This window comes from Anabrus simplex, chromosome 3, assembly GCF_040414725.1.
Source record: "Anabrus simplex isolate iqAnaSimp1 chromosome 3, ASM4041472v1, whole genome shotgun sequence".
In the NCBI taxonomy this organism is placed as follows: Eukaryota; Metazoa; Arthropoda; class Insecta; order Orthoptera; family Tettigoniidae; genus Anabrus; species Anabrus simplex.
The window spans coordinates 54,797,575-54,869,663 of NC_090267.1; positions in this window are offsets into that span (position 1 = coordinate 54,797,575).

Below are 72,089 nucleotides of genomic sequence, written 5' to 3' on the forward strand. Positions count from 1 at the left end.
GCTGCTCTCCACCATCACGGGCGCTTTCCTGGTTTGCGCCCGGGTAACAGGCCCTTCCTGGTGGGCCTGCATCTGCGTCCACTTCATCCTGGCAGGTGGACGACGATCCTGGTTGGCGGCCTTGTTGGTCTGCGTGTACTTCGTAAAGTACAGCTTTCCAACTGGGGTCGCGCCGTCGCGGCGCTCGGGAGTGTCGCCGTCGTCCTCGGTCTCCGGCTCCGTCTGCGTGGCTGCCTCCTGGTAACCTGAGACGTCCAGTTTCTCCCTGAGTCCTGGTAGCCGAGCAACCTGGAACTGCTGGGACGCGCTCTCCTCGTAAACCTTGAAGCTAGCTACGTCCTTAGGTCGAATGATGATCGCCCACTCAGGGACAATATGGCCAATGATCGGCAGGAGTGGCTCCCCGATGGACTCCGCGGTCGCATTGAGGTGGTCGTATACTCGGAGCGTCCCCTGGTGGTTGTCCTCCCCCCCCCCCCCGGTTGAACACCACCAGCCCCGGGCGTTCATAGCGGGGGGCATCCATCGTATAGAGCGCGTCTTGTAGCTTCTCGAAGGCTCCCTCGTAGTCGTGGTCGACCAGTCTCATTGGTAGTGTCGGCTTCTCCATCCTGGTCCTCCTGAAAAATAAACTCCTGAAAGAGAAAAGCGAAAAGCGAGCACTTAGAAGTGCTCAGCTCAGACAGAAGCTCTTTCGAAGTCGTACTAATAAGTACAGCAGCCTGGTTAGCACTTAAGAAGTACTGAGCGCCTGGCAAGGAGAGAGAAAGCAGAGCGAGAGCCACGTACGTCCTTCCGCTACGACAGTCAGCTCGTCCTTGGTACCGAACCCGCGGCCGGACTGCATTAGTAGTCATTACCCGGCCAGGACCCGTTTCCAGCGCGGTCCGCACATTTTGACGGCGGTCCAGAACATCATCATCATTATTATTATTATTATTAGTAGTAGTAGTAGTAGTATTATTATTATTATTAGTATTATGGACCCCACAGCAAGATGCAAGACCGCTACTTGGCGGTAAATTACATCTGCTGCCATTGTCATTGCTGATATGTGACCAACACCATTGTCGCGCGTAGGCAAGTGCGCGGGATTTCTGGCGATACGACCTTATTGACCTTATTATAGAGGTGAACAATTGCACGGTCAATATCATTCCTATCGTTTATTTCAAATATGTTTAAATTTTTATTCATATGCTAGGAGAATCTACTGTAATCTAACTTTAAGTTCTCCAAAGAAAAAGATGATTCTTGAAAACGAACCCAGGAAAGATTAAAAATGACCGGTTTGTGATCAGAATAAGAACATAACGATCAGTAAAATCAATTGGTCTCAACTACTTTTTCACCCCACCGCCGTTAAAGTGATTTACACCCCCCCGCAAGAATAAAGAAGGCGTGTATTTTTATGTTTAAAGGAGATTCCAAATTCCAATGATCACGCCTGTTACCTTCAGTTTAGAGATATGAGTATCCCAATAAAAATAATTCACCTTTTTTAACTTCCTTTCACACTCTCCTCTTCCTAAGTGAATTTTCCGGCAAAAAATACTTGTTTCTTTAATAGTAAAGGTTCTTCTAAATACCAATTATCACGAATCTAACATCTTCAGTTTTTGAGATATGTGTCCTCATAAGAGGAATTCAACTCCTTTTCACCCCCGTCCCCCAAGATGACTCCCCCCCCCCAACGACGCTTTTTCTTTGTTTATAAATGAGATCCCAAATACCAATTCTTAGGTGTGTAATGTCTTCAGTTTCTGAGGTCTAAGTATCCTCATTAAAGGCATTCAACCCCTTTTTCACCCTTTTCGCCCCTCCTATTGGGATTTCCCGAAAACAAAAAAATACGTGTTTCTTTATTTTTAAAAGAGATTCTAAACATCAATTTTACATCTGTAAACATTTAAAGTTTCTAGATATAGGCCTAGATACACTCATTTCAAAAATTAACCCCCCTTTTCACCCCCTTAGCGACGGACTATCTAAAAATCCTCCCTTAGCGGCAACCTACGTTGTAATATAAATGTATCCTCAAAATTTTACTTTTATATCCAGTAGTTTTGGCTCGGCGATGATGTCAGTCAGGCAGTCAGGACATGTTCTTTTATATATACGTAGGTGGATCAAAGGGTTAGTTGCACTAACGCGCCGCAGCAGCGCGCTGTGTGTCGCAAACGTGGGCACAGCGGAGAAAGGGACAGACACTGCCCACACGTCTTTTAGGCAGGTCGCTGTGGTGTCTCGTCTAGTATTGTGTGAATAGCGGCCAAATTCAATGGCACGTCAACTGGACGTTCACTCCAAATATGAGGTGCGTGCTACAGTCCGATTTCTATGGGTCAAAAGGAAGAATTGCACGGACATTCATCGTGAAATTAGTGCTGTGTATGGGGAGCGAGCCATTTCCCGGCAAGGTATCGTAAAGTGGTGTCAGCAGTTAGAAGCCGGACGCACGCATATCACGGACAACCATCGCGCAGGCAGGCCCGCAACGTCCAGGAACCGTGCAAAGGTGAACAGTGTGAATGCGATCATTAGACAAAACCGGCGCATTAAACTGAGAGAAATCGCGACGCAGCTGAACATGTCGTATGGCATTGTGTTCGCCATTGTTCACGAGGACCTTGGATAGCGTAAGCTGTGTCAAAGATGGGTCCCACGCCTTCTCACCGATAAGCACAAGGGACAACGTTTCCAATCCTCCCTGGCATTTTTGCAACGCTATGCTGCGGACGGCAACGGGTTTCTGCGGCGAATCGTCACAGGCGATGAAACGTGAGTCCACCACTTCACCCCCGAAACGAAGCGAACATCAAGGGAATGGGTGCACCTCTCATCACCACAACGAAAGAAGGCCACGGTTCAACCTTCAGCCGGTGAGGTTATGGCGACAGTGTTCTTTGACATGGAGGGTTTGCTGCACGTGGAATTCATGCCGAAAGGAACGACGATCAACGCGGTGTCGTATTGTCAAACGTTGCACCGGTTGCGTAAAGCGATTAAAGAGAAGCGCCGGGGGAAATTGAGCGTCGGTGTGATTTTGTTGCACGATAATGCAACACCTTACAAGGCCCGCCTAACGAGAGAACTGCTGCAGAGTTTCAAGTGGGAGGTCTGGCAACATCCACCCTACAGTCCCGACCTAGCGCCATGTGACTTTCATCTGTTCGGTAAGCTCAAAGCGGAGCTCGGTGGTCGACGTTTCCAGACCGATGAGGAGGTAAAGGCCGCTGTCTCCGAGTGGTTGCAGAACGCTGGAGAAAATTTCTATGGATCCGGCATCGACAAGTTGTTTGTGCGTTCGCAGAAATGTTTGGAGACTCTTGGAAACTGTGTGGAAAAGTGACGTTACAGTGTATGTCGTTATAGTCGTGTTGCTGTTGTATAGGTGGTGTAATAAATGGCCAAAACTGGGAAGTGCAACTTATTTATTGATCTGCCCTCGTACATATAGATAATAATCGTCTGGCCTCAGCTACCGTGTGCAGGCATTTCAAATTGACGACATCAAGGCTGCTGCTTCTTCAATGTCAACGTTCCGTTAAACTCTACGGGATGACAGAGTAGACGGACTGACGGACTCTCTACTGGGCGGTCTGTGATTGAATTTAAATGTTACCGAGCAAAATCCTACATGTGTCACCAGAGATATTTTAGTACATGCCGACATCGTACGACTAATGCTACTAGTTTTCTGTACTTCGTTTAACAATTCGAAAATTGTGTGGAATTGTTTCTCTGTCTGTTTAAACTTCATATTCACTGTCAAGTGCTTCGGTTTCCCAACAGACTTTTAACAGATGTACCTGTTTTTTGATCTTACGTTCTTACGTGGTCATCTGTTTCTCCAGCATCTTTCACCGTTGTGGTTACCGTCTTACTCACTGTATTTTTCTCGTCCTAAATTTCATGTACTGTACTTATATTAATAGGCCCGTGAATGTACCCAAGAATTGTATCCCTTTTATCCCCGCACCTCTCTCACAAGCCTGGAACACGAGGAACAGGGCCAATTATTGTCTGAGCTATCCTCGGAGCTGTTTTGCTCTCTTATTTTAGGTCACATCAACTCTACGATCGTGTTACTTAGTACACGGTGTGCTGCTACAGGAGTTACTTGAGAATTTAGAACAACAAAGGAAAGGAAACATTATATTGGATACTGCCCCAGAATAAAAGAAGCAACTCTGATGGGAGTCAATAACAGAGAAGCCGGAGTTAATCCTTCCATCTGGACGATGCGTTCGAAAAGAAAAACGAAGCCAACTTCAATTTGCCACAGAGGTTATGAAATAGAGAAAAGTTGGAAATGAAACACAAAGTTTTAGTTACTTTGTAAGTGTTCTCACACGAACGTTGTAAGAGAAACTTTTCTTCATGAAGAAACCAAATGAATCTCAGCTATCTTGTAAATTTCATTTGCAGTATGTAACCTTCCGTTTAAAAACCACCGTACATCCTCTGTAACTGTGCACTTAAGGTTCGAAAAGAAGAAAAGTGCATTAGGAAAAATCTCCTCGCTCTAATTTACTCTAAGTACCTGGGTTTACAAATGTGTTGTGTGTTCACAGTGCGGTGATATTTAATATCGAGTGCAACTCCCGGAATTCCCTTGTCGTGAGTTGATTGAGGCGTAGGCAAAGTGTGTACTGCCCAGACATGGAGGTAATGGGAGTTTTTTACTTCTGGAGAGAATCAGAGGATGGCATATTCACTATTGATAGACTTCATTATCAAATTCAAAGTGGTCTTTGTTTGTCTCTCTCTCTCTCTCTCTCTCTCTTATTCCACTCCGCGCTGAGGTATATTTACACGTTTCAGGGTGTTTGAAAACCAATGAGCGAAAAACATGTTATTGTTGTTGTTGTTGTTGTTGTTGTTGTTGCTATTGTTGTTGTCTCAGTTCCTGTTGGACGCTTATAACGAGAAAAGTAATGGAGATGTTTAAACTAAAATTCATTGTATTTAGAATGTACCAATTCAAGTTTCCTTTCTATATACAATTTTTATGTGTACCCCTTCGTCCCGTTTCCTAATACCGGGTCGGGGATGAGGTGAGATGGAATTATATGCCTTGTTTTTACGACCGGATGCCCTTCCTGGCGCCAGCCCTAGTTGAGGAACTAATGAAGATAGTAAATGAAATTGACCCCCTGTGAGTGGGGGACGCAGACGAAGAATTCACTCACGGTTACCCCTGCCTGTCTTAAGAGGCGACTAAGGGGGGCGACCAAGGGATGATCGAATTAGAACCATGAGACTACTTGTAATTAGAACTATCACGCAGGGAACACCATGGGTCGCTTTTACTAGCGCGTAGTACCACTATGTTAGGTATACAATAGGTTTGTGATTGGTAGCGACAGTGTGTGAATCAGGGTGGTTTTTACAGTACCTGTGATTATTACCACTATATGAGCGACACCGTGGGTGAGCGAGATCATGGTTCTGCCTTGCCAGTGATTAGTAACCACTACGTGAAGAACACCATGGGATAGTAAAATTCCCTGTGATTAGTATACCTATGTAAGGGACACCATAGATTTGCGTTGCCTCTAAATGGCACCGCAATGTGAGGAACACCATAGTTGTGTTACATGTGCACATTACATTACTTGTGAATAGTACCATAATGTATGGAATACCGCGAGTCTACGCTACTTTTGATTAGTACCCCCAACATGACAGATGCCATGGTTCTACTTTACTAGCGATAAGTACCATTATGAGGGGCCGATGACCTAGATGTTAGGCCCCTTTAAACAACAAGCATCATCATCACCATCATCATCAGTAAATGAAATTGTGCAAGGAAATGGAAGAAATCGGTTGTGGCCTATGAATATGAACTGTTCGTGCATTGCCTGGAAGTGAAAACAACCATTCTCAACCGACGGTGGGGTTTGAACCCATGCGTCTCCCGAATGCAGAGCTTGTCTCCATAGCCGCAATGCATTGATACGCGCTTCCAATCCGCTGCTCGGTCCATTTTAGATACATATTACAGCATTTCAAAATCCCTAAATATACTAGGGGTTTGCAGGAAACATGGAATAAAACATTGGTATCGGTTTTGCAAAGAAATGCTAAAAAATAAAGTAGTTTAAATAAAAGTCTAAGAATTCTTTTTTTCAGTGCTACGTGTCGGTTGGTTGAAGATTTTGGAAGTCTCGAATTAACCGGGAACGGCTAAAAGGTGTGTGCCAAGTATCGTAGTAACTTGGATTATGTCTACACATCATAAATGCCGAGAGCTAAAACAATCCGGCATTATGGCTGATTGTTAATAATTGATGCTTGGTTCTCATGGGAATTTCCCCTCGTTTTCCCCTTCATTCTACTTCGTAACATTAACCCCTCTCACCACTGCCCAGTCGGTCAGTTTTTGTCGGGTATTAGTTGCGAAGCCCTTCACAAATACCTAATTGATGCGATTACCACTGAACTGTCTCTTTGAGTCGCACGGATAAACACTGGACATTGCAGACATTAATCTCCGTAAAAGAAAATGGAGGTATATTAAGTGATTTGAATCTGCAGAGAGAGTGGGAGGGACGGAGGAGTGTGTGTGGGCGCATCCTCTGACGTCTAATCCGTATCTCCGCGGACTCCTGTTTTGTGAGACTTCTGAAGTTTGTGGTCCCCAACTGGGTCTATCATCTTCCAACCGTTGTCTTTTCCGTTCTATTTACGACTGCTGATCACCAACTTGGAAACCTTAAAACTTCCTAAGCCTCATAGATTAACTATTTGACTGGGTGTCGAACTCAGGACCCTGTAAACCACAGGCTACTCCTCTGGCCATTCAGGCAAGGGGACAGACTTAATGATACTACTACTACTACTACTACCACTACTACTACTACTACTACTACTACTACTTTCGACAACCGACAGGGTTAGGAACTTTGCCCATCACTAGTTCTTCAAAGTTCCGAGAGCCAACGTCAGTTGTCGCGTTCATACTCCTACTTACCTCAGCCTGATTGAACCCACTATCTTGGGTAAAATAGGGCAACGTCGGACCGACTGTACAACTGATCGGTAACATGATTAAAATTAATCTTTTACCCATCAGCCGTTTGCTGTATACTTACTATAACCACAAAAGCCGTACTGTATTATTAAACATTTCGTTGTAACTGGAAGAATTAGTGAGCGTCACGTTTTAATACACGAAGATGGAGATTTTTGAAACTGGCGCGTTAACGTGACAACCGCACTCAGTTGTGGGGAGTGCATAGACACGCTTCTCCTTCTGTAGTCGCTTCATTTTGATCAGAAGGTGCATATTAAATCTGCAAAAATCGTGAGCAGATTGCGTGCATGTTTCGATACTGATACGGTAGGCTACTCTTTCGAAGACTCAAAATACAAGGTAGCATAAGTTCTTTCGTGACGATCGGGTATTAACTTCTAACCTCACTCAGAACCAGCATTACGGCGGTGCACACGACACGAATTACTGCATCAAGCGATGTAAGTTATGAAAGTATTCCTGAAGACGCAAAATTTCCATCCTGTTTATTCGTGAAAACGCCAGGCCTCACGCTGCTTCTGTTACGAAAGTCAAAGTGGAAGATATAGACTGAAAGGCTCTGGATTACCCCCACCCCTCCCCCTCCCCCTTCCGCGCTTATAGACCAGATTTGTCACCCTGTGGTTGTCATTTGTTTCGACCCTTTAAAAAATGCCATTCAGGCAAGCGACTCAATGTTGAAGACATCCTAGGGACATGAGCTACGAATTTTAGGTAAATGCAATATTATAAAATATGAAAATATATTCTTTATTTATTCCTGACAGGGATCCTCCGTGGCTCAGGCGGTAGCGCGCCTGCCTCTCGCCGCTGGATACCGTGGTTCAAATCCCGGTCATTCCATGTGTGATTTGTGCTGGGCAAAGCGGAGGCGGTCAGGTTTTTCTCCGTGTACTGCGGTTTTCCCTGTCATATTTCATTCCAGCAACACTCTCCATTAACATTTCATCTCATGTGTCAGTCATTTATCATTGCCCCAGAGGAGTGCGACAGGCTTCGGCAGCCGGCACATTTCCTATCCTCGCCGCTAGATGGGAGCTTCAATTATTTCATTCCTGACCCGGTCGAATGACTGGAAAGAGGCTGTGGATTTTCATTTATTCCTAACAATTGCCATATTTAGATTAGCAGTTTGCCTTTTTCTATCACTACGAGCGCTGATGTTAGTCAGTGCATTGTTTCACTTAAGCCCTTATAACTACATTCGGTGTGGACTTTTTTCAAGAAAGGAAAACAAGCCTAAGGGCATTGAACCAAGGAACACATTTCGGAAAGAATGATGTAAATAAGTTAATGTGTCTAGGATTTGAATAAAAGAGAAAACGAGTAAAGAGACAAGTGATTTTAGACTGGTTTTACGGAACTGCATTTAGGCCGCATGTGATTATCGATTTTTTTTTTAAGTTTGGTAGGAATATCCAAGGCACACAATTTGAAACTTTTCCGGGCCATTTAGCCCTCCAACTTTCTTAACAGTTGAGGAAATTGCTTAATTTCACGTTTTTCGTAGTGTGGGGACCCCTACTTTGTCTGCTAAGGAATGTTTTCATCACTAAAAGATTAGATGGTAGGCAGAGGTAAAACGCCAAATGACCTAGTCCGTCATCCGACCCTCGTACGGTCGTCTTTGAGCGAGTTGGCTAGCAGCACGTAGTCTGAGATAAGGCGACTGGTGCGCTTATGGACTTATCAACGAAGTTACGACGAACAAACTTAAAAGGAGAGTGGGTGACTATAAAATATTGGAAGCCATGCAAAATTTTCATTGAAGTACAGTAATGTAATTATAAACTTTAAACACTGTGATATCAGCTTTTCACGTTAGTAGACACAGAACATTACAGTAACTGTCACAAACATTAACTGTTATTGTTTTATTTGTTTTAGTGCGGAAGAGCATCATTCACTCTAGCTGGGTTAAGCGAGCTCCTTTTGTCACTAATTTGGCTACCCGCTGAAATGAAATTTCTTTCACATGGCTCATTGTAGGCCGAAATCTTATAAATAAAATTCTAGGGTGTCCGTTGTCTGTAATGTCATTTATTTCGCCAAATGTAGATACATGTATCCGTTTCTGGTCAATTCAATATCGTGTCTGTTTGTTTGATTGCTTTTTTGTTCCACTATCACGGGTAAACGGCTGAATAACCGAAATTCATATTTAGAGTTTACTCGTCCAGGAGTAGGTTTAGATATGCGTATCATTTAAAAATCCCTGAATAGACTGGGGTTTCATACGAAGACCAGAAGAAATATTTTCAAATATCTCTTACACTATTGAATACATGTCGACCGAACTTCGTATTTAGAGTCTACTTATCCAGGAGCAGGTTTCGATATGCATGTTGGTGTTCAAGTCATCAGTCCATATACTGGTTTGATGCAGCTCTCCATGCCAACCTATCCTGTGCTAACCTTTTCATTTCTATGTAACTATTGCATCTTACATCTGCTCTCATCTACTTGTCATATTCATACCTTGGTATCATTTAAAAATCACTAAATAGACTGGGGATTTATAGGTCGACTAGAAGAGTTTTTTTTTTCAGGTTTCTCTTACACTATTGATTAATCTCGACCTAACTTCATATTATTAGAGTCTACTCATTCAGGAGCGAGTTTCAATATGAATATCATTTAAAAATCACTAAACAGATTAGGGGTTTAAAGGAAGATCTGAAGAGTTTTTTAAATTTTTTATTACACTATTAATTACGTGTAAAACATGTACATTATATGTGAAACGCCCCTTCATTTTCAATAATTTTTGTTGCGTACATAATTGCGCTTACTCTTCAAATGGCCGAGAAAATTACTATTTTCTACAGGCTTCATGCTCTGCAACCAGTGACGGACACCCTCGCAGATCTACAGTACAGTTATTTGAGAGATCCATAACAAGATTATTCTCAAATATTTTCGTTAATATTAGGTCTAACAAAAGACTGTATACAACAGATGTTTAAGAATATATTATTTCCTTTCCTTTATGCCATGTACGTTTTTATCGTACGACAGATAATAACGCAGATAATTACGAAAAATTGGATTGTTAGTCCAAGTCCGAGAGCCTCCGCGACTCAGGCGGTAGCGCGCCGGCCTCTCACCGCTGGGTTCCGTGGTTCAAATCCCAGTCACTCCATGTGAGATTTGTGCTGGACAAAGCGGAAACGGAACAGGTTTTCCTCCGGGTACTCCGGTTTTTCCCTGTCATCTTTAACTCCAGCAACACACTCCAATATCATTTCATTGCATCTGTCATTCATTAATCATTGTCCCAGAGGAGTGCGACAGGCTTCGGCAGCCGGCACAATTCGTATCCTCGCCGCTAGATGGGGGCTTCATTCATTCCATTCCTGCGCCGGTCGAATGACTGGAAACAGGCTGTGGATTTTCATTTCTTCAGTCCAAGTCCCGTAAGGCATGTGCATGTCACTTCAAGGTGGACAATGGGAAAAACTAAAGAGCCATTTTAATCTTTTCGATAGGACAGATATTACGGGAGGTATCATCAATCTCAGAGAGCCATGCCAGTGGTCAGACATACAATATGCAACCTGAGAACAAATTGAGGATTTCACACAACTTCGAACCGGGAACTGTACCGTACAGTAGATTAGGAAATCGTCATCATACTTCACGTTACTGCCACGCGCTTTCGTGAGAAAACATGTCGCATTAAACGTATGTGTACAGCCATGTTAGTTCGCATAAATTCCTGAATGTAACACGTGATTCACTGCAAATTCCCGTGCCAAGAACGGGTACAAATGCTAGTAGACAATATTATACCACCATGCAAGGGAATAGTCATGAAAAAAGTGTTCTTTTAATAAGTACATTGTTGTAGGAGAATCGGCAACGTTTATTCGTCCATAGTCTGCACCAACATTAACCTCTTTTGACATGGAACCCTATTCCCCAAACAACCGTAAAGGGACGCATATCTGTTGCACATATTTCGACGCCCTTCTGTGTAATGTTTTGTTTGATATCATGTGAATTTTTATTTGATGGTCGCATTGTAATAGGTTTCACTTTACACACGTATACTTTCATATGCTGTATGAGGTAGCAGATTCACACGTCAGTGGCAAATACAACGTTTACAAGGCACATATCCTACATGTTGACCATTCACGGTTGTCACTGGCATGAAGTATCCCCATACTTCGATCTACAGCCCTTTTTTTAACTTTGGTCATTCATATTCTTCCCCTCAAGTTTCGCTTTCACACTGTCTTTGGACTTCCGTTCCATGTCGTAGTGACTGTGAATATGAATCAGTCGGACCGAATATGGTGAGTTCGCTCAGAAGGTCTAGCGCCAATCGGTCAGACAGGTGATAAAAGATGGAATTCACCTTTCAACATTCCCTCGACACTCCTTATCCTACAGTCCGTCCGCAGAGGCTTTGCGCGAACTGAGTCCTACAAACTAGGTTTCTTTGCTCGTTCAGCGCGGCTTTGGAACGACCTCCCCGCCAACATTAAACGTAAAAATATAAATATAATTAAATGTTATGTTAGGAAGCACATGTGTTGAGAAGTATGTGAATATGTGGAAGAATGAACCAGGAAGTGAAAGATTGTAAAAATGAGAAATATGTATACATTATACTTTGTTACTTTACCTGAAAATAGTGTATATGACTGTTAGAATTTACGTAATTATTTCAAAAGGACAGGGGGCACTACGTGGACTTCCATAAATACTGTAAAGGTTCATGGTAAATTAATAAATAATGAATGAATGAATTAATAAAGGCCAGTGCGATGGCAAATACGTGTATACGTTAATGGAGGCTAATTTTGAGTCTCTTTTAATATATACATTAATATAATGAAGAGTTTAAAAATTTCTCATTCATATTTGATCGAACTTCGTAAAATTAGTACATTCAGATCACCGAAAATTAATGTGCATTATTCGGAGAGTGGCTTTGCTTTTGAGTGTGGGAGGGGAGAGGTCAGTACAGTAAGCAGATGGTTACATGGAAGGGTGACGATTACGCACTGGTGGACACAGTAAGCTCAATGGTACGGAAGGACCTTCCGATTAATACTGCATTCATGTGCAATAACTGAATATGCACATGACTGCAATCAAAATGCTTTGACAGTGGTTGGTTGTTTTGAGCTTGCCTCGCATTAAGGGACTGATCATGCACCGAACATAACCTTTGGTGGTACTATTTGAGTATACAACCAGCCTACGGGCTGATGACTTGACAAACGGGCAGCTGTATGTGTATAAATATATACAATCGATGTAAGTTTCTGTCCAAGTGGGTCTGTCCGAGAATATTTATCGACTTGTTGGCGATTTAGAAAGTTCGAACTCTGCGTACACATTCTCTCTATATTGCTGTTTTGCTCAAGAATCTTAAAACTTCCGAAAGTTTGAGAAAACTTCTTTCAATATTAAAAAATATCTGCGCATATCCCTGTTTCTTATTTTCTACTCCTCACATCTTCCATGACACTGGAGCTAATGCCAGCGCTCGTCCGTATCAGGTGGCCCTAGCTTAGCTGAAATGTACACTCTAGTGTCTAGTAATGTTCGTTCCCGTCGCCTTATTGACGTCGCTTGAGTTCATGGCTTTAATTCTTATTCCTTCAGTTCAGATTACGATCATACTAGAATTGAAGTTTGGCGCTTTGTGGTATTTATCCTCTAAGCTATATTCTCTTGAAGAAAATATCGCCACTTAAATTAGTTCTTAGATGTAATCCGTGCCTTTCAGTGTTCTGATATTTATGTTTGGTTACTGAATAATACTGATTTCTGAGAGTCAATATAGTGAGCTTTCTAAACCTCAAAATGTGCTGTTATGTCCATTTTTGCTTATTGAGATAGCTAGGCCTATATCGAGTGGTTCACAAATACTCGAGCAAACGGTGGAGACGAGTTCCTCACATCTAAACAAGGGGAAAATATGATGTAAAAATTCACTCTTAAATGCTTCGTTTTATAGATTATTATTGAATGAAAATCGGCAGCCTGTTTCCAGTCATCTGACCGGGTCAGAAATGGAATGAATCCCATCTAGCGACGAGGATAGGAAATGCTCCCGCTGCCGAAGCCTGTCGCACTCCTCTGGGGCAATGATAAATAACTGACAGATGAAATGAAATGTTAATGGAGAGTGTTGCTGGAATGAAAAATGACAGGGAAAACCGGAGTACCCGGAGAAAAACCTGTCCTGCCTCCGCTTTGTCCAGCACAAATCTCACATGGAGTGACGGGGATTTGAACCACGGTATCCAGTGTGAGAGGCCAGCGCGTCGCCGCCTGAGCCGCGGAGGCTTCAGATTATTATTATTATTATTATTATTATTATTATTATTATTATTATTATTATTATTATTATTATTATTATTATTATTATTATTATTTTTTGATTCGTAATGTCCAACTAAGAAGCTCGTTTGAACTTATTAGCACTTTTTTTATTTTCCTTCTTTTCTTCCCAGTATCTCTTCATCCTCTCGCTGTTTTCCTTTTTACGTTGTTCAGTCCATCCTATATTTAGTCGGATGGGCTTTACAGAAAATTGGTGGCTGTGAATTAAGATTCTGAATTTTATTCTATCTTCTATGGTTTCATTAATGCCAATTTCATTTAGGTCTTCACTGGTTTCTTTTAGCCAATTGTGATTTTTCATTGATAACGCTAAGTTTAAAATTTTCTTTGTGAGCCTGTTGTTATCCATTCTGTATACGTGACCATCAAATTGTAATCACCGTTTTCTGATTGTATCTGTGATTTGTTCTGTAACTTGGTAGATTTCAAAGAAATTCTTTTTCATCCAAATTCCATTTTCTCATTTTGGTTCTAATATTTTCCTGAGGATTTTTCTTTCTTGTTTTTCAATCATCTTTATTCGACATTTCGACATTTGCCACCGATGATAACAGTTTCAAATGTATGAAGTTCTTCTGTTTTATCTACTGTACTATAATGTCGTAATTTTGCCTTTCTTGATATAGTTCTTCATTTGTAACTGTTCCAAGTAATTTTGTATGCTCTTTGTGAGGTTTTGCAATTCTTCCTTTGTTGGCTTGCTGATTTAACCCTGCTGGCTCAATAATTTCGTCTAGATACTTAAATTTATCTACTTGAGCGATATTTCCATATTATTATTATTATTATTATTATTATTATTATTGAAATGGTATGCTGGAGGTACACTTAAGCAACTTAGGTGTGTTATAATAATTCATTTTGTTACTTTACCGAGTGATGTTAGTTATAGCCGACGCGTGGTTAGTGCGTTGGACCCATAACCGAAATATTGCGGGTTCGATCCCGGCCGAGGTCGGTGATGTTTGATGGTCAACACATAACGTGCCATATCATACAGTACATGGTAAAGGAGCAGTAGACCGTTTCCATGCTGCAAACTTCAATTCAGCTATGCACCAAACCCGCACTCCAGTTCCCGTCCTCAGATGTCGCCACTGTGGCTGTGCCCACATTAGGTGTCGGCTTGAAACACGTGCACGAGGCCGTGGGTTCGAATCCCACTGTCATCAGCACTGATGACGGTTTTCGGTGGTTTCAGTTTTCACCCGAGGCAAATGCTGGGACTGTGCCTTAATTAAGGCCACGGCCGCTCCCTTCCCACTCCTAGCACTTTCCTATCCCATCGATGCCATGACACCTATCTGTGTTGGTACGACGTGAAGCAGATTGAAAATAAAACCATTTTGAATATTTTCTCCATGATCTGCCGATATCAAGGAGGTAATGTGTCATTTTAAAATGTTCTTCCCATAATACCTCCCGAATGAAGAATTTCCAGGTGTATGTTTATATTGCATTTTCGCCTTATTTGTGTGCGAGGGACACGCCCTCACCGTTTTCCAAGTGTTTTTGATGCATCGTGTATGTTGCTCTAAATACTGAAAAGAGTGGATTTCTTATGTGACGATGATATTAACGATGAAATCTTAGCCATGCCTACAGATTTCAGACCGCAAAATATATTTTTCATGAATGTTCTTGAAATTGTACGCCGCTTAATTGACCCTCACATTAAAATTCTTAGCGGAAATTCAACTGTAGTAGGTCAGAATACGCACTGAGGATGTACATTCTCTGACGGTCTTGTCTTTCATGTTTATGACAGCGTAAATGTAATTCGCTAAAGCGTTAGTGCTGCTCCTATCCTCGTCATTTGGTTTCTTAATCATTACGTGAGGATGAAGATGAGGTATCAAGTCATTTACACTGAAAGAGTTCTCCCCTGTCGTAGACAGTCTTACACCTCGTTATATAACATTAATCATAAGTAAGTTCTAAATTTCTGGTTTATATCTGGTACATTATAATATATTCAATATATCATATTTGGCCTTAAACGGAAAACCGGCAACCCTGGCACCATCATGGATAAAGATAATATTTGATTTTGCCGAATCGTGTAAATATGACTAGCAGATACAATCTAGAGTACACAGATGGGATCTTCATTTCTAACTTTGTCGCTCATCCTACTCATAATCGTTAAGAATAACTGGAACGAAGGGATTGCAGAACTAGTGTTTATATTTTACATAAGTGCATCTTTCACAGTATTTCTTGTTGTGCAATTGTAAGGAACGGAATAGACACGAGTGCTTATTATTAATTTCTATATAACAGATGAGCATATTACTACGAAAGCGTTAAAAGATGCATTTTACACTGACGATTGGATCTTATTTTTACTGCTTGGTGGATGAACACGTGATAATTCCGATATCTTCCACTCGAAATAGTGGAGTTATATGAATTTTTTACAAGTGGGAAACTGATATAATCTTCTGCTTTTGATTAGCAAATGATAGTGATCACTGCCAAAATGAATGTTTCGCTCATATGAAGTTGTGTTAAAAGATGTAATTTTTAGACAAATTGCAGATATATGGCCGCACTCCAAGCTACATACACCCTCTTGTTCCATCATTTCTTTGACAACCCTTGGAGCATGTAAATTTCAGGGCGATGAAAAGCAGCTGGTATGGAGAAAACGTAATGGCACCCTCCAAAGGAATTTTTTCCATCAGTGAAACTGGAGGTGCGACCGTTATTGTTTGGGGTTACATGTCTGATGCTATAATAATGGGTTAATAATAATTTCCTATGAATGTTGCTGGCCTGATTCTGCCCTTGTGAAGTAGGAACAGGCTGGCGCGTATGGGAAACTGCGTATCATTGGGATGGAGGATAGTGTTGTGTTTGGTTTCTGAATTGTGAGACTGTTGGGGACAGCACAAATCTCAGTCCCGAAGCCAAGGGAATTGACAGTTTTAAGATTTACCTCGACCCGTACGAGAATCGAACTCGAGACCCTGACCACTCACCTATAGAACCGGGTAGTTCATTGAAAAGTTAATAAATAACAACAATAAATCAGTCTCTATCAATTTAATATCTCCCTGTCTTGGTAGCCATGAATATTAACGAGTTTCGCTCGAAAATATGTTGCGAAAGTCTAAAGGCTAATCTTCACGTTGAATGAAATGCATATTTACGATTGAAATTATCGTATTATGCAGATTTGTGCCGGCTGATGTGAAGAGATGATTATTTAATTTCGGGATGTGTCGTTTCAGTGGGCACTGGGATATGAGCTTGTCCCGTCATGATTAATGGACATGACGATGGAGTTGGCTCGCTGGTAATTACATTCGTTGGAGCTGTAGCATAACTCGATCGACGTTATCAACTTCTCGCTGCTATCAGGCGATTTTAAAGCATCAAAATTATTTTTAAACGTTCAGATTGTTAGTTCCAGTCCAGAGTTTGTTCCTCAAAGTTGTTAGGTGGACACTCGGATAACTTCGTGCTGGCTATTCTCTTGGGGCCCTTAGAATAAAGTTATAATGCGGTCACATTCTATACGGCGGAGCTCGTTACAAGTTTTCAGTCCGTCTGTTGTGTACAGAAGTTTGTAATGTGGCTCTCCTCGCTCGAGCTAGGTTCTGCAGCGATCACCAATTATTAACGAGTATTTCTATAACTTCGGAGGATGTTAAACGGACGGTTATAATTAGCATCAGAGTTCGAATCCTCTGCTTTCTTGGGTGACTGCGTTGGCAATAGAGGTAGAGCAAGATCGGGATGTCACCCGTTCATTGGTGTCACGGCGTTAGTGTCGAATCAATATTAGTGTTAATTGTGCCATAAACATCATGTAAGGAGTTTCGAACGTCCTAGTCAACAATTCCATATACGTATCATAGACTGGTTTGATGCAGCTCTTCATGCCACCCTATATTGTGCTAACTATTTAATTTCTGCGTAACTACTACGTCCTACATCTGCTCTAACATGTTTGTCATATTCACGCTTTGGTCTACCCTTCCCATTCTTACCGCCTACCATTCCCTCAAAAATCAACTGAACTAGTCCTGCGTGCCTTAAGATGTGTTCTCCTTTTTTTCTGGTCGAATTTCGCCAAATCCTTGTCCTGTCATCAATACGATTCATTCGCGAAACGATCTACCTATCGCCCTTTCAGCTTCTTTCTGTAACACCACATTTCAAAAGCTTCTATTCTCTTTCCTTCTGGACTAGATATTGCCCTTTTTTCACTTTCATACAGTGCCACGCTCCAGATGAAAGCCTTCAAAAACATTATTTTTTTTCTTTTTGCTAGTGGTTTTATGTCGCACCGACACAGACAGGTCTTATGGCGATGATGGGATAGGAAAGGCCTAGGGGTTGGAAGGAAGCTACAGTGGCCTTAATTAAGGTATAGCCCCAGCATTTACCTCGTGTGAAAATGGGAAACCACGGAAAACAATCTTTAGGTCTTCGAACCCACTATCTCCCGGATGCAAGCTCACAGCCGCGCGCCTCTACCCGCATGTCTAACTCGCCCGGTCAAAAACATTATTCTAATTACAATATCAATATTGGAAGTGATTAAATTTATTTTCATAAGAAAGACCGTTCTAGGATGTGTAGTCTGCATTGTATGCCCTCCTTACTTCGGCCATGGTTAGTTATTCTTCTACCCAAGTAACAGTATACAGTTATTTGCTTTAATACTTCACTTCCTAATCTAATATGTATTGCATCACCTGACTTCGACTGCACTCCATTTCTTTTGCTTTGGATTTATTTTCATCTTGTACTCCTCCACTAAGACTGTGTCCATACCATTCAGCAATTTTTTCGGATCTTCTGCAGATTCAGATAAAATAACAATATCATCGGGAAATCTCAGAATATGTATTTTCTCTCCTTGAGCTGTGATTCCCTTTCTAAATTCCTCCGCCTTCTCTATATAAACATTGAAAAGAAGAGAGGACGAACTCCAGCCTTGCCTCACTCCTTTCTGGATTGCTGTTTCTTTTTCTTATCCTTTGATTCCTATCACTGCAGTCTGATTTTTGTGCATATAGTACATAATCCATCTTTCTCGGTATTTTAATCCCGATTACCTTCAGATTCTCGTATACACTGCCAGAAAAAACAATTGAAACACCCAGAAGGAGAGGAGGAAACGAAATGAAACTTCACGTTTTGAGAGGGTACGTGATGTTATTTCAGTGATTACAAAATCGAGTCAAATTTACAAATAACTTGGCGGTACGAGTCCACTTATCAGTATGACGTCACACCCCCTCTTCGGTTGGGAAGGGTGTCATAAAGCCGTTGTATCCTCTCCTGAGTCAAGCTGATCCACAACTGTTGTAACTGGTACGTGATATCCTGGATACTGGCACAGGGACGGAGTTAAGGTCCGAGCTGGTCTCACACTTGTTCTATCCGGGACGGATCTGGGGTTCTTGCTAGTCACGGGAGTACCTCAACATCACGCAGACAGTTCATAGAGACTCGTGCCGTGTATGGACGAGCATTGCCCTGTTGAAAAATGGCACCACGATACTGTCGCGTGAAAGAAAACACATGAGAACGCAGGATGTCCGTGACGTACCGTTGTACCGGCATACTTCCCTCAGTCACTACCAGCCGTGACCTGACGTCATACTCCATGGCTCCCCACACCATGACGCCGGGAGTAACACAGCTGTGCCTCTGCAAAACATTGGAAGAATGGGACCTATCTCAAGGTCGCCGGCGTACTCGCAGGGGATGGTCATCCGGAGTAGTTCAGAACCGCGATTCATCGCTGAACACAATGCGTCCTTCCTGGTCGCGCGCCACTCCAAACGCAACCGTTTGTGTTGTGGTGTTAACGGCAGCCTATGCATGTGATGGCAATTCCCTAGTCCGGTCTTTGCTGGCCTCCGACCAATGGTGCAGGATGATACAGAATGTTGCATGGAGTCCATTACTTGTTCTCTGATGGCAGGCGCAAATGTGAAGGAGTTACGGTGTGTTTGGTGCACAATACGGTGATCCTCACGTTCCCATGCAGTCCAATATCGAGTCACTGTCATATCCTAATGCCTCACAAATCTGGATATTGAACTGTTCGACACTCGGTCAAACGGAGACCCACAATGAGGCTTCTTTCTAACTCTGCCAGGTGCTTATAACGCTGTCTCACACGAGTACACGGCATCTCTGTGTCCTTCACAGTAATCACTCAACATCTGACGCTGTTCACGCCCCTTATAAACCCTACCAGGCCTGGTAACAACACTAAACACGTAGAAGACTAATGCACTCTGGTGGCCTTTCTACTGTAACCATTTACAGCTTCTCGCATAAGTATTCGTCCATGTACGTCAAATGACGACAATAGCCAATAGCACCGATATCATAAAGAAGTTAATTATAAACAAGTAATAGTATGTTTTATTTGCCTTCTGAACATATGAGAACATAATGTATAGCGCTGTAAGCACTGGCATTTGGAAAAAATAAAAAAACAATCGCACTGCTTGCTTGCAGAAAAGTCACGTTGCAAAAGTATTTGTCCATAGTAAGAACTCGAGGAATGTTGAACCCTTGAACTTACCATTCCATCGTTGGTCGGCCACGGCTGCTACAGTAGAACAATATTGAACTCTTAAATCATGGGTCGTTGCGGGAATAAATTCGGTCACGATCTTAACCAAACGATGGGCTTCAGAAGAGAGCCTAACTACTTGAAATGAGGAGCAAATATGTGCTTACTAACTTTTATTAAAATCGAAATGACACGACAACATAATTATTTTAATATAAATCCTTGAGAGAAAAAAATTACAAATAATTTATTATTGAATGTTTCAAACGCAGTCACATTGCATAGCGTTGATTTATTTCTCACAATATAAGAGTTGCTTCGGAGAAATTATTACATTAGTGGACAGCGAAACTAAAAAACTGAAAAAGGAAAGACCTGAAAACCGGGCACCTGTTACTCCAAACGAGAACTGAGAATTAATCCACACGATCCGTGGAAAATCTGACTTTCAACAAGTAGAACGCCTGATTTCCTCTCAATTAAGGTTATCCACCAGTCGAATACCCTTTACGGATACGGAACACCCGCCGAATGGACCCTTAATCCAACCAAATTGACTATCAGTTGCTTTGGATAGGTTGCGAAATATTATGGGAAAGCATGGTGTTCACTACGAGTTAACAGCATCATTCACAATTGAAATAAAATTCCACCATGTATTTGTCATTCATGACACCCTTAAGTGATAAGGTAATCCCGATGCTAAATGTGCATCACCCAAACAGCTGTTCGGAAGGAACCAACAACAACATGATCCGCGAGGATCTTACGGTACGTCGTTCTAAAGGAACAAAACTGCGAAATCCTGAAACACTTATTCATCACGCATTTAGAAGAAATGTCAAACACTGAAGTTAATTAAAAAGTGGTAAATCACTTGAAAAGTATTATTATCAAACCGATTTTCAGGTTAGAAATGGTTATGTTACGCTTAATGAAATTACCAGTCCACATTGAAAAATATTACAACTTTAAGGAATTCTTTCCTTAAAAAAAAATGACTACCTTTACAGATTCATCTACTTATTGCCTGTCCCAACACACTACCTATAAATGATTACTTAATCGAATTCAACTACGAATAAAATGAAAGTACGACAAAGATTGAAAATAAAATAATATTACTGGCTGACGAATCGAAACCGCATTCGCAACTCAAGTCTCACGCTAATGCACTGAGTGTCAATATGCACACTATCAAAACGAAACGGACGTCAGAACGACAAAACAATTAAGTCCGTAAAATAAAATAACATATCGAAGTCATTAAAACTCAACACGCATGGAGAATTACAGTAAAAATATTTAATCTCCATCAGGTCGATATCCAATATTTGGGCAGCCCTCATTCACCGATAGCGGCCCCGTTATCTCAAGGAACACCCTTCAGCTGTTGGAGCTACGCACTAGTTGGCCTCATTATTGTCGATCTAACCCTCTTCATATTTCATATTTTACTGTAGAGGCTACCTTCGCCCAAGTCACTTCGCAAAACAAAAGAAACATCTAATCTGAGACTTGAGTATGTACAGCTAACATCCCAGACCTATCGTCGGGCTCACTTAAAATCTGTACATCCTAACACTAATCTCTATGTACACGATACCTTCCAAATTCTATCGTCGGGCGTGAACTAGGACATCTCATCATCAGTAACTCGAAGGATAACATGTGACGTCCTAAATCTATGGTCGAGCGTCAACATGGATCGTACTACGTATCCCCTAGCATATCATGCGAACTAACAATTTCAAACCAACTCTGACGTTTCAATACACATGGGACCACGTCTCTTACTATTAAACGAATGCAAGTCGAAAAATGCAGTAAGTCTCCATCTCGTTACAATACGTGAACTCGAAAATAAATATACGTGACGAACAATTCTCCAACTCAAACACAATCTCAGCCTGTAGACACACGTCTACCATTTAGTGGATGTATTCAAAATAATAATCATCACTACCGCATTTAGAAACTCTCAAATCGCCTACCGTCAATTCCAAATATTTATATCAATGACATATCCAGTGAATCGAAATTCAATACAACACCAACCATGTATTCTAAATGCACTTTTATCCTTGAGGTCACATTATCTTGATATTCATACGGGCTTTACGTAACTAGTCACCTGACTTTTACTACCAAGATTTTTAACCTTCTACTAGAGTCGTTTTCACTTGGGATCTTACTAGAAATATACGGTGCTTCACACAGTAGTCGTCTCAAATTTCGGATTGGTAGCGGAATACTCTACAGCCTGTCACAATACAGTCTGTTTCACAAATACTTCCTCGGCAAACATAGCCTTTCTCAAACTCATTCTCCTCGCCTTATCCCAGCGGTATCACTTAAAATCCAGGCTTCATTTCATCTTCAATATTCCTATCCCTCTCATCTCCACATATATAAATTCTTCGCTCTCAATCCATTTTTATTATATTTCCAAGACCCTTTTCATTTTTCAATCCTCTAGTGAAAACAACAACCATTATGAAATACACCTCTTTATTTTACTATTACTACGACTTTCGGACCTTGAGAATCCAAGAACACACCGCGACTTTCCGTATCATTGATATACACGATGTCCCAAAATTTTTACTTCCCATGAATAAATATAACTCTGTCGAATTTCACTGAAATATTCTAAGTGCCTGCGATCCTTGTAAAATATACCGGTTAAATGCACTTTTAACATGGACAAATTTCTTTATCCCGCGGTAGAAATTATTATTATTATTATTATTATTATTATTATTATTATTATTATTATTATTATTATTATTATTATTATTATTATCGACAAACATTTCTGAATTCAACTGATATTTGAAATTAAGACACTCTTCACGACTATTTTACAATTATAGCTTTCCTAAATTTTCTCGCTTTGGACAATATCCCATAGAACATTAACACCAGATTTAAACGTCGCATTTTTACAGTTTCTTGATGTGAAATTTTCAAACTAAAATTTTCACACGCTGACCAAAATTATAACACTTTTCGCCTGATAATTACAAATATCAACCCGACAATCATCTTGAAACATTTGTTGGGACAGAACAAAAAATCTAACTACAACATAATACAAATATAGACAGACCTGTAAAATGGCGCCATCCTCAGTATTCTGGTTACATTGTCGCCAGATGACCTCGTGCCTTTAGCCGTACATTTGCACAAATAACATCATCATTTCCAACATATCACTCTTACAAACACTGCCTTTTTCACACGATATTAAATTACAACACAAATCACGCACTTTCCTCGTTAAAATGTGTACCACGAACCTCCCTCGTTCTGCAGTCAACTGCTACTGTCTGCTTTCGTCCCAGAGTTGTCTCTCTCTGTCACCCACACACGACAGGTGTTCAACAGATAGCGAAATCGGAACTGCTCTGACTAGCTTCCCCAACTCTCTTACCACTTTCAAACGCACATGAGGTGATATAATAAAATCTGCTGTGTACTTTAACAGACGCCTATACTTTCACAGTTTGTCGGCAAAAGTTCAGAAATTTTCTGTCACCTTCCCTTTCTAACCGACTGGGTGGACCTCAGCCACGAACATGTACTAAGTTGTTTGTAGATCAATCTGGTACAATTTTTCTGCTGACGACGGGCGTAAGCTACCGCCGCTTCAAGAACCAGATCGACACTGAAAAATATGCAATGGGGGGTTCCTCTTATAGTCTTAGGAGGGACGCTACACACACTACTAAGCTTGATTGCGTAATATGCTAATTTCGCGTCCAATAGACCGATTTTTATGAGACTTGTCCCAGACTTCCGGACAGACTTGTAATTATTTTAGATGTTAATCTCATAATTTTACCACACTCACAACAGGTGAAATAAATTATTTCTGCCCGGACGTTTCGCTCGTTTTCTTCATCCATTGACCTTGGCACGTGGAGCTAGTTCACTGATCTGATGCTGACATGTACTTAGGCTTAACTGCATTTATAATTTACCCTGGGGGATATGTCTTCACGTAGGGTTTAAGAATAATTTAAATTATTTATTTCTTCATTTACTGTATTGTCAAAATCCCTCGTTACGCAGAATTCCGTGAATTTAAAGAATTATCGGGCACTCGAAGTCCGCCGAGGTGTCACGGTATTTCACGAGCCTGCCGCGGGTGAGATCCTTCCCACGCGACATCGAGTTTCTTAGGAGCGCAACATGGCTGCCCTCAAAAATAAAAGTAGCTTGTTGATTTGAAATAAATATTGAGAAAATAAAAAAATATTTTTCTCATCGTAGAATTATGGGTTCAATGTATAGTCATTTCCTAAGTATCAACAGCGCGTCGAACGTCCTTTGGAAGCAATAACGGCTTGAAGGCTTTTCTGCCTGGATGTCACCAGTTTTTCTGCCAATTCTGGGCCTATTATGTTCCATTCGTCCATGGAGTATTGCTGCAGAGCTTCTTTATTTGTAATACGCTGATTGTTCATTTTACATTTTAATTCCTGCCATAAATGCTCTATATGGTTTAAGTCTGGGGACAGGAGTGGTGTCTGCAGCACATGAGACGTATTGCAGAGTAGCCATTCCCTAACAACACGAGCAGTGTGCTTACGTTCATTATCTTGCTGGAAGAAATACCCACTATCAAGACCTAATTTTGCTATACGCTAGGTGATATGCGTTGCTTTATAATATTCAAATACAGCATTTTATCAATCCGTTCAGGTATTATATGGCAGTTACCTACCCCAGCCGCCGACATACACCCCCAGACCATACAGTAATGTAACCTTCTCAATATTTGACGGTTGGTTGCAAACTTTAATTTTGGAGCTCGGCGTTCTTCTTTCTCCATAAACATCGCTTTCCAGAGCAATCATATTCACAGAATTTGCTCTCCTCAGAAAACAACATGTGTTTCCAAAACGCCGGTGGCTTCTTAACGTACTCTTTGGTGAATGCCAGCCTCTTCTTACAGTTCATCCCACTTATCCAAGAGCTTCTTCTGTCTCGTACGGCCCTGCAAACAGCTCTGTAACACACGTCATACGGTATTTGTGCTGATGCTCTTCCCAGTGAAGGTTTGTACATCTCTTCGAAGCACATGTCCAGACACATGGGAATTGTACTGGACGGTGCGTATAATGCTTCGCTCTTATCGTGCTGTCAGCTTTCTTGGTCGCCCAGTTCTTGTTCTGTTGTTGCGTATAATGCTTCACTCTTCTCGTGCTGTCAGCTTTCTTGGTCGCCCAGTTCTTGTTCTGTTGTTGCGTATAATGCTTCGCTCTTCTCGTGCTGTCAGCTTTCTCGGTCGCCCAGTTCTTGTTCTGTTGTTGCGTATAATGCTTCGCTCTTCTCGTGCTGTCAGCTTTCTTGGTCTCCCAGTTCTTGTTTTGTTGTTGCGTATAATGCTTCACTCTTCTCGTGCTGTCAGCTTTCTTGGTCTCCCAGTTCTTGTTCTGTTGCGTATAATGCTTCGCTCTTCTCGTGCTGTCAGCTTTCTTGGTCGCCCAGTTCTTGTTCTGTTGCGTATAATGCTTCGCTCTTCTCGTGCTGTCAGCTTTCTTGGTCGCCCAGTTCTTGTTCTGTTGTTGCGTATAATGCTTCGCTCTTCTCGTGCTGTCAGCTTTCTTGGTCGCCCAGTTCTTGTTCTGTTGCGTATAATGCTTCGCTCTTCTCGTGCTGTCAGCTTTCTTGGTCGCCCAGTTCTTGTTCTGTTGTTGCGTATAATGCTTTGCTCTTCTCGTGCTGTCAGCTTTCTTGGTCGCCCAGTTCTTGTTCTGTTGTTGCGTATAATGCTTCACTCTTCTCGTGCTGTCAGTTTTCTTGGTCGCCCAGTTCTTGTTCTGTTGTTGCGTATAATGCTTCACTCTTCTCGTGCTGTCAGCTTTCTTGGTCGCCCAGTTCTTGTTTTGTTGTTGCGTATAATGCTTCGCTCTTCTCGTGCTGTCAGCTTTCTTGGTCTCCCAGTTCTTGTTCTGTTGTTGCGTATAATGCTTCACTCTTCTCGTGCTGTCAGCTTTCTTGGTCGCCCAGTTCTTGTTCTGTTGTTGCGTATAATGCTTCACTCTTCTCGTGCTGTCAGCTTTCTTGGTCGCCCAGTTCTTGTTCTGTTGTTGCGTATAATGCTTCACTCTTCTCGTGCTGTCAGCTTTCTTGGTCGCCCAGTTCTTGTTCTGTTGTTGCGTATAATGCTTTGCTCTTCTCGTGCTGTCAGCTTTCTCGGTCGCCCAGTTCTTGTTCTGTTGTTGCGTATAATGCTTCACTCTTCTCGTGCTGTCAGCTTTCTTGGTCGCCCAGTTCTTGTTCTGTTGTTGCGTATAATGCTTTGCTCTTCTCGTGCTGTCAGCTTTCTTGGTCGCCCAGTTCTTGTTCTGTTGTTGCGTATAATGCTTCACTCTTCTCGTGCTGTCAGCTTTCTTGGTCGCCCAGTTCTTGTTCTGTTGTTGCGTATAATGCTTCACTCTTCTCGTGCTGTCAGTTTTCTTGGTCGCCCAGTTCTTGTTCTGTTGTTGCGTATAATGCTTCACTCTTCTCGTGCTGTCAGCTTTCTTGGTCGCCCAGTTCTTGTTTTGTTGTTGCGTATAATGCTTCGCTCTTCTCGTGCTGTCAGCTTTCTTGGTCGCCCAGTTCTTGTTCTGTTGTTGCGTATAATGCTTCGCTCTTCTCGTGCTGTCAGCTTTCTTGGTCGCCCAGTTCTTGTTCTGTTGTTGCGTATAATGCTTCGCTCTTCTCGTGCTGTCAGCTTTCTTGGTCGCCCAGTTCTTGTTCTGTTGTTGCGTATAATGCTTCGCTCTTCTCGTGCTGTCAGCTTTCTTGGTCGCCCAGTTCTTGTTTTGTTGTTGCGTATAATGCTTCGCTCTTCTCGTGCTGTCAGCTTTCTTGGTCTCCCAGTTCTTGTTCTGTTGTTGCGTATAATGCTTCACTCTTCTCGTGCTGTCAGCTTTCTTGGTCGCCCAGTTCTTGTTCTGTTGTTGCGTATAATGCTTCACTCTTCTCGTGCTGTCAGCTTTCTTGGTCGCCCAGTTCTTGTTCTGTTGTTGCGTATAATGCTTTGCTCTTCTCGTGCTGTCAGCTTTCTTGGTCGCCCAGTTCTTGTTCTGTTGTTGCGTATAATGCTTTGCTCTTCTCGTGCTGTCAGCTTTCTTGGTCGCCCAGTTCTTGTTCTGTTGTTGCGTATAATGCTTCACTCTTCTCGTGCTGTCAGCTTTCTTGGTCGCCCAGTTCTTGTTCTGTTGTTGCGTATAATGCTTCACTCTTCTCGTGCTGTCAGTTTTCTTGGTCGCCCAGTTCTTGTTCTGTTGTTGCGTATAATGCTTCACTCTTCTCGTGCTGTCAGCTTTCTTGGTCGCCCAGTTCTTGTTTTGTTGTTGCGTATAATGCTTCGCTCTTCTCGTGCTGTCAGCTTTCTTGGTCGCCCAGTTCTTGTTTTGTTGTTGCGTATAATGCTTCGCTCTTCTCGTGCTGTCAGCTTTCTTGGTCTCCCAGTTCTTGTTTTGTTGAGTACAGTTAAACTGGTCTTATATCGCTGAATGATACTGTATTTTGCGGTATTCCTGTTTTCTCAGCAATTGCTCTCTAATAATCATCAATTTGGTGGAGTTCGATAATTCGTTCGTGTTCAACAACAGTTCGTTTCCTTATCTTACCCGTTGTACTCGGGGCATACACTAGATGTTGACTCACTGACACTGTCCGTATCCCTGACTAGCTGAGCTTGGTGATGTGACTGACATCCTCAATGCTATGATCGTTATACTACACAGTGCACAAGGCGGACGAATACTTTTGCGCTGCCATTTCCTAGTCCACCCATACTAATTTTTATTTAAGAGTATTGAGGTGCTAGAGGGTATATTCTGCCGTTATTATTGTAAGTATATATTGCATATCCACTGCTTATTTGTATCTTAACATACCTTGAGCGTTGTTATGTATTTTTGGTGTTCAATATATGAAAAGGGCAAACGGACGAATACGTATGCGAGCAGCTGTACATACCTGCTGGTGGTGTGTACGTGTACGAAGTTACTTTGACATCCGACCATTTCTTCTGGGTGAATCAGTATTTTTTTCAGGTAGTGTAGCTTGATCCAATTCAAATTATCCAATGCCTTTCCTAGATCCACGTGGGGTTGTCCTCAATTCGACCCCACAAGATGAGACGTAAAATCAGGATTGTTTCGCGTGTTCATACAATTCTTCTCAACCAAATCGATCTTCTCTTAAATGAGCTTCAACTTGTCTTTCCTTTCTTTTGTAAATAATACGTGTTAAAATTTTGCAAGCGAGAGATACTAAACTATGGTGCGATTGTTTTGACACCTGTCAGCACACCTTTCTTGGGAACAGGTATGATAACATTCATTTTAAAATCGGATGGCACATCTCCTTTATCATACATCTTACACAGTATGGAATAATTTCGCCTTGCCGGTTTCCCCTGAGCCAGTCAGTAATTCAGAGGGTGGTCATCGATTGTATTTCCCTTATTCCTATTTGGATATCTCAAAGCTCTGTCGAATTCTGACTTCAAAACTGGGTCTTCAAGTTCATCAGCATCAACAGCCTTTTCTTGTTCCAGAAACGTATTTTCTACTGCTTCCCCTTCATATAATTGTTGAGTATGTTCCTGCTATCGTTCTGCCTTGTCTCCTTTTCCTAGATGGTTTTCCAACTAAGCTGTTAATATTTATACAGCTATTCTTTCCTCAGAAAATTTCCTTGATTTTCCTATATGCACCATCTCCCTTTCCTACAACCATACAACCTTCCACATACTAGCACTTCTCATTGAGCCATTCTACCTTAGCTGCCATGCACTTTTCTATCTACATACATACTTCATTCTTTAATTGCCTGTATTCTCTTCTGCCCTCCTCATGTTTTACATTCTTGTACTTCCGCCGTTCGTCAATGAATTCTAGTATCTCCTCAGTTATCCACTGATTCTTACTTGATCTTGCCTTTCTTAAGCAGCCCTACTGATGTAATTCTCCACGACAGTCCACAGATCTATTGTGTTTCCTTCAGCCTTTTCATTTAGTCCTTGTGTAACCATGTTCCTTGAAACAATTCCTCTCTCTCTCTCCTTACAACTTGTCTACCGAGCTCGATAGCTGCAATCGCTTAAGTGCGGCTAGTATCCAGTAATCGGGAGATAGTGGGTTCGAGCCCCACTGTCGGCGGCCCTGAAGATGGTTTTCCGTGGTTTTACATTTTCACACCAGGCAAATGCCTGGGCTGTACCTTAATTAAGGCCACGGCCGCTTCCTTCCACTTCCTAGGCATTTCCTATTCCATCGTCGCCATAAGACATATCTGTGTCGGTGCGTCGTAAAGCAAATAGCAAGAAAAATATCAACTTGTCTAGATCCCATCTCGTTTCATACCTTTCCTTCTTCAATTTCTTGAGACGGCACTTCATGAACACCAAGTTCTGGTGATAGTCCACGTCTGCTCCTGGGAAGCTCTTGCAATCCAATACCTGTTTCTGAATCTCTGCATAATCGTTATGGAGTCTATTTGAGATCTTCCACAGTTTTTAGGTGTTGTCGACGTATATAGCCGTCGTTTGTTTAAACCAAGAATTAGCAAGGACTAAATTGTGATCGATGCAGAAGGTTTTATTATTATTATTATTATTATTATTATTATTATTATTATTATTATTATTATTATTATTATTATTATTATTGCAACTTTGGAGAAGTAGTCCCATTACGTTAATGAAATAATTGATAAAACGGGGTTTCGTTTACCTTAGAGTTATACACAACTTCACTGGATCAAAACTACTGGATTTTACTTTAAATTTGGGTCATACTGCCTGTTGTTACAGTACTTCAGTTAGTTGTAGCTTTGCAAGCACTTTTGAAATAAATCAGAATTATGAATATGAAGGTTTTTTGACCTACATGGATATAATTAACATTTTCTAAAAGAGTACAAGTGGGATATTCCAGTACCCAAATTACATTATGCTGTTTGTAATGATAAATAATCTTTTGATTTTGCTGCTATGATTAATTCCATATGTTGCTATGCTCTGAGCTGTAATTCGTAGTACGATAAGTTTACGTTCTTAGAGGTAATATACACTGACTGACAGAGCAAATGCAACACCAAGAAGGAGTGGTCAGAACTTTATGCCAATTGCAGGGTAGACTGACGTCACTGAGGTATGCTCATGATGTGAAATGCGCCGCTGTGCTGCGCACGTAGCGAACGATAAATGGGACACGGCGTTGGCGAATGGCCCACTTCGTACCGTGATTTCTCAGCCGACAGTCATTGTAGAACGTGTTGTCGTGTGCCACAGGACACGTGTATAGCTAATAATGCCAGACCGCCGTCAACGGAGGCATTTCCAGCAGACAGACGACTTTACGAGGGGTATGGTGATCGGGCTGAGAAGGGCAGGTTGGTCGCTTCGTCAAATCGCAGCCGATACCCATAGGGATGTGTCCATGGTGCAGCGCCTGTGGCGAAGATGGTTGGCGCAGGGACATGTGGCACGTGCGAAGGGTCCAGGCGCAGCCCGAGTGACGTCAGCACGCGAGGATCGGCGCATCCGCCGCCAAGCGGTGGCAGCCCCGCACGCCACGTCAACCGCCATTCTTCAGCATGTGCAAGACACCCTGGCTGTTCCAATATCGACCAGAACAATTTCCCGTCGATTGGTTGAAGGAGGCCTGCACTCCCGGCGTCCGCTCAGAAGACTACCATTGACTCCACAGCATAGACGTGCACGCCTGGCATGGTGCCGGGCTAGAGCGACTTGGATGAGGGAATGGCGGAACGTCGTGTTCTCCGATGAGTCACGCTTCTGTTCTGTCAGTGATAGTCACCGAAGACGAGTGTGGCGTCGGCGTGGAGAAAGGTCAAATCCGGCAGTAACTGTGGAGCCCCCTACCGCTAGACAACGCGGCATCATGGTTTGGGGCGCTATTGCGTATGATTCCACGTCACCTCTAGTGCGTATTCAAGGCACGTTAAATGCCCACCGCTACGTGCAGCATGTGCTGCGGCCGGTGGCACTCCCGTACCTTCAGGGGCTGCCCAATGCTCTGTTTCAGCAGGATAATGCCCGCCCACACACTGCTCGCATCTCCCAACAGGCTCTACGAGGTGTACAGATGCTTCCGTGGCCAGCGTACTCTCCAGATCTCTCACCAATCGAACACGTGTGGGATCTCATTGGACGCCGTTTGCAAACTCTGCCCCAGCCTCGTACGGACGACCAACTGTGGCAAATGGTTGACAGAGAATGGAGAACCATCCCTCAGGACACCATCCGCACTCTTATTGACTCTGTACCTCGACGTGTTTCTGCGTGCATCGCCGCTCGCGGTGGTCCTACATCCTACTGAGTCGATGCCGTGAGCATTGTGTAACCTGCATATCGGTTTGAAATAAACATCAATTATTCGTCCGTGCCGTCTCTGTTTTTTCCCCAACTTTCATCCCTTTCGAACCACTCCTTCTTGGTGTTGCATTTGCTCTGTCAGTCAGTGTATAACATACTTTGATAGAGAGCTTCATTTATTATACAATTATTTTTCATTCTGAGTAATCTGAATAATAATTAAAAGTGATCTTTCCTCTTGTCCTCTGTTTGATATTATTAATGATTGATTTTGTTTTGTTCTTGCAGGTAAGTGGAAGTTGGACTTGGCTCTAGCCTGCTGTTTCCTTTTGATATCACGTCATAAGGACGTCTCAGTACAAAATGGAAAAGTTTGCAGAGAAAGGTGAGTTCGGCGCTATTTGTGAGAGTCGAAATTCAGATTATTTGAAATGGTGTGAATAGTGTGACTTCTTCTAAAATCTGGGGTACTCGTGTGAAGATCTTACTCGTTTGAATCCCTCTTTGATGACTTAAAAGGGTTGCCAAACTACCAGAGTTAAGTAAATTCACGGACTGATACTGTACATTTATTTAAATTTGTGTCCGGTGTTAGCAATTGTATTGCTATGTCCTCTTTTACATGATACTTCACAGCGTAGGGCTGAGATGAGCAAATATTGGCTTGCGATTACACTCATTCTCACTGTCATTGAATCACTTCTCCCATTCCTAATTACCTCAGTACTTATAAAACTACTGTAAAACGAGAGAAATACACATGTAATATATGAAACTGAGACTAGCAAACTGCTTCGCAGTGTCTGCTTAATCCCGTTTTCTAGTCTATCACCCGTTTCCGTCTGAATCGTCTCGCGCGTTATCAGCAGAATTCTGCCGACCGGTGGCCTATAGGGCACGCCGTCGTGAAATGTGTCACTTTTCTTCTTTTATGATATTACTATACCACTATACATGGCCAGAGAGAAAGCGTCACCGTCTAGGTAGCCCGCCCTACCCCTGCAGGGTAGGGGAAGAAATCATCCGTAGTAAGTAGTACTTTGCATCCTTACTAATATTACTGCTATATTATTATTATTATTATTATTATTATTATTATTATTATTATTATTATTATTATTATTATTATTATTATTATTATTATTATTGAAAATATTCAGCCTGTTTCCAGTCATTAGACCGGGTCAGGCGAGGATAGGAATTGTGCCGACTGCCGAAGCCTGTCGCACTCCTCTGGGGCAATGACTGATGACTGACTGATGAAATGAAATTATATTGGAGAGTGTTGCTGGAATGAAAGATGACAGGGAAAACCGGAGTACCAGTAGAAAAACCTGTCCCGCCTCCGCTTCGTTCAGCTCAGATCTTACATGGAATGACTGGGATTTGAACCGCGGAAACCAGCGGTGAGAAGCCAGCGCGCTGCCGCCTGAGCCACGGAGTCTCATTGTTCTTCTTTTTTTCTTTCGAATAATCCATTTGGAGGGTACGAGGAATCAACTTTGGTTACTTTTCATTGTGTTCAATTTCCTTTGCTTCCAAATTTCCTTCATCCTTCGAGAGTGTCGTTCCTTCTCTTCTTGAGTCCACTTTATTCTAGTTGTTGGTCTCTTCCACTCCTGAAACGCTGACGTTTGAACTGCTTCTCTAAAAAGTGTTCTGTTTTAATTTCAGCATTTTTCATGTCTTTCTCAATTTCAATGAGTCATGTGGGTTTAGATTTGTAACTATTCAAAAGGTTGAAGGTGAGCTTGGTTAGTCATCCATTCTGTAAACGTGTCCAAAAAAATGTAGTCTTTTCCTCATTACGATAGTTAGTTTTCAATGTTCAAATATAGCTCTCTGTTAGGTCTTAACCTGTATTCTGTATTATTATTTTGTTTAGCTCCCAGTATTTTTCTCAAAATCCTTCTTTCAACCTTCTCCAGTTTTTCGAGATCTCCCGTTCTTGCTAGTTTAAGTGTTTCTGCCGCATAGTGTCTCAGTTTTGTGTTCCAGGATAAGTATTTTTTGTTATATACATTTTTCGTCATGTGAACCATCATTTTGTGCACTCTAGTTTCTATAGCTGTTTTTTCTTTTGTGTCATTCGTTATCCACTCCCCTAAATATTTAAAGCAGTTTTAGATATTGTGTTGTCATGAATTGTCATATTTTGCTGGGCATCAGTGATGTTTGTCATGAACTTTTTTTTTCAAATGATAGTTGTAGTCTCATCATCATCATCATCATCATCCCCATTGAGTTACTGGTGGTGTCAAGAGATGCTAGAGATCCGAAATGTCCCTTTGAAAATATGTATTTTGGGGTTCGGATATTTCGTATTAAATTGCTCAGTTGATTTTGCCTTAGTACTGTGAATATCACGATAACACAGTTTGTCAGACTGATTCCTATGTGTAATGAAGCTGGTAACTCAACCCTCTGAAGGAAGAAGACGCGGCATCTGAATCTGTCTTACCATTTGCTCGATAATCTGGACCTTACTTTTTTTTTTTTACAAGCGATCAAATTAATGGATAATGGTCGAAGAGGACTGGTGGATGTCTCAGGCAGGCTTTCACGGCGAGGTACGTAATCTCTAGAGCGGCGGGCTGAGTAGCTCAGACGGTAGAGCGGTGGCCTTCTGATATCAGGTTGGCGCGTTAGATCCCGGTTAAATACACGTCAGTCTCGTGTCGATATATTTACTGGCATGTAAAAAACTCCTGCAGGACAAAATTCCGGCACGTCGGTATCTCCGAAAACCGATAAAAGCAGTTAGTGGGACGTAAAATCAATAACATTATTATTGATCTTTAGATTAGGTTTTCTAATTCATTGTTAATGTTCGCTCGTGTGTGGCCGCCAACTCCAGTGAGTGTTTAGTTATGGAACAGAAAACTTGATATGACCTGACTGTCCGCAGATCCAATATGTGGTAACCTTCCTTCTTTGAGAACTAATTTTGACGTTAACAGATGACAATTTCTGATCCGTTGCAGATGTTGTAAATGTTAGTCCTAGAGGCACGTGTACGAAGAGGCTGTTTACAGCTTTCAATTCTCACCGAGGAAGAAAATGCAGGGAAAATGTGCACCTTGGCCTTATAAGAGAAGAATAATATCATCTGCTGGACACCAGTCGTGAGGTCAAGATTGATAGTCGGTGTGGAGTTGCCGACGAGGAATATCGTAGCTTGACTATCTTCTCTAACCGAGCAAGTGACTGTGCGGTTTGGGTCACTTGGCTATCAGATAATGGGCTCGAACCCCACTGTTGGCAGCCCTGAAGAAAGTTTTCCGTTGTTTCCCATTTTCGCACCAGCCAAATGCTGGAGCGGTTCCTTAATTAAGTCCACGGTCGCTTCCTTCCCATTCCTAGTCCCCTCCTATCAGATCGTCGCCATAAGACATGTCGGTGTCGGTGCGACGTAAAGCAGACTGTATAAAAAAAGAAAAATGTTCTCTAATTGACAGGTGTTGAAACCACGAACCTAATTTTGAGAGTTGTAAGGAACAAAAATAAATAGGTTGTTTGAAACGTTAGAGGCAGTTGGTACGACATGTACTAGATACATATTAATAACAGTTATGGAATATCGTATCATTGCACACCTAATATATTGCACCATCATATGATTTCTAAAAGCAAATATTGGAGGAGTAAGGTAGCAATTAGCATGTCTGTGTCCCGCCGCATTGCTGAACTGTTTGGTTAAAACTGTGTTCCCGTTTGTTATGTGGTGTAACTCACATTTACATCACAACATAGGATCAGAGAGGCGGACAATATTAGTTCAGTGTTGTTTGTGTGCTACTGTACTGTACGGCGGAGTATCGTTTATCGGCGTTCCGTTCGCTGTCTTTTCCCAAAGTAATGTACGTGATGAGATTTCCTTACTAAATATCGTTACATTTCGGCACAGCGCGCTGATAAAATATTTGCTTCCTGTTCCATGTTTGCTATTGCTCGTTCCCTTGTTGCGGATGTTGTCGAAGCTTCATTAATATTTTGTTGGATCCTGTTCAGGCCATAAAGAATTTCTACGAAGCTCCCGGCTGTATGTGATCGCTCCTTCTAATACGTTGTTAGAAACATGTCTGATTTCCGTAATCACTTCCCGACAAATATTTGAGGATATAACACGTTCGACGTTCCTCCTCTCTCGATTCAAGAAAATGTATTGATTAAAGTGGGTGTGATGAGACTGTTTCAGTCGTCCTTATTTACGATCGTAAACCAAGTTACTGATCTGTTGCAGAGTCTTGTCATATTCACTGTGAATAGGGATTACAAATCCTATTGTTTGTAATCATAACATCCTAAATGCTATTTCTTCTCGCTAGAACTCTTCTAGCCTGTAAAAACACATGTCGTTATATTATTCCGATATAGGGTGAGGGATCGATGTATTTCAGAATTGTAGTAACGTTTTCATTCCTCCCCTGAAGGGGGAGGCGGGCCTCTTAGACGGTGACGCCGTCTCTCAGGCTGGGAGATTTGTTACGGTGAAGGAGATATGCGGAGAAGGTGAGCGGCCGTGGCCTATACTACGAACTGTCCCGGCATTCGCCTTAGTGCAGGAGAATGGAAAACCACGGAAAACCATTCTCAGGACAGCCGGCGGGTGGGACCAGGCGTGAAGTCCGGTAGTGTGCCCCAGACCCGTCTCCCGAATGCAGAGGCGTAGATCCACGGTAGAGCCGTAGCCAACTTTCCTCTGCTCGGTTGGCCGGTCAGAGTAAAGAGCATAAGGGACAACAACCCACTCTGCATCTACCGCTTGTAGTAATAGCGGCGGGATGCATAAAAGTAAATCACAAAGGGCTGGTGAACAACCCAGTGTAGTGTTTTATTAGCACAAACGAGGAAACTGTCGAATTCCTGTTTAGAATCATTATCCTCTTACCGCATACTGTGACAGATATGGCACATACCCGTGTTATGTTTATACAGCCTATATTGAAGTGTTCATTTCATTACTGCATAGAGTGACAAATATGGTACACTATCAACAATAACTGGATGCAAGCAGCATGTGCCATCTGTTGAGGGAGTAAGGAAGAATTTGACATTCATCCCTTATTTGTGTTGTAAGCAGTTGACTAGATATCTGCCGGGCTGAGTGGCTCAGACGGTTAAGGCGCTGGCCTTCTAACCCCAACTTGGCAGGTTCGATCCTGGCTCAGTCCGGTGGTATTTGAAGGTGCTCAAATACGACAGCCTCGTGTCGGTAGATTTACTGGCACGTAAAAGAACTCCTGCGGGACTACATTCCGGCACCTCGGCGTCTCCGAAGACCGTAAAAGTAGTTAGTGGGACGTAAAGCAAATAACATTATTATTATTACTAAATATCTGACCACAAGAGAGTTGTATTTCATACAGTAATAGTTCGATTTGTGTTTTTATAAAATTACTGTGGAAGCATTGATACGTCAGGACATCTGTAAAGAGGTAAGTTTGAACATTAGTCTACTGGAGTAATTATAATCTTTCAAATGAGGTTTGTGACAGATATGGCACAACATGCAGTTGTGATATAACCTGTTTCTATCTACTGGAACTATAACAGTCCAATCTCTTTCCTTTCAGTTGGTTTACTGCAATGGATGTAGGAAAGTTATCACTCTCTAACTCGCGTACTAATTACTGTATAGCCGACGGGAATATTAGTGACGACTTTGATCTATCAGATGATGATAGTGCATTACGTATAGAATGAAAGAGACATGACATATTACAGGATTCAAATCAGGTCAAAGAAGTGGTATCTGAAGATACTCTTTCACCTCATAGACTTAGTTTGTGTAAATAGCTGGTTGCTATGGAGAAGAAATAACTCATACTACATGTCCCTGGTTGATTTCAACGTAGCTGTTGCGAATGCCCTCTGTAGAGCAGGTAAAACGGTATCAAGAAAACGAGGTAGGCCAAGCAACGAAGTCCAAAAACATCTGGATATTAAAAGGAAGAGGGGGCCTGCAACAGAACTCCCACAGCGCGATGTACGACAGGACGGAGTAAATCACAGACCAATCTGACTGGAAAAACGTTGTCACTGCAAGTACCCGGACTGCACAGGAAAATCTTTTGTAGCTTGTCAGAAGTGCAATGCAGAATAGTGCTTTTTTAATGCAGTTTGTTCGGGGCGTCGACCTGTAGAGACCTTTTTCCCCTATTTGCACCATGTGATATGAACCTGCGTGTAATTGGAATGGAGGAAGTGTAGAGTGTTGAATGTGGGGAAAGGAACTTGAAGTCCCCAGGCCAGGGATATTAATCATTTACAATTAAAAAACCCTGACCAGGCCGGGAATCGAACCTGGGGCCGCCGGGTGACAGGCGGACGCCTTGCCCCCTACACCGCGGGGCCAGACTAAAATTGTGCTTAACAAGGACATAAATTACTTATTGAAGTTTCATGAGAACTAGCTAGGCTAGTGTCATGTTGTGTGGAAGTGTCATAAGAACTCGCTATTATTGCATCACGGTTTGTGAGGATTTGTTAAATTAGTGTAATTTCTCAAACCTTTTGTCATTTTCATAGATTAAAACTAAACTTCTATGTGTAATACTTTAATTGGATATGTAAAACCCTCCCTGAATGTACCGGTATGCTATTTTATTTTTCCAAGTTACCACTGATACCATCGAAGGATAACCGTTATTGCATGCTGTCCCATATATGGCATACAACAAAGATCTGACACATGAAGTTCAGATTTTTAAAACTATTTTTTCGTAAGTCAGGACACTATATTTAAGCAGTCAGAATTTTTTCAGGAAGAAAAAAACAAGTCATGCAGTAAGGGGCTTATGTTACGCTGCGGGCAGTCTGTGTCGTAGCATCAGGCGTCCAGCGATGTTCTGAAGCAGCGGTGCTCACGCTGGGCATTCCGTCCCTCGGGCGCCCACCACTGTAAGGGGGCGGCCAGGCAGGCGATGAGCGAATGCTATTCACAGGCCGTGAAGGTTGGGCGAATTTCTCCCAGTCACCCTCGATCACTGCGGCGATATCCGAGTTTGAAATGGAGTTACAAAAATGAAAGAAACGGGGTGAAAATGCACGCCATTTTCAATTTACGCTTCAAGAAATAAGTTATATACGTTCATTGCAGTTTATGTATTTTGACCTGATAAAGAGTTACACCTAAAACCTCAAATATTTTTATAATGTGCGTAATGAATTACAATTTTCATTATTAAATTTTAAGAGGTGCTTTAGAAATAGGCTATTTCTAATACAATACGGAGTTAAGGTGGATAAGCTGTGGCTTATGTTTGTTTGTGTTTAAATTATCTGATAAACTCACCAACAATCCAATCATGCTTACGGGAAGTAACGCCAGTTAGGTTATTTATTTGAAGGCATATAATATATCTATCGGGTAGATATATTAACATTGTTGTATTTCAATCTTGGATAGTAAATATCTATGTCCTCACTCGTGATGAAACTCCCTTTCGCCATTTAGAAGCTAGCTATTATCATCGGACGCCTGTTAAATTTTAAATGCTATTTTCAGAAATTCAGTGAACAGAGAAAGTCATAGAACACTACAACACTGTGCAAAATCAATCAGTAAACTTGCTGAATTATGTAATTCATTTCCATCTATACCTGAGAACGTGCTTTACATTCTTCCCCCACTAACCCTGGAAAAAAGAAGATAACTGCATTAACGATTTAATTTTCATTTTTTGATAATTTTAAACTTCATTGAAATTGTAACTGTATTCCGGATCCAAATGGTCACCCTCATTGGAGGACAGATGATTTATTTCTTTAATAAATCTCTCTCCTCACTGCTTCATGAATGAGAGGAATTTTACTTAAAACATTGGGAATACTGTCATGTCCATCCAAGGAATTGTAAATCGTAGCTTGTACGCTTAAACCCTGTGCCTTTGTAGATTGTAACAAAAACATTATAACGTGTTCGTTTTCTTTGAATCAGTTAATATAAGAAAATAAAACTGGTTGTTGATATCGATCGATCTTAGTATAAATCAATCCAGAATATCTTGAAAAGGTCAGGTTTTGGAATTATAGCGCTTAGTTTTAAATACCGCAACCCAATCAGCACTGTGCTAAGTGGTGGAGAAGAGCTTCGTAATCAAAATTGAACGTCAATGCTCCCTTCCTTCCCTGCAAAGTGTGTCCGCTCTATCGCTTCACTGTGACGTATGCCTGTTACGTAAGCCGCCCGCATTTACGTCACGCCAGCCCGGCCGCACTGGGCAAGCCTCAACATTCGCCCAGCTGAGCACCTGTGTTCTGAAGTCTTGAATGATCATCCTACCAAGTTCGATTGCAATAGGTCTGGTGCAGTTCCCTTGTGAGTGGTGTGTTCAGCTGCCCAACATCTAACATACACTGACACACTGTTTATGAAGTATGGGATTCTCCCTTGTAACGTGCTAATCAGCAGCCCTGCCCTTGACAATGACTCAATACGGGCATGTATTACATGCAAAAAAAGGAAGACTCAGTGCGGTGATCATATTTCAACTTTCCTGCAGTATTTTGTTTGCTGAAACATAGTAATTGTGATCTCGGAATGACACGTACCGGTACTCTGGTACTGTAAGCGTGGTATTTTCACATGCTGTTAATGTGGTTGTGCTATTCGTTGGTCGGACCATGACGCTTCCCATTGAACAATGCAGTGATGTGAAACACGCCTACAGCACTTTTCACTCACTTCATAATTACTTTTCAGTTCCTGGGAATGGAAAGCTTTCTATTCAGCGTTCCTTTCATGGTGTTTTAAAAAAATTACCCAGCGTTTGTTGCATGAAAGGATTTGTATCGTGTTCCTCTAGATTTGAAACAGTTGCGTTAGATAGAATATGGTACAATGTGTACGGCTGCATCGTTGAGTTAAATTTGGCGTGTTTGAGGCATGACTGTAGAACGTCCGATCACCCTGACTTGTTTGCCCGCGGCAGTGTTCCTGTCTAATTACACAAGAACACCTTTTGCTTTTAACTCTACATCTCACAAACTTTGAACTGAAACAAGTTTATTATTATTATTATTATTATTATTATTATTATTATTATTATTATTATTATTATTATTATTATTCTTTTGTATTTGTATTCATTAATGAACATAACAGGCGTTCAGCCCCGAATACATGTTCACAATAATAATAAATAAATAAATAACTAATAAAATTAATAAACGTAGTCCAACCTAAGTCCACCATAAACAAAATAAAATAAAATGAAATGAACAATAAAACAAAAAAAGACCTAACGCCACGGTTCTATACCAGAACCAACTCCATCTACACCAGTTAACAACAGCCTGGTCTATGTTTACATTCTACTGCTGGTGTTGCAACTTTCTGCTTGTTATCACTCACACGTACCCACTCATCACGCAACCTTCTTGCTTCAGCATTTTCATCACCTCTCTTGTTCCCTGACCTACTCCAAAATAAACTACAACAGCAACATTACAAGATTGCATACCAAACCAGCCATAACACTAACATTGCTTTCAATCTTTCAGATTCCACCTCCTATAGTAAAAGGCTAAATAATAACAACAATATTCCGTCATTACATTCCAATCCACCATACCACAGCTTTTACCAATCCGCGTTAACATTGCTTCCTTTCATTTCATTCCGCCATAACACTCCGTAATAAAATTACCTCTCCATCTCCAAAAATTTCGGCAATGAATACCAAATACCAATCACGCATATACCAACACCTCTCCAACATCATATTTCTTCATCCTCTCCATACAAACAAACCAAAATTTACAAAATGATAATAAAATCACCTCTCTCCAGCTCCAAAAATTAAATACTCATACCAGACACCAATACAATAATACCACCTCCCAACTCCCACGAAATCAGCCGTAAATAAACCATCTCAATACCAAAACATACATCACCTAATCATAAATACTAAGCCTTCAATACTTCCAACACCACATTTCAGCCATACGACACCAACTCCACATCATATACCACCTCTACTTATATCACCACTTCTCCCACACCACATTCCAACGATATAACACTTTTCCAACACCACATTTACCACTACTCCTCCAACTCCAAATATCAACAATAAATATACCACTTCTCCATCACCACATTTCAGCCTTCACAAATAAATACCATCATAACCTAATAAAATTACCTCTCCATCTCCAAAAATTTCGGCATTGAATAACAAATACCAATCACGCATATACCAACACCTCTCCAACATCATATTTCTTCATCCTCTCCATACAAACAAACCAAAATTTACAAAATGATAATAAAATCACCTCTCTCCAGCTCCAAAAATTAAATACTCATACCGGACACCAATACAATAATACCACCTCCCAACTCCCACGAATTCAGCCGTAAACCATCTCAATACCGAACCATACATCACCTAATCATAAATACTAAGCCTTCAATACTTCCAGCACCACATTTCAGCAATACAACACCAACTCCACATCATATACCACCTCTACTTATATCACCACTTCTCCCACACCACATTCCAACGATATAACACTTCATAAATTAATCATAACATATAATCATACCAAGCCCTAAATATTTTCCGACACCACATTTCAGCAATACAACACCAACTCCACCTCTTATACCACCTCTACTTCTTCTACCATTACACTCACCTTCTGCCATCCGCCATCTTATACCACCACTTCTCCAACACCACATTTCAACCCTATAACATATCATAACTTATACATCACTTCTCCATCACAACATTTCATCCCCCACAAATAAATAACACATAATCATAAATACCAAGCCCTCCATATTTTCCCACACCACATTTACCACCACTCCTCCATCGTCTACTTGTACCCCACATTTCTCTCAGATCTCTGTCCCTGTGTCTGGCCCTACTCTGGTCGAGACTCAACAAGCTTAACCTTGCCGTTACGTTTTTACCCTGCTTTTCCCTTACTTCACTGACACTTCCCTTACTTCTCTCTTCCCTGCAAATAGTTACATTCTCACTTGTTCTTTCTACCCGCACTTCTTCACTCCGAACACTGCTATTGGTCACTTTATCACTTGACACCTCTCCCTGCCTCTCTTCACACGGTACACTGTTACTTCTTGTATTTTGCCTATCCTCTCCACTAATCGCTGCACTACTCCCTTTTTCTTCAGCCCGCTTTGACTTCATCTCTAAGTCCATCCTCAGCACACTGTTATTTGTATTTCGCCTCACTTGCCTACATTTTATTGCACTACTCTCCTTTTCTCCCTCTTGTTTTAACTTCGATTCTAAATCCATCAATCTATCCACAGACCAGATTCTCTTCCAGTTTCTGTCTGACACCACTAGATTTTGACCCCTGATAGTTGCCCTCAGCCCCTGTTTTACAGCCAGTATCTTGTGTTTTCTGAGTAGCCTCTCCTTTCTGATCGCGTCACTTCCCACGTCTCTCCTTATCCATATTTTATCCCTCTGGACATTTCCCGCATTTGCTAACACAATATCCGCCATCAACGTTGAAAACAATTGAACCTTTATAGGCCTATTGCCTCTAGTTCTCCCCACTCTCTGCACATCGTCAATATCCACTTCACTAAAATTTATTTTCATTTTTCCCTGTATTAGGTCCACTACTTTATAAGTTGTAATTACTTTGACTTCACTCTTCTCCTCAGGCAATCCATAAATAAACAAGCACTTCTTCTTTCTATATAAAATATTCGCTTCCACTTCTACTTTCAGCTTTAAATTCTCCTCTTCAAGTCGTCCTACTTTTTCCCTTAATGCTACTACTTCCTCGGTGTTATTTCTCACCTGTGCTGCTATGTCGTCCGTTTTTCCTCTTATCCATACTTCCATTTCTTCAATCTTACTGGTCTGTTCTTCAATCATCTCTTTTATTTGCCCGAAAGGGCAAACTTCTGTCAACACCTCTCGTACAGCTCTTTTGATTGCGTCCATATTTTCTCTTTCCTCATTTCTACTAGATGACGGGCCTGGGTTCAACTCGACTCCCCCAATACATAGTAAAATTATAATCACTGCTGCCGATAACAATAGTTCTCCTTTCCTCTCCATATCCATTTTACACCCACCTGGCTTCTTTTCTTCTTTCTTCATTTTCCTTTGCCATCTTCCTATCGTCGCTCTGTACTGCTCTATACCAATCATTGTCGGCCCACTTCTCGGCGACCTTCCAGCACTCCACACTCTCGAACTCCACTCCCCCTCCCGGGACTCACCGCTCAATGCGACCTCCTTTGTCGGTGGCTTAGGCAAGACTGATTATTATTATTATTATTATTATTATTATTATTATTATTATTATTGTTATTATTATTATTATTATTATTATTATTATTATTATTATTATTATTATTATTATTATTATTATATTCCAAAATCTCTTCATGAACTCACTGTTCGTGTGACCACTTTGTACCAGTCCTGCTGCTAGTTTTCAGCACAGATATATTTATTTTCTGAGGTCCTGACGACTTCGCGATTTTTCCTGTCGGCTTCCCTGATGTTCCCCTCTATTTCTTTCAGCCAATTTATTGTCCTGCTTTGGGAATTTATTACACTGAATTCTTCTTCTTGTGAGTCCATTATTATCCATTCGAAAAATGTGTCCGAAAAATTTCAAAGTTCTCCTCCGTTCAGTGTTGATGTAACTATCCGTGTGACTGTAGAGGTCTGCAGTTCGCCTTTTGATCCAAATTCCATTTGCTTGTGTGAGGCCGAAAACTTTGCTAAGAATTTTCGTTCTTGTTTTTCAATATCTGCAATTTTAGAATGAGTTGAAGTTAAATCTTCTGATGCATAAAAGGCTTCTGGTAGGATGACGGTTTTGTAATGTTTCAATCTAGCATTACGTGGCACCATTATTATTATTATTATTATTATTATTATTATTATTATTATTATTATTATTATTATTATTATTATTATTATTATTCCCCTATTTCAGCTGATCGTAAAAGGCAAGATAGAAGGGAAATGTGGACGGAGAGGATCATCCTGGTCGCGAAATCTCCGAGAGTGCTTTTAAATCCACAATGCGCCAACTCTGATACGGAAAACATAAAATAATAAAAGATATGTCAATCTTGTGCGAGGAGGAGGAGGAGCAGAAGGAGAAATTACACTCACCATCACCACCAAAAACACGATGCATGCATTTTCAGATAATAGAGGGAAGTTTGTTTGAGGTCATCCAATAAGAAGAAAATGGACTTCTTTTTTTTGCTAGGGGCTTTACGTCGCACCGACACAGATAGGTCTTATGGCGACGAGAACATAATTCGAAGAAGAAAGTAACTACATTGCGTACTCTCGGTAAATATACTATTTGTCTACAGAATGATGATCAGCGCTGTTTTAGAAGAATGACAGTAATAATAATAATTTCGTGTGGCTATTTCTAGCAGAGTGCAGCCCTTGTAAGGCAGACCCTCCGATGAGGGTGGGCGGCATCTGCCATGTGTAGGTAACTGCGTGTTATTGTGGTGGAGGACAGTGTTATGTGTGGTGTGTGAGTTGCAGGGATGTTGGGGACAGCACAAACACCCAGCCCCCGGGCCATTGGAATTCAGCCAACGAGTTGGACAAGAATTACAGTGAAATGATAGGACTCTTGAACGAATATCAGTTGCTTGGAAGGGGCTAATACCACGTGCATAGAGGCAGTGATAATCTGACATCAACTTCTGTGGGTTGGTCAAGTCGTCATTTTAGTTTAATAACGTATCAATAAACAACCATTTCCATGACAGTGAGGAGTAATATAGAAACAAAGAACAAACAAACCACAACAGCAATTAAGCAAATAACTGAAATGCTGCACAACTACACGTTTTTAGTGAGGCCTGCGTAATGTCGACAGTCCTACGTCTGTTAAACTGGGAAGTATAATGCATAATGCAAGGGTTTCGTTGCAGAGCGATGGACATAATTTGGATGTAAACTAGGAACCAATCCGGAAGCACTGCAAATAATACACAGGATGAAGCCGAATTCCAGCGATAAACTGTCGGAGGTTGTTCGGGGATACGTTCTGAGTATATTAGTATAAGGGTCCCGTGGTCTCCGGTGTATCGTTACAGAGTAATTGCATTTCGTTTGGTGTGTTGTCCCAGTTAGCTTTATACCTGTATTGCACTGAAAATAATAAATGGTGGTCCTTGACAAATGCTGGGGTGTTGGAATTTTCTCCAGCAGGAGTTCTTTAACGTACGTTACCGGAAATTAAGGATGTTGTGATCATGGTGGTCGACATTTTGAACATACCTGTTAGGGAACCGTTCTGCAGTTGTTACATACTGTACTGTACAGTACAGATTGAACACAGTTGAGAGAAGTGTACGTGTTTCATCTGAGAGTTGTTGCATTACTCTGTGTTTTGTGTTGTACGTTTTGGTTATTGCATATTACAGGCTTTTTTTTTTTACTGACATGAAGATATTTTCATAGAAACAGGGATGATCGGGGTAACAAACCGAATAAATCCTAATTACATTATTACTGTGTAACGAGCTACCGGAGATCACGGGTCCCAGTATACTCAGAAGGCATCTTCCAACAACCTCCGTAAGTTTGTAAGTGGAATTCGGCTTCACCTTGTATATTTAACTGTCGCGTGTAAAATTGCCGTCGATCTGTCAACATGCTGTGTGTAGACTATAGACATGATATAGGCTTTTTTTGTTTATGCCGTGTCAAGAAAATAAGGCGAATTTATTTACGTTTCGCAAAGAACTTTGCCGGGCAAATCAGCAATAGCTGAGCACGCTCTATCGTCGGGTCATGATGTCATGTTCCAAGATGCTCCAGCCTTTACCCACACTAGGCACTACAGGTCCAGGATTAAACGGGAAACTGTGGAAATCCTAACACTTTCAAATAGGACACTGGCAATCAAGTAAATAATGCCTGGTTGCCAGCCATTAAGGATTTACGTAGGTAGTTCCTTTCCCTATCCTTTCACTGTCGTTATTTCGTTTCGGTGTTTTCCAAATTCGTACGTTCCTCATCACCAGATGTTTCATGCCATTCTTGTGTCAGTGTCATACATTCATAATGTGTGTACAAATGTTATGTGGCTCTCTCCAGACTGATTCTGATGATGCCGTCAGCTTCCGCTTCGAATGCTAGCGCTGTACCGCGTACGGCGAGCCGTCTGATGACGAATGAACGTACCACTTCCACTTCTGTTATTAACATCTGAATTCACACTTCATTCTTGGAGGTCTTTCACGTGAACAGTCGAGATTTTCTTCTGAAGACGCAGAGCAAAGTGAAGAATTCTCGTATCACGGACTCGTTTTGCATCGACTGTATCTTGAAGATGTCGGGCTCCATGGCTAATGGTTAGCCTTTGGTCACAGGGGTCTCGGGTTCGATTTCCGGCACGGTCGGGAATTTTAACCATCATTGGTTAATTTCGCTGGCACGGGGGCTGGGTGTATGTGTTGTCTTCATCATCATTTCATCCTCATCACGACGCACAGGTCGCCTACGGGAGTCAAATAGAAAGACTTTCACCTGGCGAGCCGAACTTGTCTTCGGACACTCCCGGCACTAAAAGCCATACGCCATTTAATTTCTTCTTGAAAATGAGTAAATCTGTTTAGAATGAAGAAAAAATGTCGACGATAAGATTTCGAACTCATACTGACTAGATACTTTAGCGCACCTGGTGGCCATGAGTGTTAAGGCGTGAAGTCTGTATGGTCTGACAGCGTGGTTAGCCGGTTCGAGTCCCGTTGGTCGAAAACATTTACACTATCAGAATGTTGGGCGGCAGGTTGGAATTAGTGATGGATGGTATACAGTTTATAATCACTAGATTGCGTGCCAGAAGCCTGGATTCATTTCCAAACCTCTCCGCAGTGCTCATATGAAGTGAGGGCATATGATATGATTAATGATGAATTGTCCTTCGGATGGGGGCGTTAAGCTTTGAGCGGAGCCCTGGGTGCTATTCGACGGGAGTAGGCTATGTGCCAGCACCGGGTTTCACCCTTTCCTTTCCTACTGTCATATATCACGTCATTCATTTTATCTCATTACCTCTTCTGATGAGGTTGACGTTAGAAAGGGCATCCGGTCATAAAAATTCGCTACAAAGATTCATCTCACTTCATACCCAACCCCGTAGAAACGGTACAAGGTTTGGGCATACACTGACTAGATACTTTATTTCGATAGTACGTTAAAATGAGATTGGTTGTTGATACGCAGTCCATTGAGGCGGTACGTATTCTACATCAAAACTTGTGCCCTGATCCTGACACAGCTCCGTTCAAAAGGAAATAATAAACGTAATGCCTCTTACACCGTCTTCTGGAAGCAAAACAGTGGTGTTACAGCTCCTCCGCAGTTGTATCTGCTGTCTGTGGCGTTCCTTAGACACTATCTACGAAATCTCTTGGCTATCCCAGGAGTCTCAGTACAGTATACAGAGAGAGAATACGGGGCAGTTCGGAGTCTTCTAACAAGAATTTCATTAAGACTGCGTGAAGCTGACTCCAGCATATTGACACCTGTGCGCAATCAGAGAGCACTCTTTACTGCTACCAGTCGTCCGTGTGATAGGTTGCACTGAGTATCATTCTTTGTTTTTATGTCCCTTTTTATTTTATAAGTAATAAATTGACAAGAGGGTCCACTACCTTTTCAATACAATATATCAAGTAAACAATATTACATCAGTCTTGGGACTAGTTTCAGCCACTTAGTGGCCATCTTCAGCCAAATACAAATTAAACAGATGATGCGATAACTAAAACATATGTATACCAGACAATGACAATGTTGCAGGAATAATTATAGCATTAAAATACATATAATAACAAAATTATGATTGTGATCTTCCTGTCATATGATGTCTTTAAGCTGACTTAGGACCTCAGGCAAAGAAGTAAATCTCTATAGTAAAATGTACAGTATATCTAATGTCTGATATAGGACAAGCACTGACATGTATTTTTTTTTATAATAGCACTTCAATACGGAACAAAAATGAAACGTATACGTTTTTATTTTGAAAACCAAGCAAGTGGCTGCGTGGTTTGGGGCACGTAGCTCTGAGCTTGCATTCGAGAGATAATGGGTTTGAACCCCACTGTCGGCAGCAGTGAAGACGGTTTACTGTTGTTCCCCAATTTCACACCAGGCAAACCCTAGGGCTGTGCCTTAATTAAAGCCATCGCCGCATCCTTTCCACTCCTAGCCCGTTCCCATCCCATCGTCACCATAAGACCTATCTGTATCGGTGTGACGTAAAACAAATTGTAAAAAAAAAAAGAAAATTGTAAAAAAGAGATCTTGAAACATATGAAGACTGTGTATTGATTCTCAGTCCCCTCTGCCGCAGGATCCGAAGAGCATGAGAAAAATCCCGAACTTTTTAAACATTCGAATAGAGCCTATATGTACTGTGGACCAACCTCATGTTCATCATTTAGATCTTGTTAGTCTGCCGGCCTTGACATCTTGCCAGCCTTTTTGCACTCAAAACCCAGAGGTGCCCTGACTCTTATTCCGCTTTTAAACCCTGATAGCTTTTAACCATTCGTCTCAATTCAGCCTTGTCGCTGCTGTTTTTGTTCAGGGATACCGATCTATCTCAGGTTTTTCTCACATTCTCTGGAGCCATCTCAGCTGTGTTGCTTTCAGTTTAATGAAATTCCTGGATTTCTTAGTCAGACAATCATTAGTCGTACGGAAGATGTACCAAAAGGAGTAATAATTTTAATTCATGATTTTATTCCTTCTTTCTTTTTTGCTGTATAGTTCTTTGTTGGACCTCAAACGTACCTGCCCATCAACCCGTCTGCTCCCCAGAATCTTCCGTAATCTCTTTCGTTCCATTTTTTGCTAACTGACCAACTTGTCCCTGTCTGCTTACATTGAAAGTCTCTGAAGCATACAATCCTTGTGGTTTCAACAAAATTCATGTAGTACCTAAGGTCGGTTCTTATTTACAACGACTTCTTGCTGTAGGTGATTTTCATCAGCTGATATGCCCGGACCAATTTCCCGATCCGAATACTGATTTCTTCCTGATCAAGTCCGTTCTGCTGGATCATTCCACCAAGATACTGTATGTGGACATTTTTACCCGTCCAATCTTCCCACATTTCGTGATCATCCTTTCTAGTTCATCATTGACGTTCATCATATATTTTGTCTTCTCAAAGGAGATATGTAGACCTAATATTTTAGGTATTAATTTCAGGCAATTTATCTTCTTTAGTGCCGAAGTATTATTGTTGGTAAATATATCGAAGTCGTCTGCAACAGCCGGACAGTCAGCATACACCCCTTTGAGTTACAGACCTAATCTAAACCGATCCCTCATTCTTTTCCCATTGTCTTTCTCCATTTTCGGATGACACTTTCCTAGAGTCAGTTGAAAAAGTGGTTTCCATACTTACGTAGCAATTTCGAGAATATCTTCATTCAGAATGTTTATCTTCACATAGGGCTGAAATTACTAATGATGACTTTTGTCTAACAGTGTTCTCTATATCAGTGTAGCCTCATCTTCTGTCCACCCGCTGAGAGGGAAATCATAGAACATTAGAATGTCCAGTGGGTAGGATTTTATTCAATTACCACGCGAGTCACAGTCACAGCTCAGAGGAATCAGTGCTCTTCTTTAGGCCACAGAGCTCGCCGAAATTTGAGCGAAGTTTTTTTAACCAGTGAGGATCGAATATAGTAACAAAAGTTCGGAGAGCATCAGCTACTTGTATATACACACTTCACAAGTGCAACAAACTTCGTACGTCAACAGCGTATGGTTTACCATTTTCACACCAGGTACTTCGGTTGTCTGACCAGAAGCCGCGTGGATGCAGGGTGTGAGGTGCGGGGAGTAAACAAGGCTACCGCGCATGCGCCTTTCTCAAGTCTCAAAGCCTGACAGTAAACATCTGTTCCGTCCGCGGTGAATCTTGCGAATTGAGGTGCTGTCGTGCTTTCAAAATGGCAGTGCGATTGTGCCTTAGTTACACATTTACTGTATGCACTGCATAATGCACAGTTTGATTATAAATATGCATTAATTCAGAGAGCCTGCATTGTCTGTCTCTACTGATGTTTGTAGCTAAGCGTGTAGTATCTGTAACCCGTGCCGTACCTACGAACTGCCGCGACTTATAGTCAGATGCAGATAGTATGTGCTGAGGATGTACCTTAATGAAGACCACGGCTGCTTCTTTCTCAGTCTTAGCCCTATCCTGCCCTTGTGTCGCGAAAATCTTCGATGTGTTAGTGTGACGCCAAACCACTAAGAAGAACTAAAATATGCAGTCCTCTAGAGTACCTACTTTTCCGTTCATCTCCGGAAAAATCAGCTGGTAATCAGTGTTCAAGTTCCTCCTTCTTTCTTGCGGTTTAGGAAGTAATTCTGCTTACGACATTCTCATATGAGTCCGCCGTTGTTGCAGACGCGGTAGTAGTCGGGAGAGTCTGTCGAGATTTAGGCAGATAAAAAGCAAGAAGGCGACCGGAACGATCTGACCTCTTTATTTCCACTTACTGCAGGCTGTTCTTTCCTCGGAGCAGCGAGTAAGATATTAAAGTCATAAATTGGAGGAAGCTATTCTGAGTCGTTTGGTGGTCCCACATGTAACTTTGTGGAGCTGCGGAATTTGTTAAGCAAAACCTCCACTTTAATTGTACTTCTTGATCTATGTGGAGCATATGCGTCGGAGGTTACCAGTTATAAATTGTCAGCTGGAGAATATAATTGTTTGATTCAGTATTGACAAGTCTTTCGAACTGCTTTCATCTAAAACTACTAGAAAATACCCAAAATCAGATATTAAAGTATTACCATGTGGTGCTAACATGCAATGTCCTCAGTGGATGTGGGGATATGAATATGATAGAGACTTAAGTGCGGCCAGTATCCAGTATTCGGGAGATCGTGGGTTCGAGCCCAACTGTCGGCAGCCCTGATGATGGTTTTCCGTGGTTTCCCATTTCCACACCAGGCAAATGCTGGGGCTGTACCTTAATTAAGGCCACGGCCGCTTCCTTCCCACTCCTAGCCCCTTCCTGCCTCGTCGTCGCCATAAGACCTATCTGTTTCGGCGCGACGTAAAGCAAATAACAAAAAATATGAAAGAGATATAATGGATTTGCTGTATTTCTATTGAGTTTATAACAGCAAATGTAAATTTCATATATTCAAAATCCTGATATACGTCTTCTTCATTATTTAAACATGGTTCTGCTGTGGAACCATTAACAAGAGGAATTGGTTCGAACTCCACCGTCAATGTCCTGAGACTGTTCTTCCGTTGTTTCCAACTTTCACAGTTCCTATTCAGAGACCACAGTCGAATCCTTCAACTTCCTTGCCCAGTTTCATTCTGCATCAGCCATTCTTCATTAGCTCCTCAACTGAAGCTGGCGATAGGAAGGCGTCCGGCTGTGTGAAAACATGCCATATAAATTTCATCTCGCCTCAACCCTGACCCTGTATCAGGAGACGGAACTGAGGGGCAGATATACATTATTTCTACTCTAAAAACCGTAAATAACGACACTAAAATGTTATTTAATTGCCTTGGTACGGTAGTGTTTAAAATGTGTACCATCACGAGCCACACATTGCGGATAACTTTCCTGAGGATTATTGAACATATTGATGAATGAAGGTGGTTGTAAGGACGCAACCAATGACGATATCTTCTCGCGTGATTCTGGAACATTTGTTTCATCGTGCCTTATTATGTAGGCATCTGGAGGCATGAGACCCGGGGAGCAGAAAGGTTACAGGAATGGAGATCGACGAGAAATTAGGCGATCTCCAAAGTTTTGTTGCAGACAAGTAAGTGAATCCCCCGCCGTGTGGGCTGCATCCATTGTTAATATTGATGCTTTCACGGCCCGTACTTGTAGACATGATACGGGCTTTTGGGCTTATGCCGTGTCAAGAGAACAAGCTGATATTCTTTACCTTTCACAGAGAACTTTACTACGCGTCTTGAGAAGCATATCTCCACTGTCCACGAGGAAGACTTCTGCAATAATGAAGTTCGAATTTAAGAAAGCCTTACCGTTGGAGCTGTAGTGGTACGCTCATTCGTCACCAGGTGGCTCGCTGTATGCTGGCACAGCGCTCCAAGCGGGAGCTGACGACAACATTAAGCTCCAGTTAAGATGTTCTATCAACTGTGTGTGCGTGAGAGGTAACATAGATGAAACAGGGACGAATGTGGTGGAAGAAATAAATAGAAGCTAATAAAAATATGTCTGCATCCATTGTTGTTAGACAGACAATTTTGTGGCGCGACAAAAACGGCGCATATTTCGCACGAACGGGATAATAAATACCTGGCCCACGGTTTTTAGATTCCGTGCAGCTTTCTTGACGAAATAGGGCCCAGTATTCCATTACCGGACGACACCAAGCTGTTCAAATCCTTAAAAAAGATAGTTGTTTGTCGGTTGACGTAGCCATCAAGTTGAAAATGGCTTTCATTTGCTAAACTATGTTGCAGAAGAAATCTGGATCCTCGTACGTCATGGAGAACATTTGGCTTCAATACTGTAATTGGGTTCGCTCATCCCCTTCTGTTAGACGCTGAACAACTTTCATCCACCCAGCTCTTTAAACATCCACTGAACAGAACTGTCGTTCAAACCTATTTCAGCGATGTTCGTCGTAGACACTTGTTACGGCAGTCGTACATGATGCTCGTTTGTGGCGAGGGTTCTTAGGCGCCCTCTTTTCTCCGTTGACATAAGACTGATCCCGTATGCCAGAACTTTTCCAATGAAAGCCAAGTTTGTTGCTCCTTCCATTGTTCTGACGCCGCATTCCGTATGACCAGAAATAACAATGCAATGATGTATGGCTTTTAGTGCCGGGAGTACCGAGCTCGATAGCTGCAGTCGCTTAAGTGCGGCCAGTATCCCGTATTCGGGAGATCGTGGGTTCGAACCGCACTGTCGGCAGCCCTGAAGATGGTTTTCCGTGGTTTCCCATTTTCACACCAGGCAAATGCTGGGGCTGTACCTTAATTAAGGCCACGGCCGTTTCCTTCCCACTCCTAGCCCCTTTCCGCCTCATCGTCGCGGGAGTTTCCGGGGGCAAGTTCGGCTCGCCAGGTGCAGGTCTTTTGATTAGACTCCCGTAGGCGACCTGCGTGTCATTATGAGGATGAAATGAAAACGAAGACAACACATACACGCAGCCCCCGCGCCAGCGAAATTAACCAATGATGGTTAAAATTCCCGAACCCGCCAGGAATCGAACCCTGGAATCCTGTGACCAAAGGTCAGCACGCTAACCACTTAAACATGGAGCCGGACATGACCAGAAAATAAACGTTCCACGATAAACACCTTCTCCTATATTTTGAGAATCATAATTACAGAAATCAATGTAACATTGAATTCAAAAGGTGAGGAGCTTTCACAGTATATACAACAAATAAATACTTCGTTGCTAAGGAAACGTGGGCAGCAGATGTACAATACTTTCTGTATCGTTTTCTCGCATACCATAGTTGGGCTTATAGGAATTTCTTTGTTGTACAGATATTAGAACCTGTTCGTCATCGGCTTTAAATAAACACAGTATTCGATATTCTAAATTTACATATGCACAATTAAAAGGAGACTGAAAAACATTTGAAATATATTTCTCATTTATGTTTAATATTTAAATTATCTGTACGCTTATGTGGAATCCGTTATTAATTTGTCTCTAGTTTATAGAGGAAAGTACAAGCATTCATCTCCAGAAAAGAAATATAGCATAAATATACTGCAGGTTGACATCATTTTCTTAGAGATTTCCCCGGGGAATCTAAATATCTTAAACCTGAAACCCAAAACTATTAATACTTGTGATTTGTTATATTATTATTATTATTATTATTATTATTATTATTATTATTATTATTATTATTATTATTATTATTATTATTTGAGGCTATTAATATTTCATTCATGTTATAGTTGTATTATTTGGGAGTAAGTATTACCGGCACTTGTGTGCATTTTTCCGAGCTGCATAATATCTTCGAAGAACTTGAAGTATTAGTGGAAAGCTGATAAGTAACAGTGTTCACATCGGTTCTCATCAGCTAATTTACTTCAAATCCGCTGTCTGTTCAGATTTAGTAAATGGATAAGTTGCAACAATGGATTAGTGGTTGAATGTCGACTTCCGATTCCCATGGTCACAGGTTCAAGCCTGGCATGGGTATTCGGATGTTTGAAGGTTGGGAAATAAGTCTTTTCCACAATGGTGGCATATTTGGTGCTTACTTGATAAAATTAATTAAACCTCAGCGATAGATCACCAAAGAGCGATCCGGCAATTAGTAAATTTTGAAATTGACTCGCAGGCAGCGTAGATGATGAAACGTTAAAATGCCTGCACACGATTGGCGAGTCCCTCTATATATTAAAAGAGTTTACTAAAAACAGCTTTGGCTAGTCCGTCCGACGTTCTACTGGACCGATTAGCTTCATTTTTGTTTTTTGTGTTTCTCCGGATTTACCTGCCGGTGAATCATGAGACATTGATAGCTCTGAAAATTCAGCCAACTTTGAGTAGTAGTAACATCAAATCATTAAATGATCTATTGTAGGCGAAGGATTACCCTAACCCGCAATACATTCTCTACTTACAGTAGCAGGTTGCTAAGCGACTATAATAATTTCGTGTGGTTGTTTCTAGCCGAGTGCAGCACTTTTAAGGCAGACCCTCCGATGCGAGTGGGCGGCATCTGCCATGTGTAGGTAACTGCGTGTTATTGTGTTGGAGGATAGTGTTTCGTGTGGTGCGTGAGTTGCAGGGATGTTGGGGACAGTACAAACGCCCAGCCCCCGAGCCATTTAAATTAACCAATGAAGGTAAAAACCCCGACGCGGCCGGGGACGAACCCGGAACCCTCTGGACCAAAGGCCAGCACGCTAACCATATAGCCATGGATCCGGGCGCTAAGCGGCTAACACTTTCATTTATATTCTGATCTATGTGATTTTCATCCTTAGGGTAGTAATGTCATTGCGCGGAGCCATGTTTGATTACTACCTGTGAAGCAGCGTATAGACTTCCTCTCATGATGGAAGAATACTATTTTGTGTTAGATACTCTTTGATTCTCTGACTTTCCCCAGCTTCTGAATATACTCAACAGGTGAAAGAACGTTCCTAATAACCTACATGCTGCTAAGAGAAAAAAGTCTACGTACAAACAAACCCCATCATGACATACGCCTTAGACATTATCTGGGAACTCCTATGGGCATAGCCCGGCTGCACTACTAGAAAGAGTTAAGGCCATGTTTCTTAAAAAAAAACTTTCTGGCTGGCAAAATACGCTCCTTCGAGACTAACGTATGAGCTCACAAGGCAACCGTCTTATAGAAGAACTGCGATTGCAACTACCAAACAATACGACACAATACATCAGGAACTCCAGGATAAAAAAGTGCATATAAAGAGATTTTCTACCACCGGGCGAGTTGGCCGTGCGGTCAGGAGTGCGGAGCTGTGAGCTTGCATCCGGAAGATAGTGGATTCGAACTCCACCGTCAGCGGCCCTGAAGATGGTTTTCCGTGGTTTCCCATCTCCACACCAACTGGGGCTATATCTTAATTAAGGCCACGGCCGCTTCCTTCCCACTCCTAAGCCTTTGCTTTCCCATCGTCGCCATAAGACCTATCTGTGTCGGTGCAAAGAAAGCAGTATTTAAAAAAAGGAGTTTTACTAAACAGATGGCATGATGACGTCAGAATGGATGAATTCTGAGTGCGACCTGCGGCATACCATAACGCGCTTCTTATTATATGTTCATAAAATAGATTGAAGAGGGCAGGCAAAACAATATGACAACGGCATGCATTTCAAGACTAATTATCTCACATATTTATAACAAATGCTGCGGAGCAGCACGATTCCTCTATTATTATTATTATTATTATTATTATTATTATTATTATTATTATTATTATTATTATTATTATTATTATTATGTAGATAACTTTTGTTCAGTGAGCAAGTTTAGTAACTTCCGTTATTATCAATTTCGGAAATTTCTCGTACATTGATTGAAATATGAACCAAAGCCATATTGGTAGGGAACTTGGAAGGATGATCCTTCCAATTTTCTTGTCCAAGAATTCTGGGAAGCATGCGATTACGGACAGGTTACTTGAACATATATATATATAGGGATTTCCGTAGCTCTAAAATTTCAATGCTAGTTCCTGTTCTGCATTAGTTCTAAACTCCCACTCTGGGGAGAAATAAGGGATGTGAATAATGCATATAATGATATAATATTCAAGAGCATGCCTTTCGAAGCTCCACGTCGAGAATTTCTATTTGAAGAAGAAACCAGCCGTAGATTTGTTTATTTTTATGCAAGGGGAAACCCGTCTGATCGGTAGAATGGCCAGCATATTCTGTTATTTTTGCTCTTTCAGTGTCTGCTTGCAAGGACATGACTTGGAGTGACCGAGCAGATGGGAATCGAACAGACAATGTTGCTTCACGTGCGGCTTAGTGTGCCGGGCACGAATTGTACAAACAGTTTCCTTCTTTCGTCTTCTTCTTATAGGAGATTACTTTTACGATGCGAAGGCGACGGAGACTTGTCTCTTCTTTATATGCTGCACAGTGTCCTAAGCCTGGATCTTCCTTGCCATAGTGGACTGATTCAAAAATCCTTCCATTTTTATGGCGGTGGTACTAATCTTTGCTGCAAACTTTGATTGTAAGGAATTATTTTCTTCCCTAAAGGATGTTATGAGCATTTCAGTTGCTGATCTTCTGCCTATTGGAGAGGAATATTGTACTAAATCTAGCTCTCCTTTGTCTTCATACATAATATATCGATTCTGAAGTCTTCTGAGATCAATGCAAAATTTATGTCGGAATACAAAATATACCCAAGAATAATGAATTTATAAAGAAATTGGCGTATGGAAGGTAGATATGAAGAGGGGAGGTTATGGTGATAGTGATGACTATCGTCTTGGTGGACCTAACTTCGAGGCCATTGGACCAGTATGTAAGAAGCTTGCCTGCCGTTTCATTGAGGTTTATTGTAACTATTGTAACTATTTTGTTATTATTGGCCTGCTATTGGCTTACATTAGTGGTGATGATCGCCTAAGGCATTTAATTGATAATTTATTTACACTATCCGAAACCTACGAACGTAATGGAAAATACGTGAAGTAATTAATATAGCTATACGTACATAAATGGTTTTAAAAATATGCATTGATTTGACCAAACTCATCAGTCAAGTGGTTTGTGTTCGCATTTAAAGCATAGTCAGTGGCAAGCATCAAGTCCTGCTGAGGAAAGCATGTCGGACAATGAGGACATTGACACATGTGTTTCACTGTCTCTTCTTCACCACAGATTCGCTTTGTATATTCTGGCATGAAAGAGAGCAAAGTTGGCTCTGCCAACATCAGTTCTTAAACGGTTAAGTGACCTCCACTCATTGTATCCTACCGGAAGATGTACGTGTGGTTCCATCTCCAACCTGGATGATTTGATATCCATAGAAGTAATCCTGCTTTACCCAAAGCTCCTTCCCAGGGCTCAGAAGTACATAGGAAACTTTTTCTATACTCAAGCCTAGAGTGAGGTGGTTGTTAACCATGGAGTGGATGGACTTTGTTGTTGTTGTTGTTGCTGCTGCTGGCTTTAAAACGATCGGTCGGCAGCAGCCTCTCGACGAATGCTCCAGCAAGGCACTGTATTTTTTCCACATGAGCTGGTTTAAAACAACTTGCGGATAATTTTTCATGTTTCATTTAGAAGGATTTGTAATATTGGTACATATTGTAGCTAAATGAAAGAGAAAGTGTGCATTGGGCAGTGACGTCGTTTGTAAGTGATCATTGAGATGGTGAAATAAAAGTCTTACGCGATTTCTTGAGGATAATAGTGACTGCATCACCTGTAAGACTGATAGGTGGCCAAACTTCCCAAATAATGTCGGAATTAGACCATATGAAACGATAAGGAGCCCGATTACACGTATTCCTGGCAGATTGTACTTCTTAAGGCCGCTGCTTGTCTATTGTCCTGTTCAAGTGAGGTTGTAAGGTTGAGTGTTAGCCTACATTTGGAAATTCATAGTTAGCAATTATGTCCGCATGACAGTAGAGAATTCGCACTGAGGCTGACGACCTGTTCATGCATTTCAAGACCGTTCTTTTTTTAACGCTGTGTGTATCTGGGATCTAACTTGAATTACAACGTGAATTTCTGAGCAGCTGAGCAACGATCCACGCTCACACTGTCCGAGGACGTGTACGAGAGTTTTAGTTTCCGGACAATCATATCTGCACGGTGTACCGGCCTAGGACCTACCGGGTATAGCTCTGACAGTTGCTACATTCGCTTTTTCTGAGTGGTTTAAAGTCCGGCTAACGCATAGATGGTTTTCGGCGACGGTGCACCCATTTTCAGGCATTCATCATATGTCGAGAAGCCTGCTTTGTTTGATATCCATTTGTTAGCTCCCATCACGTCGCGTAAGAAATCAACTCTATTACCTTTCCCGGCACTGAAGCCTTTCTTAAACTCTAAAACTTTCCTTTGAGTTTCTTCATCGTCGACTTTGTGAACTTTGACCCTGCCTCCATACTTGTGCGTTGAAAGAACCGGGCTCCTCACGTACATTCCAGAGAAATTCTGGAGGTAAACCTCGATTCGACTTCAGTGGGAATAGACTTCATTGATTGCATGTAAATGTAGAAGGAATTTCATACAAGACACTGCTGACCTCGAAAAATCTCAACCCTTTGTATTGAATGAAGTTGCTGCAACAATAATACCAGGTCATATCCTAGTGTGCAGTGGTCAAGACGCGCACTGCTAGGCGTACACTGTTTAAGAACAGAACGCCGCGAGTGACCACGCTTTATATTACTACTACTAGGCTCTGTGGTAGGCCTGTTTGTTGTTCTTAAATATAATTATTACAGCGTGAATTTTTAGTATGCATATTTCTTTTGTTCTCGACGTTAAACCTTTGTTACATAAGCGTTTGTTATTAAAGCATTTTATTTGGTGACATGTATTCATAATATATGCAATATTATGTAGGTACAAACATTGCTGCATTTGAATATCATTTGATCGTCGCCATAGGACCTATCTGTGTCGGTGCGACGTAAAGCAACTAACAAAAAAAAAAAAAAAATCATTTGATCATATTTTGGTTTCGATAGCCTGGTTTTATTTGTATATGTCGTCATAAAATTTTGTAATTTGAGAACACTTGATTTTCACAGTTTCGTGAAGGTTTAATCATGTTGACATCCACGTAGAAACACTTACTTTTGTGTGAACAATTTTACTGATCGTTTTCCGGGAAACAACTGTTGAACGGGCGATCACGAAACAAACCAAAGACAGTGGACATTATTTTTTAAGCATCAGTCTCTGCAGAGTATTCCGATGTACGACTCAGTTTTTTATGTGCACAGCTTCGCTATCGAAAATAAGGTAAGCATGTCGGCGGGTTTAACAAGTACGGTTAGCATAGATAGGCCTACGTAATCAAAAAGCAAAGAAATAACGTCATGGTATTATATTGACAATAGATTTACCAACATATATTGTGAGTAAATTTACTCCTCACTGCAGCAACGTAGCTATAGAGGTCAGTTACACTAGGTACTCGAGACTGTTGACTGAGATATGGTAAATAACAATAACATGCTGGTTTCTTTATTTTCTGGGCGTATTTGTGCCTTTAACTCAGGTTCTCCCAATTACTTGCGGTCAGCACTGCCTGCGAATGTGTCCTCTTTGAAATCTTGAAGTAGAAAATGAAATAAGAGACAACAGAGTTAAGTTATTGATTCTTGCTAGGGACTTGCGGATCGAGCGACTTGGTCGTGCGGTTAGGGTTGAGTAGACGTGAGCTTGGATTCGGGAGATGGTGGGTTCGAATACCCAACGTTGGCAGCCCCGAAGATTGTTTTCCATGTTTTCCCATTTTCACACCAGGCAAATGCTGGGGCTGTGTCTTAATTAACGCTACGGACGCTACCTTCCCATCCTTGCGCCGCCGAAAACCTTCGGTTTGTTAGTACGACATTTAACTACTAGCAAGAAAAATGGACATCAGCAATTGTAAGTTAACCGGGCGAGTTGGCCGTGCGCGTTGAGGCACGCGGCTGTGAGCTTGCATGCGGGAGATAGTAGGTTCGAATCCCACTATCGGCAGCCCTGAAGATGGTTTTCCGTGGTTTCCCATTTTCACACCAGGCAAATGCTGGGGCTGTACCTTAATTAAGGCCACGGCCGCTTCCTTCCAACTCCTAGGCCTTTCCCATCCCATCGTTGCCATAAGACCTAATAAGACCTATCTGTGTCGGAGCGACGTAAAGCCCCTAGCAAAAAATTGTAAGTTCGAAGATTTCTTGGTGGTGGTCGTATACAGTATATGTAAATACAGTGACAAACTGAAGAGTTAGCGAAGTGTCACTACATAATGGTACATACAGCAGTTAAATCGACTTGTTACAGAACCTTTAGTTTCTATCGTGTCTACTAGTGCTAACATTTTTAATCGTGACGTTCTTGATGGAAGTACGTTAACGTACAAATGAAAGAGTGAATGTTTAAATAAATTAAACCGTGGCTTTGTGACACCTGGACATCAGACATGGAGATAAAATGCCACATTGGCATCGCCCCAGTACTTTCATGAAAGTGAAGAAATATGGTTCATGTACAGATTTGGATGTCAATCTTCGGGTAAGATTCGTAAAATATTACATCCGGTATACACTTCTGTATGTTGTTGAGGAAGGAACGTTACAAATGACCGCAACGAAGCAAATCGAGACCGTTGAAACGTGGATTTACCATAGGATGCATAAAAACTTCTAGTAACAATTAAAGAATGGAAGACTGCATACCGGGGACATATCCGCCGGTTTTGCAAATATTGCCTTGTACAGTTGGTTATAGAAGGCAAACAAGGAAAAGGATTAAGAATACTTTGCCTGTACAATGCAAAGCAATGGGTGGGGCTATTTATTGTTGGCTGTCTGCCCCAAACCGCAACCACCTGGACAGAAATGCAACATTTAGTTACCAACATCCAGTAATAATAATAATAATAATAATAATAATAATAATAATAATAATAATAATAATAATAATAATAATAATAATAATAATAATAATAATAAGAAGAAGAAGAAGAAGAAGAAGACATATTGGTCTGTGCCTTCATTAAGGCCACGGCCGCTTCCTTCCGCACTCCTAGCCCTTAGCTATCCCATCGTCAGCATAAGACGTATCTGTGTCGGTGCAAAGTAAAGCAAATTGTAAAAATGAAATTAAAAAAGGACGAAAATGCAAATCGGAGTGAGTTCTCTAGGTGACACAGGTCATCTTGGAGTACAGAAACACGACCGATCACAGACTGATAGAATCAATAACCGGTGTTAGTTAACGTCTGTTCGAGTGAGCCTGAAAGGAGTACACTGCACCATAGTGAGAGCCAGCTCCTCTGGGAGAGAAGAACTCCCTATTTAATTACTGGTAAAAGGCGAGCTTCGACTGGTCGTTATAGCATGCGGACACGGCAACAGGTTCAGGGATGTACATGGCACACGAAGGGGAGCTGAGGTGATGGCCTGCCTAACACCTTCTTTTCGCAGGCTCTGACTTTTATTTAATTTTGTTTATTATTACTTTTTAGGTTGAAAGTGTTAAGTCGTTATGTTTCTTGTTATAAACGTTGGCATTTCTGTACGGCTGTTGTTAAATTATCTGCGCTCACCTTTTCATTTGTACGTTTTAAAATAAAATTTTCTCTTATCAAAAAGGTTTTTTTGTTTTCTTTGGTGATGAATGTGATCGGAATCTCTACATATATTTACTTAACTAGCTGATGTACCCGTGCTTCGCTACGGAATTCTACACTGTATACAGAATTCTCGTAAGCAGTGAACACGTTGTTATATTAAATTGCAGAGCTCTTAACTTTACCACAGAAATGCGACGGAGAGTCACCATACGTCTTTTCTCATGTGAAAACTGTTGCCTACTATTAGTCACAATCAGGTTGGCGAGTTTTCATTATGATGGTAGGCCACATGTTTACTGCCAGTCAGAATCGAGTTGGGCATTTTTCATTATAATGGCAGGCGCTCACTTCCCACCTGCCTTTTAACATCCTCAGAAAGACTGTTTTGGTGGTTTTCCCAACTGAAATCAACAAAGGTCATTACAGTGGCGTCAGAAGGAAGGTCACGATTAAAAGCAATGCTACCATACAAAAACTTGATCAAATGAAAAACCGCACACTTTCTCACTTTTAACGAACAGTACTGCACTGTCGATCTAACAGTCCGAAGTTCCAGAGCTTGAATTACCAGGCCGCAGACAGCCGTGAAGACTCATCTCCCCTTATTTCGTTAAGTGTGGACACTGCTCAGCATAAGGATCGAATAGCTGGAGTACTACGATGAAACAGTGTGTTACGTAGCATTAGTTATCAGCAGTCCGGCTCCATGGCTAAATGGTTAGCGTGCTGCCCTTTAGTCACAGGGTCTCGGTTTCGATTCCCGGCAGGGTCGGAAATTTTAACCATAATTGGTTAATTTCACTGGCACCGGGGCTCGGTGTATGTGTCGTCTTCTTCATCATTTCATCCTCATCCCGACGCGCAGGTTGCCTATGGGAGTCAGATCAAAAGACCTGCATCTGGCGAGCCGAACTTGTGCTCGGACATTCCCGGCACTAAAAGCCATACGTCATTTCAGTTATCAGCAAATTTATGAACCAGAGGAATGTCATGCTACTTGCCGCCAATATTCAAGCAGGAGGGTATAGTCGCTACGCAGCAGTAACCCCATCTATCGGAGATGAGAGGCAGCAGAAGACACAAAACACATCACAACAAGACAATGGTTAATTTAATGTTATTGTTGACCAATTTTATGAGCTTTCGGTATTGTAGGCCTTCACATTTAGTGTTCTTCCGACTCTGTGATATTAGGGCATCAAATGTAAAGTGAGTCCTTCTTTCTTTCGAAGTGTTAGAGCCCTTCCATTTATCCTCTCTGATTAGTGTTAAATAGAGGATAGTTGCCTAGTTGTACTTCCTCTTAAAACAATAATCACCACCACCAGTCTTATCATAGTCGGTACAGTAAAACTGAATAAAACATAAATGATCGGAAATTGTGTTATCTGTGACTTATGTAGTACTTTTCGACAGGACCAATAACATTGGTAATTAAAAATTAATATCTTAGGCGCCTCCCCCTAAACTACCATTTCAACCAGGGTTAACATTATTTATAGCGTACACGTTAGTTTCTTATTTCCCGACTTTACATACCGGTTTTTATTAAATTCGCTCCAGACAGACACAGACAGAAATTACGGGAAATTAAAAAGTGAATTTTCTGATTACTGTGGACACGACCGATACAGAAATGCCATTATTTTTTAATTCTGAGCAATCTACAGACAAAACTCTTCTATATATATTGTTTAAATTAAATAAACAAGAGGAATTAGTATTTTACAAAGAGATCGCAGTCAGGCGATAGTACCATATTTTCTATTGCTTACAACAAGTTTGGCATTTTTTCGCATTATCTTGTGCTTTAGTGCTCGAAATACTAGAATGTACACGGATGATGCAAACACATTCCATGCTATCAATAAGGAATTGACAGAACTGTGGCCTCACACCTGACGGAGTACGGGATCACTTAGAAGTCCATCGCTCCCAGGGCTGTTTTGTGTGAAAGGATGATGGGCACGACAAAGTGGTACTTAAGGATAGTATTAGGCAGGACTCAAGTTTCAGGAGAATGTCTAAATACTACTCGTATATTGATTGAAGCAGCCCTAAATTCTCGGACCATCGCGCAAGGAGAGAATGGAGATTCACAAACACTAACACCTGCACACATTTCCTCTACTGGGAGATCGAGTCACAGGAATTCCAGCGGGACCGAAACCTGAAGTTAATACAAACCTGATAAAGAAGTTCAGAAAACACCAGAAGTTAGTGAAATATATGGACAAAGGAATACCTCACCCAGTTGAGGAGCTTCCTGGAAGTCCGCCGACCCCAGCAAACATCGCCAAGATTCAAAATCGGAGACGTAGCACTGATCCATGACGAGACACGACCACGTCACACTGGGAAAAGAGGGCGGATAATGGAACTGCGTGAAGGAAGAGATGCGGTGGTGAGGACCGTCGTGCTGCGAACACCAAATGTAGACACATTCGGTCGACTTATTCAGCTTTAGAGGTTGGTCAGGGTGGGGAAGTGTAAGGGATTAACTAGTATCTTTGTTTTATTCGATTGGGCCTCACTGCATTTATTCTTTGTTCTTTGTTGCTGTAAATATTTCTTGTATTCAGAATATGACAATAGTTTCTTCCATGTAGACAACAATAAACCTTATTAAACAAGATGGAGTGTTAAGCTGTTAGTGTACGCAATTTCCCAACATGGTGTCTTACGCATCATTTAAATTTATAACTAGAAAAAAAGTAATATTAGAGCTGTCTTCCGCAAAGTTTCTAATATCATTATGCCTTGCATGAACTGGGACTCCACACTTCATGTTTACCGAAGTCTTCTACTTGGCCTCAACATTGTTCGTCATGTTTGCAAATACATTGTACTTCTCATTTGAGGAGCTGAAGCAAATACGGTGGGTTTTTTTACCGCTCAGTCATTTGTTACGGCATCCATGAAGGTTTTTGTGATAGACACTATTGACCTAGGTGATTCGAATGCAATTTGAGCATTCGCATGTCGTAATTTCGTAATCCAAGAATCCTCTCTATTATTGACGAAGAAGTATAGTACGTGGAAAGATAGTGGTGCTTTTGTTTGTTACTGTAAAGGGCAAAACATAATTATCAACTCCTTATAAGGACGTTTTTAAGGCCACGGCCGCTTCGTTCTCACTGCCAGCCCTTTCCTCTCTCATCGTCGCAGTAAGACCTATCTGCTTAGGTGCGACGTAAAGCAAAATTGTGGAAACTATTGAAGAATCGCACTCAAAAGATATTGCAAAATGTACAGTATCTGTCCAGTGGTAAATTATGGCTGGATTAGGGATACCAGTTCTATATGAAGTTAGCCCTTATGCTTTGTCAATTGTGGAAAAGGCATGTCGAATAGGAAATTGTCTTTGGAACGAAAAGGAAGTGTTGCGTCTGGTAGTGTTTGATTGGTTCTTGGAATCGTTATGTTTTGACGAATCCTTTTACCGGTAATGATTTCAGCTGTATACAGTTGTCATACTCGATTAGTTTGATTAATCGTGTTCCATTCGAAAGGCCTTGCGAAGCATTGACATTTTTTAAATAGAATCACAATTGCAACAGATTTAATATTTATTAATAATTATTTATTTCCAAACTGTTTAAAAATTATATTGGAAACTTCGTGTTTTTATTAAACTGGTCACGCTGATGTATGATTTTGGTGTTACAGATATGAGATTTATTAAGGTCATATTTCTCCTCAATACTATATTATGTCATATGTTTGTCAAATTCCACAGCGTTTTATATTACCGGTACTTGAGTTTTTCTTCAAAACTTTCGTATATACTTCTGCAAAATTGGGTGCTGTTTTTTTCTGCAACGAATATTTGTCAGTTTTAGTCTATTTTTAGCATATAGCAGTACAAGCATGGACAAAGGAGGCTTATTGGAAATTCCTAATGAGCTCAATCTTGACAGTGAAAGACAGCGTGGCGTGGTACATCTTAATATCACTCTTATCTGGTCACGTTGCCAGAATTTTCCCCCCTGGAAAAGCCGAGGGCGACTGGACTAACCTCTCCTTCATCTGTCTTTGTTTTGAGATCGCAACTTCAGTCCGTCAGATCGATTTCAGCATGCCTCAAGGAAAGTGTTACGAGAGTGCGAAACTCAGGCAGTTCATTCAAGAATTTGGGGAACGGATTTTTAATAGTGATGATGTTATTTTATACTGTGAACTCTGTAAAGTTAAGGTATCTGCTCGTAAGTGTTTTAATGTACAAGTCTTGAAAGCCTGCTATGATAGCTTACTTCACAGCTGGATTTTGCTGTATGATATAATCTAGCAAAACCTAAATTCTATGAACTAGCATGGAATGATTGCTTTCTGGCGCAGATAAGTTGCTTCAATCGTATATAGGTATACTGTACCATATTTTTACATTCCTCTTCGTTTCTTAATTCTAAAACGATGTGTTTACCTGTAATCTGTTTATTCCAACCTGTACAGACTTAATTACAGTTGTAGATTGAAGCAGTTGGAAAGTTGCTCTGAATCTTTCTCCTCGCCTTCATCATTAGGCGAGATCATAACTACATACTTAGTAGTAGAAACTGTTCCTGGTTTATGAGAGTGTACTACATCAACGTAGCGAAGCTTTCGCGATGATTGTAAACAAAACTCAATGACAATTGCTGAAAATAGCAGGGATTACTTTTGAAACAGTGTTTCTCCCATGGTCGGTTTTATGTAGATGACCCGTAATATTGTTTTTCCTACGGCATTGGGTAAATAATTTTTCAGTTAGAAAAGATGTACAAAGTTAACGAATCGATGGAAGTATTTTGTAGAAAATTAAAAAATTTACCAAACTGTAAAACAAAACAAAAATGTAATTCAATTTCTGTTTGTGATACATTTTCAACTGTTCGTCGTTATTATATTCTATTAGCACAACAGTTAATGTGTATTATTTCATTATATGAAAATTTGCAAGTGCATTCGGGGGGATATTAATGGAAAAGCGGGAGAAACGTTCTAGTTTGTTTATATAAGAAAAAAAAAGGTTCAACAATGACGCCTTGCGGAAACCCCTCGTTATCATTACAGGATCACAATCCAAACTGTTATCATTTCTAGATAAATGATCACGACATCAGCATTGGAATTGTGCGCTCACATCCTTAGCGAGTGGCGTCGTACCTGCACAACCTTGTGGACTCTCTTCCTAACCTAGTCCATTGCTGGAGTTACACGGTATTAAACGATGCTTGTAATTATTTCTCCAGGGGTGACTAATTCTTTGTCCGCTGAGCTTACTGTAGAAGTGGTACTGGCAAATATGACATACAGATGGCAGCAGGAGTAAACCGCGATGTATTTTTTTAAACAACGTATAGAATAATCCAACTTACTCTCTTCTTGCATTGATAGGATGAACCCAAAGAAGGCGATCACGTCGTCATCTTTCTCTTCTTTATGGCGATAGTACAACCACATTGTGGCAATTTTTTCACGGTCCATTACAAACCAGTGTGTACTCCTAGGCGTCAAGAAGAGAACTGATGTAAACCACCGGAAAAGAAATCGGTCTGTGTGAAATTTTTCGATGTCGTGGTAAAATATCGGCCGACTTTTTACCGGCAGTCCAAAAACGGTGTGTGTGATAGCGGCCGTGGAAGTAGTACTACATATTACAGTATTGTATCAGAGCAATTTCGATGCCACAGTCCGAAACAAGTTCATAACTTAGACCCTAATGTCCTGCAAAATATTGGGCTGCTTATTTGAATGGATTAAAACCATAACGGTATAAGTGACATTTTAAAAAATGAGTTAAGTGCAGTATGTAACTCCGGGAGGATGTATCCTTTCACCAGCAAAGAGATACAAGTGATAGGGGTAATATTCTGCGCTCTAGTGATGGGTGGTATAACTACAAATAGCATGCTTCATAATATGAGTGTTAAGATGTTTAAATGCCTTTTTCTCTGAATGACCAAAATGCTACTTATACCGTTATGGTTTTCATCCATTCATTTGATGTGTCTTCTTAACTTACGATAGAGAATATTGCAAATAGTTCTCTAAAAATACAGGAGAATCGTATTCGATATACTTCTTGGTTTGTTCACGTGATCATATCATTCATATACCGGCACCTTCTTCGTTTATACTAAAATGTAGTTTGCTGCTGGAATCACCTAATTATTTAAAAACTTACTCTCAAAAATCGAAACGGAATGAATTAACTACATGAAGTATTCATCTTTTTGACGAAACAACTGCGTACCGACTAAGTTAGACTAGACCTTAACAGCGTGCACAATAATTCTGCAAATACACTGAGCTCTATTGCAGAATGTGTAATGTACTTTTCCATCTTGAGCCCAAGGTTGAAGGATCGGAATCCAGCTCGATTTGTGGTTGCTATTTATGGACTCTGGAGTTGACCTGTTGCTGCGTTGTGGGATCTCCTTTAGGGCATTACTCGCGTATCACGACGTCTCCTAAGACTGTTTTCGTTGCAGGTACGCAGAACGCATTGCGCGAAATCGTTACCGTATAAGCTCCAACTAGTAAATAAAAATGTTTTATTCTCGCCTCTTCCCTCCCGGGAGTAGCGCCAATAGTGAATTTTGTTAATGAAACTATCATGAATCTTCTGGAACCTCTGGTTTCTAACTACCGTCCGTTTGCTTTTATTCCAGCTGAATCCCGCATGTGTAGGCTTTTGTAACGGAGTTGAAATATGGTTATTTAATTACTCCAGCGAGGAGAATTAATAATATTATTTTAGGAAGACAAATAATAATACCATATTCTTGCATGGTTAAACACTGAATTTTGTCAATCTTGTATAATTATTTCAACTTCGTGCTGAGGTCAGGAAAGACAGTCGTGTATTAAAAAAAGCTTACTGGATTTTTCAGTGGGGCTGCCTGGCCGAGGCGGTGAAGGCGTGCTCGGTTCGCCCGGAAGGACGTGGATTCGAATCCCCGTCAGGAAGTCGTAAAATTTAAGAAACGAGATTTCGACTTCCGGAGGTGCATATGGCCCTGAGATTCACTCAGCCTACACCAAAAATGAGTACCAGGTTAATTCCTGGAGGGCAAAGGCGGCCAGCCGTACAGCTAACCACTCGACCCCATCACGTGCCGAGGTTAACAATGGTGGAAGCCTTTACCTTCCACTCCTCCAAGGGCCTTTATGGCCTGTAGGGGGTGACTTTGCTTTGCTTTGCTTGGGATTTTTCAGAGTAGAGAATCCAAAATTCGCCACATATAAAACGTTCTCGTTTGGAATGCTCTTGTACCAGCCTTCGTCATTCTTATTGGAAGAAAAAAGGTGCAGAGGGAGAAGTGAACCAAGAATAATATTAGAGAGTTCGTATATACAAATGAAATTGGGCCTGTCACTTGGTGGAATTTTATGAGATTTTGTACAAACGTTCCCAAATGAAATAATCACTTGACTTCAAAATGCTGTCCTGAAAATACGGGCATATTGTTTTCAACATTATTTAGGGTCCGTTTCTTGCTCAATTACGACAAAGATAGTCGTTCACTTGCACTGAAATTTGGTATGGGTAAAGCTGAGATGATCAGCTCGACGTGACTATTTTGATTATGAAACATTTCAAAAGGATGGTCATTCCACTAAACTGATTGCGTTCCCAGTGTCAAAAAGTACGCTTGAGCAATGGATACAACCATAAGTCTGTGGCATAGGTTACTACGGGGATACGTTCTCCTAGTTAGCAGTAAATCTATCGAATTGCTGAAAATGTTACCTAAAAATAAAAGACATTTGTGTATAGCATTTAAGGTCTCATAAATGGTAATCAAATCCACAGTCCTGAGCATAGTTTTCGGAGTCGCTGAGAGGAATAGTGACACTCCGCATGACATTTCAGCCGCCATCGACATCATGTGGGGGTGGAGGGAGGTGTGAAGGGGTATGTGTATATGTTAGAGCATAGCTCTCAAGCACACTTGGTACACGTATGACTAACTGCCTGGATAAAAAAATATTGTGGGGTTAAGACACCCCGAGCACCCTTACGGTTGGGCGTTAGGAGGAAGTGGCATGTCAAATAGAAAATGACCAATATTATTGTCGAATCCATACTTTTTGGAGTCTCTGAGATGAACTGTAATACTCTGGATGCCGTTTAAGTCCAAGTTCAGCATCCATCGATATGCGGGTGGGGGTGAAGAGGGGTGTAAAAGAAAATGTCCAAAATGGTCGAGATTATTGTCGCATCCATAGTTTTCTGGTTTGCTAGGCTGATCTCAATTACTGTTGGAATCGTGTTCGTCATATTATATATAGGGTGACGTATAAATTCATACAGTTATAACTTATTTTTATTATGTATTTGAAGGGATCAACTACTTCACAGGCAACGTGGGCTGTGACAAGAACAAAGCTCCAAGCGAAAGAAAATAATCTAAAATTAAACTTTTAATTAAGAGCACAGTAACAGTTCTAAAGTGACGAAATAGTTCGTCAAATATCAGTCAACATCATCAGAATAAATAAATCTACGAAAATTCACTTGACATATAATTATGAGGTAATCCAAATCCTAAAAGTAAATATTTAAAAGCGCATGGAGCAATTTCATAAAAGTTGAGGTTCCTTTGAGCTCCCTAGGCTTTTTAAAAAAAGTTGTGTACTTCTTCCCAACTCGTTCGTATGTAATAAGCATTCCTAGTTGAGAGAGGTTCAGACTGTTGCTTGCCACGCTCTAATCTGTCTTCAACTTTGCGTGTTAATTAGCAGCTCCCCCGTCTTTGTTCCACATTTACAACCCAAATAACATGTACTACTCGTGTGTTCAAGAAGCCGCAGTCTCCGTAGCAAATATATTCTCATGCTCTTGCACTGGCTTCTTCTACGGAACATGAAAGTCTTGAAACGTTTCTGTCATGTGTGCACAGAACAGAAAGCCCAAATCTTCCGAAATTGATTCAGATCCCTCCACCTACGTTTTTTAAAGTTTGTTCTGGAAAGAACAGGTTATGTTGAATACGAACTCCTAAAATGACATTGGTTGACGTTAGTGGATGAATAGTTGGGAATAAGCCGAAAAATGCACTCTCTGTATTCATGATTTCTCATTGAATTGCCACAGCCTTTGAGCTATCAAAATATGAGTGGTGGTGGTGGTGGTGGTGGTGGTGGTGGTGTTATTATTGTTCGTTTTCTGCAGCTTGAAACTCAACGAGTCTAAGTCAGTGAGTTACAAGCAGTAGCAAGCAAGTGGCGACCTGACATCGTAGTCTACATTGAGAGCGGGATTCATCTTTCAGTAGGCCGTGTTTCCCGACTTAACATCGTAGTGTACATTGAGAGCGGGATTCATCTTTCAGTAGGCCGTGTTTCCCGATCTAATATCACAGTGTACATTGAGAGCGGGGTTCATCGTCCAGTAGAGCGTGTTTCCCGACCTAACATCGTAGTGTACATTGAGAGTGGGGTTCATCTTCCAGTAGAGCGTGTTTCCCGACCTAACATCGTAGTCTACATTGAGAGTGGGGTTCATCTTCCAGTAGAGCGTGTTTCCCGACCTAACATCGTAGTGTACATTGAGAGCGGGATTCATCTTCCAGTAGAGCGTGTTTCCCGACCTAACATCGTAGTGTACATTGAGAGTGGTGTTCATCTTCCAGTAGAGCGTGTTTCCCGACCTAACATCGTAGTGTACATTGAGAGTGGGGTTCATCTTCCAGTAGAGCGTGTTTCCCGACCTAACATCGTAGTGTACATTGAGAGCGGGATTCATCTTCCAATAGAGCGTGTTTCCCGACCTAACATCGTAGTGTACATTGAGAGTGGGGTTCATCTTCCAGTAGAGCGTGTTTCCCCACCTAACATCGTAGTGTACATTGACAGCCGGTTTCATCTTCCAGTAGAGCGTGTTTTCCGACCTAACATCGTAGTCTACATTGAGAGTGGGGTTCATCTTCCAGTAGAGCGTGTTTCCCGACCTAACATC